Source organism: Bufo bufo, chromosome 10 (genome assembly GCF_905171765.1).
Source record: "Bufo bufo chromosome 10, aBufBuf1.1, whole genome shotgun sequence".
Taxonomy (NCBI): Eukaryota; Metazoa; Chordata; class Amphibia; order Anura; family Bufonidae; genus Bufo; species Bufo bufo.
Genome location: NC_053398.1, coordinates 25,182,735 through 25,254,823, shown reverse-complemented (window position 1 = coordinate 25,254,823; position 72,089 = coordinate 25,182,735). Strand labels below are relative to the sequence as shown.

Sequence of the window (72,089 nt, the reverse complement as noted above, 5' to 3'; positions counted from 1 at the left end):
TTGTGGGACATCGAAGCCACCTTCCCTTCCTTTTTCTATTCTATGTGTGGTGTGGTATGTACAGGTTGGTGTCGTATGTCTAGTTGTTGTTCCATGTCTGGTCTTTCTATGGTGTGTATAGTCCTGTATGGATGCTAGACATGTTCCCTGTCTGTGCCTTCGGTGAGAGGTCTCCTGGGTTCCCCGAAGGGGGAACATCAAGTCAGTGAGCAGCTCTGCCTGGGGCCGCCATGAATCCTGTCCGCATGAGGGTCCAGGCAGTTACTGGTGTGCTGGATTCAGTTGTTGTGGTGTCGACTGCTGGTGTTCCTTCCAGCAGCCGCAGCAGGTAAGTGACCATGTATCCCGGTGCCTTTGATCCTATGGATATTATTTGTCTCTGTGTTCTTACCTGCCGATCCAGTTACTTTTCACTGTCTTCCCCTTTCCTTGCATCTAGGCAAGTGGAGACTCCTGTTCATCCATATCTTGGATGAACAGGTTGTCTCAGTCCTGTCTCTATTCCATGGATCTTCAGGGTGACTCAGGGTCCTAGGTTCCTGTGTATGAGCCCTCCTACCATATGGGTTCGCTCATACTTTTAGAAGTCAGGGCTAGGATTAGGGTGGCATTAGGAGGTGACTTGCTCCCTGTCCCCGGTGTCTAGGCCTAGTTGCTATTCCCGTTTTCCTTACAGAGTTTCCCCCCACTCCCCACCGTGACAGGAGGTGGGGGTAATGAGCAGCAGCACTTGTATGCAGTCTCTATTACCACAGCCCCACATCACCACAGTCTGTCCTGTCCATCCTCTCTGTACTTCCTGTCTCCTCATGAACTCCATTCCCACAAAGATTCAGCTGAAGATCATATTAAACTGTATTCAGGATCATAATACCTGACAAGCAGAGCAGAGAGAAGGATGAGGCAGCACTTTGCCTCAGAGTTGTGGAGTAACTTATCCTGCTGTGTGATTAGGACAGGTTTCGTGTGTACTAATAGGACGGCGGCCATTTTATTTCTCATAATCATTGCTCCCCAGACAAAACGAGCCATTATAACTAAGGAAGGTATTTGGGAATATTGACAGTTGACCACTGAGGAAGGAGTCGTGCTAACTCCGAAACGCGTATGGTGTAGACAAGTCTCAACAGAAGGAAAGAAACCGCAACATCATTTGCGCATCTTAACTGAATTTGCAACCAATCTGTAAAGAAACGAAAGTCCAGCCGTGCAAAAAAGACACAAGGCAATGGCGAATTTCAAGTAGGGCCGAATTCATACTGACCCTAGCTCACCAAACGGACTGTTTCTCTTCCTATTTTTTGTGCAAGTTCATTCAATGCAAGTCTACAACTCACGATAAAGTAGATTGGAGGCACAATCATCTGCACTGACAACACGTGGGACGCCACGTTAAGCGCAACGACCCGAACATTTTACCGCTTCTACAAACAGTGAGTACTTGCTATATTGTATCACAGTGTACTAGCGGAGCTACAACTGTGAAACGAAGTTTCCATTATAAAAAGGAATGTATGTACTCATACGTAAAGGACAATACATTTCCCTATATTGAAAGATTAACGCATCCATATACCTTTTTCCCTCTTGGAAGAATCGCATACCGCGGACCAATATAGTGACTGCTTTCTTATCCATTATTTCAGCAATCCTACTAGAGGCATTCACTAACAAAAATCTAATGCATGACGTCATTAACCCTTAGTACGATTACATTTTATCTGCATTAATATATATATTCATTTATTTACAGTATAGATTTATGTATTTTATGTATTTTAGATGTATTATAAATTTATCAGTTACCGTATGTATATTTAATAAATTCTTTTATTAATATATTACCGTGTAGTGGTCGATGTGAATTAGATGTAGGTGTGCCCCTCTTATTCTATTACATATTTGGGAATATATTTATAATAAAGTAATATTTAAGTATTTTCATTTTCTTAATTCCCGGAGAACCCCTTTAAGGTCCCTCAGAGAAAAATTCTGTTTGGAGCTGACTTTGGAGCCAGCCATAAGCAATTAGGATTGACTTCTTATGGGATGATACACAAATATTTTCTTAAATCTTATCAATGATAAGTCTTGTGTGTGGAGGGTGAACCCTAAGAATAATTTCTCTGGTGGGCCCAAGAAAAATCAGTCCGATACTGGCGGTGCTTTTTTTGGAAAACCTAGGCAACTGAATCTCCTTAAAGAGACCAGTCTTGTATGGAGACTTACTGGAAGGACTCCATGGTATGGAGACTTATTGGGAATGCTCCATGGGAAATGAATATGCAAAGAGGTATTTCTCGAGGAAGAGAACCATCTTGCCAGGACCACCTATTGAAAGTGGCTCCCTAAGAGTCAAGATGGGCCTTTCTAACAAGCCTTGGGATTTGACAACAGAATATAGCCAATCTACAGATGGATATCTGGCTTGGCTATACTTCCTTGTCAAATCCTTGGCTTGTTAGAAAGTCGGATCTTGACTCATAGGAGGCCACTTCCAATAGGTGGTGCTGGCGAGATTTTCTTTTTCTTGGGAGATACCTCTTTACATATCTGGAAAAACTTTAAAATTCGTCCACTTTCATATCAAACTAATTCAGTATAAAATTGCAGATTGACATACACAATAAACTATTCTATCTCATATTACAATTAAGAGCCCCTAGGAAAAAAATATTGCAGAATTTGTTAAATATGATCTCTAGTCTTATGGAGCAGCGCTATAAGATTTTCCCATGGGCCTCTTCTCCTAATATTGTCCTCTGGATTGCATCCGTTAATATGAATTGAGTGTCTTGGAATAATATTTTCTGAGGTCTCTGGTGCATTGTAAACTAAAAATAAAGAGTTGTACATTTGCTGACTTCAGCGCGGGGCTCACTCTGTCACTTCTCTGTGGTTTTCTTCTGAGTTGTTCTGGATGCTGATGTGCTCCGTATGGTAACATGGTGTACGCCTCAGCTCTTCTGCTGGCTTTAATACTTGTCATAGCTAAGGAGCCACAGCTGTTTCTACTTAATAGGACAAGAAAAAGAAAAATTCAAGTGAATGAATTAAGAGCTTTTTGATACAAAACTAGGTAAAGAAAACAGAAGCGTTCAAATAGTTTTGGAAAAAATGTCAGCCCGGCAACCACAGCTCCTCAGACTTATTGCCAGGAGATGACTTTAATTTGTAGCAGTTGCTCTTTGGCCTTAAAGACACATTGATTTATGAAGAAAGATGATGGTATTCTGCTGAGGGCTTTCTTTTATGACCAGGCACTTTTAGGAAAAATTGAGAATACAATGCAATGTCGTATATACCAAGCACAACAAAACGCCTCCTTAGCATGCTGGAAGACTCATGGTGGGTCAGGAGTCTCTTCATTGCATTTGCCTTTTGGACAAAATCAGTACAGTTCTGATATCTGATATGTTTAGCACCAGGCAGCATAGAGGTATGGTATTAGTACTAATCCTTTGCCATATATGTGTCCTGGGGTAAAAGGAGGGTGAGACTAGCCCACCAAAATTCTCCGTAGGCTCAGGCTCTGACACAACAGAAGGTCTGGTAGAAGACAATCCCATTTTGAGTTCACTTTGGAGTCAATAACTTGCAGCTGGAGTCCATTCTTATAGGTTGGTTCAAAAATAAACCTATAGACCTTAGTCCTGTGTACCCAGTGTAGCAAAAATTATTGCTCGCCCTATGTTTTCAAGGGTTTCCTTCAGATACTTTGTTTTCTGCTGACCACCTTCTTGTTTGCATATTCCTTTCCCATGAAGCATTACCAATAAGTCTCCATACAGACAGAGGCGGATTGGCCATGGAAAAAAAAAACTAGTGATCCTGTTTTGTAATTGTGTCCAAATTGACAGAAGGCAGGACCAACACAAATAGGAGGGGCAAGTAATACCATATTGTGGTACATTATACCACCCCAACAGTGCCAAATACCACGGAGCATCACAAAATACTGTCCCCGCAGCACAAAATACATCCCCAAAAACTTCCACTGGCCGGCCATGAGAAGGGCTCAGGCGGCCCTGGAAAAAAAACTAAAAGTGGCCCTGTTTTGTGGTTGGGTTTAAATTGACAGAAGGCAGGGCCAGCACAAGTAGGAGGGGCCAGTAATGCCAAGTAGGAGGGGCCAGTAATACCATATCAGAACAGAGCCAAATATATAGAACAGAGCCAAATCACAAAATACTGCCCAGCAGCACAAAATACATCCCTGAAAACTGCCACTGGCCGGCCATGAGAGGGGCTTAGGCCCAACAGAAAATTTCCCTGTAGAGTCTATGGCCAGTCGACCCCTACATACAGGACTGGTCTCTTTAAGGATATTCAGCACCCTACCTAAGCCATTCCCACCAGAGCAGTAACTTGAAGCTTCTGGGTCCTAATGGCATCATGTTTCATTTATAATACTGACATCTTATTATATGGCAGAAGAGGCTTTTGGGCACTCTGTGCCATCTATAGCTATGCCCCTGCCTCCCATGCTTTAAAACACCACTCAGACAATCGAAATGGGGGCACAATTTATCGTCCGTATTACATATTTAATTTCCGGCCCATCCAAAGGCTTAATGAACTGAATTTACAGCATCATATATGCCTATGATACTGTAAGTTTGGGTCATGAAACCCTTAGATGGACCGGACCTTAGGTTAAGATTGGCCCACATTACTGTCGTCGGAATGAGGCCTTAGGTCTGCTTCACACATCTGTAATGCGGCCATATTTTAGCATCTCCATTACAGCTATAACGCCCAGGGTCCCTGGGGTTCTACTGAACCGAACCTGGATCTCTAGGGTTAGATCAATTCTAATACAGACACTTAATAAGACCATATTAAGGTCGTGTAAAACCAGCCCGAAGCCTCGTTCACATGTCCATGATGAAATCCGTGATTGGGTGGTCAGTGATTTAACTGTGAAGATGTCCGCGAAGGATCCATGATTGGTCCGTGTGTCCGTTTTACGGTCACTGAGCAGCTGAAAATTAATTTTCATAGCATCTCCTCCTAATGGTCCGTGAAACAGGAATGAAACATGGATTGCATCTGTGTTGCGTCCGTATTTTTCACTGACCCATAGACTATAATGGGCGTGATGGATTCATGAGCACGGACAAAACAGAGCATGGACCCACGGACCGTGCTAAAACACAGATGTGTGCATACATACATTAAAATGAATGGGAACGCGTGCTGTCCGTGGAGAACACGTACAGCACACGTCCGTGATTCACTGCCGTGTGAATAGGCTTAAGTGTGGGAGAAAAGCAAAGTATATGGAGGAAACCCATGAGACCATATACAGACTTTTAATAAATGTTGAACTCAAGATTGGATCCCATGTCTTGAGTGATGGCCGTAGTGCTTAGGCCAAATAGTTAACCATGAAAAGGGGTCTTGAGTAAGTAAACATGTACTGCACTTTTATAAGGTTGGGGGGCTCCTAATAATCCCTAATAGCCTTAGATAACTCTAATAGTAATTTTCCTTTTCCAAATAATTGTCAGTCATCGAGTATTGATAGAGCCTATGACAATGCAATAAACCTCCTTGTTATTTATGGACATGGCTTACGTACACTTCCACTGGCCAGGGATAGCGCTTGTCCAGATAATCTGTAGAGCTATAATGTGTGAGAAACTATTGTAAAATAAAGCTCATGGCTGAAGCTCAAGTCATATAAAAACACTGATATTTCCTACATTTTTTCCAGATAGTGTAATGAATAATAATTCTTCTGTTCATGATACGGGTAACTTACCGGTAAAGGGGTTGCGCCAAGTTTGCAAATTATCCCCTTTGTACAGGATAAGGGCTAACTAACTGATCACTGGGGTTCAACTGCTGGGACTCCCACTGATCCCGAGCATGGGGGTCCAATTCCCCCGATTTGATGGAAGTCAAGCATACGCCCTCCAGCTCGGGAGCGCCAGAGATACTGAATGAATGACGCTCCCTCAGATTGGGGAAATGCGACCCCTGAGGATCGGTGGGAGTCCCAGTGGTCATACACCTAACGCTCAGTTATAAACTTGGTACCCTTAAAGAGGGCCATGCACTACTCGTTCGTCCTATAGATATTCCTCATCACTCCTCCCCATAAACATTAGTCCCAGCTGAGTGTGCAAGTGTTTTAAATGGGTAGAGGGGAGAAAGTTAATGTGTCACAATGCTGGTGGCATCTTATGCCCACTGAGAACAAAAGGATCAGACATGCTGGAATCCAACAGCCCCATCCTTCTTTCCTCTGCCATCAGGGGAAGGTCAAGACACCAATGTCACCAACTTACCTACCCAGGCTCCAGCGCTGTGGTCTGAGGCTCGGGCACGGCCACGCCATGCCAGACACGCTGCCGGGCCGTGCCCCCCGTGATGCATAGCCTGACCACGCCCCCTGGTGACACTAGCGCGTTCACAGTGACGGACGCATGCTGGGGGAGATAGGCAGTCTTTGTTGGTGGATATTTAGGGATTATTTGTATTAGATGTGTAGAGTTATTATGCAGGCTGACTACTCAGCCTGCCTATGGTGTGGATAGTGGTGTTCTGGTCCAATGAGGCGCCGGGTCCCTGGACCTATCAGGTTCTTATCTAGTTTTGACCTATTTACGTAAAACCCTTCTCTGTGTGGTTGCATTCGGTGTCTTGCACCTTAGCAGTACAGGGAACGTCGACCAGTTGCGGACTTGCCGCTTAGGGTTTGCACTGCAAGTAGGCAGGAAAAGCGGGTTGGGTTCAGTTAGGTTCACTGTGCATGTGTGTTTCCCTGCCTACAACCGCATTAGATGGACAGGCCTGTCACATTCTACATACTCTGATCTGTCACATTCACAGTATATACAGTTTTGCGGGAAAAGCTTCAGCATAAAACCTAATCCAAATACCTAAAGGGTATTACTACTGGACATCCATGGTAAAATTCCAGCACACCTTTAGTAGATTTAATCAGCCCCTGGTGCACGGAACAGGTAAGTAAGTCCTTTGGTAGCAAAACAATAATAAATGAAGTTCCAGCACTGCAAAGTAATTGTTGTGTCGCTTGTCTCTTTATTCGTGGTAGCAAAATTACAGCATGTGGATCAAACCTCACACTCCAACACCAGTTTGATCCACATGCTGTAATTTTGCTACCACGAATAAAGAGACAAGCGACACAACAATTACTTTTCAGTGCTGGAACTTCACTTATTATTGTATTACTACTGGACAGCCTTGGGTTGTCAATTTAAAACTGACAACTCCAGGGATTATATTGCCAACTCTCTAAACCTTAGATAGTGCAATCTGTAGCAGGATCAGCAGGAGTCCGGCTGTATCGGCAGGAGTCCGGCTATCAGTTGGCTTCTGCACATGTCAGGATGTAACAATACATCTCATTCTGATGAGAAGACCAAAATTAGGACATAATGGTGCAATCAAATGATGCACGGGGTTAATACAAATCTGAAGGCCGACAGGTGTGTGACAAGCACATCCATACAGGGTAGAATTTAAGAAAACTTCCACACCTATCACCTGCCCCGGTGATAATCAGAGGTTAAATAAACAAAAATGACTGTACACAAGTAAATGCAAAAATAGAGAGTGGAGGAATAATTGAGCAATCGCTCTCATAAATCACAGGTCTTCTGCTGCAATAAAATAGAACTAACATTTTATGCACCAGACGAGAAAGACCTTCTGATACCTTCTCTTAATAAATCAGGGGGGGGGGGGGGGGGCTCGCGCACCCCTAACCTACAACATTACTGCACAAATTGGAAACGTATGTGTAAGCCATGGTGGTCTCCAATGTTTCAACTCATAAAAGCTCTTTGACTTGGTGTCATCATTCAAATCTTTTCATTTCATTAGCGGCAACCGGAGCAGACACACACACACACGCAGACAAATCACTTCTCTTTATAAAATATATATACATATCATGAAAGTGAAAGGTAGCCTATTTTTACCCCATAAAATGTGTGGCCCTGTAAACTCTGAACCTGCGGTGGCCTTTGATTCTTGTGACCCACGGGAGAATGATTTATCCCCTTCTAACAGTTCCAGACAGCAGGAGGTGAAACATACTGTATGCGTCCAATTCAGCTCATGAGATGTGACACTTGCTGATCACGGCAAGGATTTTCTTAGTCTAGAGGCTTGTAGGATCATTTCAGAGCTTGGACCGTAGATTATTTCCAATTGGTTTTAAAACGGATTGACTCTTTAAATCACATTTTTTTGCTTATCAACTTTAAAAAAAATATATATATTATACAGCAGATAACACAGTATAAGAGGTGATAGACAAAACACAGTATAAGAGGTGATAGTGATAGACAAATTTCACCTCTTCTTCCCCCTCCCTGCACAATGACCTCTGCACATGTCTCGGAGCATGCTCACTACATTCTTCCATATAAGTCATTGAGCCCAGGTGCTGTCTCTAAAGCTAATTACTGTTCAGAAGAAGATGGTTATTCCCATAATAATGAAAAATATATCTCAATGAAATATATAAAAAAAAGTTTGCATTTAGTATACATTTGAACATCCTGTTCAAATGTATACTAAATGCAAACTTTTTAAATATATTTTATTGAGATATTTTTTTCATTATTATGGACATGATACTTCAGACAAAATCCTTGCACCATGATCTGTACTTTATCTCATATATCTCCAAAAACAGTTGCATACTTTTATGTGTATATTACCAGCTCATCTTATAAGGGGCGCACATATAAGCTGACAATTTTAGGTTTAATGGGGGTATTCCAAGAGCCATACATGTATATTATAGGGCCCAATAGCAAAATATCATTGAAATTTCTGACAAATGTATAATTTTTTTTAAATTTCCTGGATGAATGTTTTAATAAAATAAAGGTCACGCTTTCACCCACTTTACCCGACCTGTATACTGGAAAAAATGGATCCGATGCTTTATAAATATAATGTTCTCTCTGAAAACCATGTTTTACACCAGGCAATTGGTATATAAAGACAACTCCCCTATACAGCTCTAAACTGCTGCTTTCCCTCACACAGAATAATATTGGCTGCATGCAGCCACCAATAGGGGTAGACATGGCCACCATCAGGACAGTACTGAAAGTACTGCAGTTAGGGGCCCAGGGCCAGCCGACTTGGACTCCGACATTGGCAGCCTCATTAATATGCACTTAAGTGCACTGAATATTAATGAAGCTGTGGGGCCCTTGAGATTCATGTGGTTCGGCCCTTTCCCATTGCATAGAATTTTACTAAAGAAATGAGACTTTGCAGTCCCCTGTGGGGATTTGAACCACAGACCTTCTATATGACAGGCAGAAACAGACCCACCATTTTGGGATGTAGCTATTGTTTGTGCTTAAAAAGCTTATTTATATATATCAGTTTTTACTTCACAAGCATAATATTAAATAAATAGCATATTACTGAAACGAAGGAAAAAAAATTGCGCCATTTTTGTTTCCTCTATTTACTGATCACCATAAATAATGTGTTCACTATATAGTATAGGTTATTATGATTACAGGCATGCTAAATACTATTTTGTGATATTTAATAGTAAGTAGTTTACATGAACATGTTTAGGTCTCCATTTTTCTTCTGACAATCAAGCCTTTACTATGGTTGTCTCTTATGGCATAGTGGGTAAGGTTGCTGCTTTTTATACCAAAGGTCATGTTTTTGGGATCTATTTCCAGTACATATCTGTAAAATATATTTATCAAAAGTAATGGCAGGAAAATGTAACTTTTATTTTCTAGCTTTTTTAAAAAAAAAGTTACACATTTCTGCAAAGTTATTGTTACAATAATCAGCGCAAAAAAACATTACAATAAACGTATATTTGTAATATACTTAATATATCACAGAACAGTTGTTGGTATCCATGTGATCATAATAATCAGTACACTATAGTGAACACATTATTTATGGTGATCGGTAAATAGCAAAAATAAAAATGTTGCAATTTTTCTCCCTTCATTTTACTAATATGCTATTTATTTAAAATTATGCCTGTGAAGAAACCAGTAATATGTATTAACTTTCTAAGCACAGAAAGTGGTAGGCCTATACCCTAGTGGTATGTCTTCTGCCTACCATCCAGAAGGTCTGGGGTTCAAACCCCAATAGAGATTTGAATGTTAATATGCTATTTATTTAAAATTATGCCTGTGAAGAAACCAGTAATATGTATTAACTTTCTAAGCACAGAAAGTGGTAGGCCTATACCCTAGCGGTATGTCTTCTGCCTACCATCCAGAAGGTCTGGGGTTCAAACCCCAATAGAGATTTGAATATTTTATTAATATGCTATTTATTTAAAATTATGCCTGTGAAGAAACCAGTAATACTGTATGTATTACCTTTCTAAGCATGGATGACTAATGGCCACAACATGGTATGCCTATACCCTAGCGGTATGTCTTCTGCCCACCATCCAGAAGGTCTGGGTGTTCAAACCCCAATAGAGATTTGAATGTTTTGTTAATATTTCCCCCCTTATTTAACTCATAATAAAAATTGATAGAAATTAAAATCTTATGAGTATGGCAAAATAGCCTGAAGCAAAAAATAAATAAAAATATGGCTCTGAATGTGAGAAAGGCCAAGGGAGAGGGGGGAAACCAATGCTGTTTGCCTGTATGGGCCCCTGGGTATAACTCAATGCATAGGAATTTATACAGCTGTAAAAATCTCTATGCATTGAGATTCCATTAGTGGTGGCACCGGGAAATGTTGGGAAACAGAAAGTGTTCAGGACCCCCCTCACCGCATGGTCGGCCTCCACGGTAAGCAGACCACCAATTCAGAGCTGTGGCCCCTTCACTGTTTTTCCCTTTAGGCCTACCATTCACTTGAATGAAGATGTGCTGCAGTTCCCTTTCACAACGGGGGGGCCTGTACCAGGAAAGACTATGAATGGGCCGCAGTACTATATGAGGGCTGCCACTTCTTCATTCTTAAGATCAGTGGGGGTCCCGGAGGTCAACCCCTAGTGATCATAAAGTGATAATATTTCCTAGAGATGGGAATACCCCTTTAAGACCAATTTTCAGAGAGACATAATGCAGTCCAATTTATCATTTGCATTACAACCTTGATAGGCAACCTCTGTAGATCACCGCATAGCCCTATGGCATGATAATCTGGGTTCAGTTTAGTAGAATAGTACGGCAGCTGTAATACAGACGATAAAATTTGACCACATTTTGGGGCGTCTTAACCGTGACTATTCCCTACAGTCATAACGAGGACTACTGTTCAGGATGATAAATGATTATAATATATATGATATATTATTCCCACCATTGGTTCCCACTTCCTTCATCAATTACCAATGGTGACGGCTTTACTTAGCAGTTTCATTATCCTCACAATCACTGAGAGGCTTTTTCTAACTTGTAAAGGAAGTCTCCATCTTAAGTGCTATCTTGATCCTCATTCATATTTTCTTTTAATAGATTTGGAAAGATGCTATCGCCAGGTTCTCTACTCACTCCAGCGTAAGTGAAAATTTTAGTCTTAACTTTAGATTAACACGACACTAATTTATGGCTGTAGCAACACGACCTTTTATCTGGCACCATATATCTCAGGGACAGCTGTGGCATTTCAATGAAAACAAGAAGAGGAAAAAAAAAAAAAGTAGGGTAACTCCACACCGCTAATAGGATTCTTCACAAGATCCCAGTTGCTCATTTATAGAGAATGTTTGTTTTAATCAAGAAAACTGTTTGCCAAAGTGCAGATTAATAAAGTGAAACGGAAGCAATTCCTTATTGTGTTCTCAGTTAAAGGATCACTCTGGAAGCAAATCCTTTTTTATATCTAGTAAGGGGTCCGAGGGGCGGTGCATGACACAACAAACACATCCCTGTGTCAGGCTCCACCCCTTCAGGACCTATACTGGGAGAGTACACAGTCAGTTGAGTGCTGCGAATCCCGATTTTGCCAAGAGAAGCCTAATCGAGCCAGACATTTACCCTCCAGCGGCCACTACAGGAGAAATGCAGTATTACATAGTAGCCATGCCAGAGCATGGCACCCTATCATTCAAAAGAATGGGGGTCCCCCTTGCACCAAATGAATGAAGAAGTAGTGGGTAAGAATGCGGGCTGCCACTCCATTCGTTGTCTATGGGATTGCAGGGGATAGTTGAATACAGCACTCAGCTGTCTCCGGCAGTCCCATAGAGAATGAATGGAGCAGCAGTGCACATGCTCAACCAGTCACTCCATTCATTGATGGAACTTGGGATCCCATTTCTCATTAACAGTGGGGGTCCTATGGAGAGAGATAAAGTGATATCTAAGGACAACCTATTTAAAGGGAGCCTGCACCAAGGGTGGGTTCAAACCACTCTGTGCACCCTTGCTCCTTCTGCTTCTTCTGCCAGACTCTCCCTCTTCTTCTTGATTGAGAGGTTCCTGCATAGTCATCTCGCCTGGTCCTGTCAATCAAGAAAGTGAGAGGCTGGCAGAGGAAGCAAGAGGAGCGAGGGTGCACAGAGTGGATTGAGCCAGACCTTGGTGTGCCTAAGTGATCATTTGCATATGGATTATTAGTACTTTTTCTCGAAAATGAAGCAAAGGACCAGGAAGTTAAAGCTACCATTTCATTCAATTGAGTTAGTCCTACAAGTCATTGTGCCTGGTTTAACATCAGGGGCAGAACTACTACTACTCAAAGGAGCCTGGCCAGGCAGTCATTTTGCCTTTAGTAGCCGAGGCTATAGTGGCTGAAGGTGGGGGGTGCTCTATCTCAGGCTGTATAGCAGCTAGAGATATAAGCCAGGTTTGAAGCTGACAATCTAAGCTTTAAAACAAGCCTGGGATTGACAGAGCTAGATCTTTTATAAACTAGGCCGGGAGTGAGATCTGCAAGTAATACCTACAGCCTGAGCTAGAGCAGGTTAAAGCAGCTGTCTCCCCCTTCAGCCATCTATGATCACAGCCAGCATGGAGGAGGAAATGGAATACCAGTGGGGCATCTACTCATATGCTGCAGGCAGGGCCGTCTTTACCGCAGGGCAAAAGGGGCAGCTGCCCCGGGCCCAGTTGCTTCTGGGGGGCCCAAGCAGCATTTTACTTGGATTTTACTTGGGCCCCCTATATTTTGTTGCCGCCGCCGCCCGCCGGCCATCTAACAGCACAAAGTCACGGTCCGGTCTACAGAAATAGACTGAGTGAGGAGGGGGCGTGGGGGCCGCGGCCGCTCTGCGCTCCGCTCTGCGCTCCGCTCTGCTGCCTGGCCTCCTGTCTCTTTAACAGAGCAGACCAGTGGCTGCTGGAGCGTGACGCAGCTGAGCTGCCGCACAGGCAGAGAGAGAGGAAGGAAGCGGAGCCCGAGCCAGCAGCCCCAACACACAGCCTGAGCCAGCCAAGCAACTGACAGAACTTACAGGTATTTGGTAGCCGGGGGGGGCGTCCCTGTGTGTGTGTGTGTGTGTGTCTGTCCCTTTGTGTGTGTGTGTGTGTGTGTCCCTTTGTGTGTGTGTGTGTCTGTCCCTTTGTGTGTGTGTGTGTCTGTCCCTTTGTGTGTGTGTGTCTGTCCCTTTGTGTGTGTGTGTGTCTGTCCCTTTGTGTGTGTGTCTGTCCCTTTGTGTGTGTGTGTGTGTCTGTCCCTTTGTGTGTGTGTGTGTGTGTGTCTGTCCCTTTGTGTGTGTGTGTGTGTGTCTGTCCCTGTGTGTGTGTGTGTCTGTCCCTTTGTGTGTGTGTGTGTGTGTCTGTCCCTTTGTGTGTGTGTGTCTGTCCCTTTGTGTGTGTGTGTGTGTGTGTGTGTCTGTCCCTTTGTGTGTGTGTGTGTGTCTGTCCCTTTGTGTGTGTGTGTGTGTGTCTGTCCCTTTGTGTGTGTGTGTGTGTCTGTCCCTTTGTGTGTGTGTGTGTGTCTGTCCCTTTGTGTGTGTGTGTGTCTGTCCCTTTGTGTGTGTGTCTGTCCCTTTGTGTGTGTGTCTGTCCCTTTGTGTGTGTGTGTGTCCGTCCCTGTGTGTGTCCCTGTCCCTTTGTGTGTGTCTCTCCCTGTGTGTATCACCATGCCCACAGTGTTCCTATGTCTTGACGCAGCTGCTTCAGAACGTTCTGTGCGGGGCAAGAGGAAGAAGATGGAAGAGGAGGCAGCGCCAGCATGGAGTCCGTGCGATAGACACAGGGAGGCACACTAAGGACGAAGGTAACACTTCCACATGATCTACACTAGTGTTATCTGTGGTTTTACATAGGACTGCAGGTAACACTACTACATTATTTAGCACTAGTGTTATCTGTGGTTTTACATAGGACTGCAGGTAACACTACCACAAGATTAGCTCACACAGGGCGCCTGAACACCTAAGGCCGGCCCTGGCCGCGCACCCCAGCGCCAAGGGATGACGTCACTGATGTAATATGCCTCTTATATGTGGAGAGCGGTGATGTCACTGATGTAATATATTACTTATAAGTGATCTATTACATCAGTGACATCACCACTCTCCACACATAAGTAATATATTACATCAGTGACATCACTGCTGTCCACATATACCGGTAAGTAATATATTACATCAGTGACATCACCGCCCATCACATATATGTGGACAGCGGTGATGTCACTGATGTAAAATATCACTTATATGTGGACAGCGGTGATGTCACTGATGTAATATAACATTATATGTGGAGAGTGTTCATGTCACTGATGCAATACAGCGCTCCAGATGGCGACCAAAATAGTCGCCAATGCGCCTTAAAATTTGCAGATGGCGACAAGACTTGTCATAGGCTACAGGCCTGAGGTCTATTTGGTAGTGAAATCCCAGCGCAGGCAGGCGTGATGATGTCATCACGCCCGCCTGTGCCAGGACGCGGTAAGGTATGCGCGTCTGCGTTGCACCATCCCTCGCCGTACCAGCAGCTAGTGAGCGCCAGTGAAAGGACACAGGTGAGTATAAGATTTTCGCTTTTTTTTAAGGTGTGGGAAGGCGGGATCCAGGGGGCCCAAGTAAATTCTTGCCCAGGGTCCAATCAATATTAAAGACGGCCCTGGCTGCAGGGAGAGAAGGGTGATAAATCTCCTCCTTTTCTTGAGTAACTACTGTACATGAGCAGGTGGAGGGATAACATACTACGTGGTAGGTTTGATTATGGTGAGTTCAACAACCTCTCTCGTTGCAATTGAATGTTCCGCTGCAGAGACATTCATAAATGTAATATTATGCTAATGAGGTGCTTGGAGCACCGAGGGGTGGGCCTACCCCCTTGGAACAGCGCTTAATCTCCTCCTCTCCCTGTTGCCACTCCCTCTTCCTCACTGATTAATAGGGCTGGCCGATGCCTCGCCCTGAAATCTCAAGCATCAGAGTGGCAACAGGGGAGAGAAGGAGGTAAAGTGGTGCTCCAAGGAGCTAGGCCCATTCCCGATGCTCCGAGCACATCATTGGCAAATTAATGCATGTAAGAATTTCTTTGCAAATGAATATCTCATGGCGGCAAGAGAGGGGTCGTTGAACTCACCATGATCAACCCTACCAGGCAGTATGCCTGGTTTAATAGAGTTGAGCATTGTAACAGATACTCCTTAAATACTTTACATTAAATGGGGTGATAAAATTGAATTCTACAGTTCATCTATACGAGAAACCACTGAACATATAATTGGCAATAAGCTAGAAGGAACTCTAAAGAGTGAAATACAGACATAACGTCTGCAAGAAAAATCCGCCACGTTCTTTCTCTTCACAGATTCCTCTCTTCAGCTTTATGGATCCCCTCACTTCATAAGGGTTAAAGCTAATTTTAACATCCAGTCTTCACAACTATCCAGAATCACCGAGGCCCTTTGAAGCGCCGAGCTAAGTGTATCCCATAAGTTACGGCGAGAAGAAAGTTTATTATGATCAAATGATATGTTTAATGGGACTTGATAGAATCTTTCATGAAAGGGACTTTCCACGCAGGCAGCGCATATCCGGATCCATTTAAGTGCGGTAACCTTCCTGTGGCCCTTATTACAGGCCTTCATATACACGGCTCAGTATAAATAACCAGGCCTCTTGTTATGGACGTAGCATTTTTATAAGTATAATACATTTGTCTTCCTCAGATGAATTGGACAGCTCCATATTGCAGAACGCTGGGTTGTCGGTGCAGCTGTCGGGAGAACCGGTGAACCGTCGCAGATCTGTTTTAGGGCTCGTTCACAAGTTGTTGCGGTTTTCCCAGTTTAAATTGCTCTCAGTTTAACCCCAGGGAAAATGCTCTCAGTTTAACCCCTTCAGGAACAGACTGGCCATACACCACAGGAAAATTTCCCAGGGGGCCACCCGAGCCCTCCTCATGGCCGCCAGCTGGATACATAATGATCTCATGTCCTCAGTAGTAATTAATGCTAGGAGTATCAGGTACCTATGCACTTGGCCGATAGCTGCAGGTGCCCTACTGAATTCAACCGTATCAGGATGGTGATACAATTGAATATTGCGGTGTGGGGCGGCAATGTTTAATGCTGCACTGTGGTATCGCTGGTCCCATCTAATTCTGTCAATTTGGACCCGCCTACAGCATAGGGTTTTTTTTTTTGTTTTTTTCCAGGGCCACTTTAGGTTCCCAGTCCGCCCCTGAACTCCATCGAAGTGGCCAACAGCTGCAGCGGTGACGTGTCCTCCATGCATCGTATGATCCAGTGACATGATGCACAGGGGACATGTCCCTACTGCGGCCAGTCATTGGCTGCAGTGGCCACGTGACTCGTGTCAAACTGTATGTTGATGCAAGGAGACTGGTGAGATCAAGGTAAGTATGCCCAACCCACTTACAATGAACGCGTAATTTAAGTCATCACATAAATCTGGAAAAAGGATATTGACAGGGAGAGACTGGAGAGATGCAGTGGTGGCAGGGGAGTGAAGGGGCCGGAATCTAGCAGCGGGAAGTAGCGCCCCTGCAGAGGGAAGCACCCTATAATTTTAACTTATGTTCAGGGGCAAAAAAAATTATATCACAGAAAACAGATAATAATGCATCAATATAATAGATGCAAGCATTATATATGGACTAAGCCCTCACTCTGATATGATAAAGTCTGCTCTCCTGAACATACAGTAGATGCCCAACGGCATAGTAGGTTTACAGTAGGACCTGCCTGACTGAGACCACCTTGGTGCGGGTAGGCGGGCACAGATGTGTTTTGATCAAAATATATTGGCTGAGAGTCTCGGATTTATCATATCAGAATGAGAGATTAGTCCTTATATAATGCTTGCATCTATTGTGTTAGTGCATTGTTATGTTTTCTGTGTTTTTTTCCCCCATAAATGTAGCCATGGACATCCGCATATTTATTTATCATATCGTGCAGGATGTTTCTATCTTTGTTTTTTATCTTTTCTCTATGATTTTTGCTATGTTCAGGGGCCGACACAGACATCACAGGGCTTCTGTGCAGGAACCACATATGGGCCCCTTGATCTACAATTGCAGATTTAAACTGAGTGCAGTCGACCAGCTCAGTGAGACGGACAAAATATAAGGAATAGAACAAACAGCAGGTGGCGCTATACAGATTCATTTTATTGAATAGCTCAGTGGCTATACAAAATTTTTGATTCTATGCAATTACAAAAGTATTCAGATCCATGTCCTGGTTTGAAAAATGTAGAATATGTTTCGTGACACAAATCCTTTAAGTTTTGGTATAGAGCCCTATGAGATCTGTGTACGCCCCTGGTCACTGGTTATCCAAAGGTGCTCCTAATGTCTAAAATACATTAATAAAGAAGTACAACAAATCCTAGCACTATGTACAGGTTAACAGTAAGGCCCCTTTCACACGAGCGTGACGGATTAGGTCCGGAAGCATTGCGGGTGCATTGCGGCAAACCTGCGCGAGTAGGCACGCAATTTCAGTCAGTTTTGTCTGCGATTGCGTTCCATTGTTCAGTTTTCCCTGCGCGAGTGCAATGCGAATGTGGTACCCAGACCCGAACCCGGACTTCTTCACTGAAGTTTGGGTTTGGGTTAGGTGTTCTGCTGATTTTATTATTTTCTCTTCTAACATGGTTATAAGGGAAAATAATAGCATTCTTAATAAAGAATGCTAACTAATTTTTTTAAATTTTTTTAACCCCTCAATGGACATTTTAGTTAGCATTCTTTATTAAGAATGCTATTATTTTCCCTTATAATCATGTTAGAAGGGAAAATAATACAGTGAATTGACTTTAATAGGGTCCGGGGGTTGCTCATCCCTATTTACTAACATCATCTCCTAGCAACCATGCGTGAAAATCGCACAGCATCCGCACTTGCTTGCAATTTTCACGCAGCCCCATTCATTTCTATGGGGCCCGCGTTGCGTGAGAAACGCAGAATATAGAACCTGCTGCGATTTTTTCACGCAACGCTCGTGTGCACAGCCCCGTTGAAATGAATGGGTCAGGATTCAGTGCGGGTGCAATGCGTTTACGTCGCGCATTGCACCCGCGCGGAATACTCGCCTGTGTGAAAGGGGCCTGAGGCTTTTACCTCACGTCAGCAACATTCCCATCTTTATTTCCATAGAGGCTATAAATTTCCAAATAATTGTGAGCGAGGGTATGATTCACGGATTGTGTAAACACGTCTGCAGCGGGGTAGCAGTACCAGCCTCAGGATGCCTGCTTTAATAAGTAATCATCACAGCTGCTGCTCTCCTGGCACAGAACTCCACACATTCCAGCGAGGACTCGTAGCGCGGCTGTGTATACTGTAACGATGCAGAATCTATTGTAATTTAATACTTACAGAAGACAAACTTACTTGTAGTAAGTAAAAAATAAAATAAAGTTTCTCTCCAATCTGTGGAACAACAGGGACATAAAAACAAGATTAGGAACTGCATCACAGCGTTTTCGGCTATGTCCACATCAGTGTCGGAGGTTCTGTTTGAAACCTCCATTCCATATTTCGTAGTTTTTGATGGGAAAAATAACTCAGCATCCAGCACTACGACCGACGCCTCAGAGGAACATGATGGACGTCTTTATAAATGGGGAGCGTCAGATGCCCCTGGCGTCTGTCATGCAACTGATCGAGCAGGGCTTAAAGGGTTTCTGTCATGGGAAAAATCGTTATGTAGCGGACTGACATTAGCGATGTTCTAATGTCAGCAGTACATGACAGTATGTTTGCTAAGTCCCTGCCCGCCGACTACGTGGGCGCGCCGCGCGTCCGTCTGGGTACCTCCCCTGTGTCCAACTCGCCCACCGCCGCTTCACCTTTGGCGTCCTCCACCTACCGGCGTGCTAGTACTGTACCTGGGCTGCGCGAGGACCGGGGATCCATCGCTGATCCATTGCTGCGCGCTGTCCGGAACGACCCCGACTGATCCTGGAGGTGCGGCGTGCGCCACTCACTCTAAACGCATGGGGAACTGGCTATTTGCCGCATTAGTGCTGCTGAGTGGGGGCCATGAATGACAGCACGCCGTCGAGCCCCACTGCAGAAGGCCGGGAGACGAGTGGAAAGATCTGGACCACCTAAGACACCAACCTGCATGCCTTTATGCGTTGCCAAGTTGGACCCCTGGCTCCCCCCGGTGTATGCCTGCTGCATACCCTCTGCTCTCCCCTGCTTAGCCGGCTGGCCGAAGATTGGTGAGACAACGTGCATCTCTAACCCCACTAACAATTAACACATTAACCCATTATAATAACCTTGTGCTGGGTGGCAGCACCACCGTTTTGTTGATGAGAGAGTGGAGTGGAGTGGAGTGACAACAATGAAGAAGGGGGTCAGCCGGTCACCAGCTATGGGTGATATAACAGCCGATTGAAGTGTAGGCTGGAGGGAAAAAAAAAAAAAAAAAACAGCGGGGGTGCAGCAAAGTGGAAAAAAGAGTGGGGAAAAAACAAAAATCCCTTGGGTTTGAAAAATAGGGTGACATTATAAAGCCATTAATACCCCTGATGGAACTCCTGGCTGAAATATGAACGCTTTCCCCCCTGTATTAAGGGTGTAAGAGAGTGCCCCCTTTATATACACACTCTTATCCGCTAAAGCAAAACTACCGGCTACTACAGAGCTGAAGTCTGTTCGGTGATTACTGCCTCCCGCACCATTATACCTGACTAAGGAGAAGATTGCCGTTTTGTTGAATCTGTATACCTCCCCTCTCTAACTTTTGGCCGGAAATGGCTGACTACTAGTGAGACTGCACTTGTCTACGGTTGATATTAACACCTCAGCATTGTGTATAACCTACTAATTTGGTTAATCTCGATACATCGCCAGGCCAAATACGTGAGGTTACCACGTGAGATTACCGTTTGCGGACAGCAGCAAAGGAGATCTCGATCTGACCCTTATCCTTATTCTCACCATCCGTAGCAGCTGGTGTTGCTGAACACCCCTACCCTAGACATTTCTTTATAGTTCAACTGATTATTTACGAGTATACTGGCCTAGGTTGAATTTGCTGAATTTATGCTTATATGTTTTGTTTTTTTTAGTTCCTCCATTGGTGCGTTTCCGACTGGTTGGGGTGAAGTAGCGACTTCAGGCTGTCCACCTATACTCATTTGTCGACCTCCGTCCACTCTGAAAAAGCACTAATCAGGGATTTATATATGGTATGCCTAATCTATTGATGATTTGATACTCGTTATATCTGCGCACTGTTAGCGTGGCAATAAGTGGGGGTTCCACACTCGGGGCAGTGCCAAGGCTGAGCAGTACAGTCCCACAATAGTACAACGGACAACATGCCGCCTAAATATAATAGGAAATCAGTGGGCACGGGATCTCCAAAAGCCGGGGGTGGAAGTAGCCCACAGGCTAGAATTGATAAATTTTTAAAATCCCCCACACCTAAGCCCAGAGGGTGGAAAAAAAACAGTGGAGCCGGCAGAAACGCAGGGGGAGTTGCTAACACAAATGACGCAGAGTAGGGTACCCGATGCCTCCAGACTAGACACCATAGATGACAAGTTGGTGGATATATTGACGGTAGTACAGACCACAAACCAGTCAGTTATAGACATCTCCACCACGGTGAAGACACTACAGTCCGAGATAACCCTCATCAGAGACGATATGAAGAAAACAAGGGCCAGCATTAAATATGTAGAAACAGGCTTACTTGAGGTCCAAAAAGAACAGCAACAGATGGCTAATAAGATTGAGGATTTAGATAGGGAAAACAAACGGGTCAGTATGAAGCTGACAGAAATGGAGGATAGAGAACGCAGGAACAACTTGAGAGTAGTGGGATTCCCTGAAGGTGTAGAGGGGGAGAACCCCGTGGATTTTGTACAAAAATGGCTGCTAGAGACCCTGGGGACCAGAGGGGGCATCGCCGCGCTATGCGTGGAGAGAGCCCACAGAATTCTGTTTAAAAAGCCACCACCTGGAGGTCCCCCTCGACCCCTTCTGGTCAGAATTGTATCCTCCAGTGACAGGGATTGGGTGCTTCGGCGTAAGAGGGAACTACAGGACATTGATCACAATGGCAATCAGATACAGATATATCCCGATTTTTCCAGGGACACCCAAAATAAGCGTAGAGAATATTACGACATTAAGAAAAGATTACGAGAGACTAATATTAAATACTATATGTTGTACCCTGCAAAATTAAGAGTGGTGTATGGGGATATGGTAATGTTCTTTGATAAATCTAGAGAGGCCCTTGTATGGTTGGACTCTGTTAAAGTATAGACAATACCATGTATGGGCGGGGTTGAGGAGTGGGGTTTGGACGTGGTGAGAGGGGGTGGGGCGCTGGAGGCGGACCCATGGACGGATGGGTGTAATGTAAGAGGTTGACTGGATGCTATGCACCAGTGAACCAGTTTGGGGATGGGGGGGGTGGCGGGGGGTGGGTTTGATAGGGGGGGGAGGGGGGGTGGGTCCTGACCTGGTTGCGGCTGCCCTTGGGGGGCGATGGACGTTTCCTTTATAGTTTAAAGCATGACTAATAACAGAGTTATGATATGGAATGTACGTGGACTGGGCGATAGAATAAAACGTGTTGTGGTCTTCGACCTGATTACACGGCATCTCCCCGCAATAGTGGCCCTTTTGGAAACGCATGCTACACCTGATATCCCAGATTATCTAATAAAGAGATGGGCAGGATATCAGTTCCACTCTGGCTTCTCGTCATACTCCCGAGGGGTCAGTGTGTATATACATCAAAGCCTTGACTTTATCCTACTGGACCAGTTGATTGATAGAGACGGGAGATTCATCTTCCTTCACGCCCAATGGAACGGTAGAAGGTGTGTCCTTGCTTTCCTGTACATCCCGCCACCATTTGCAATGACAGTCTTAAAGCAGTTGACGCTTTTTATGCACAATAAGGATCGGTCTCCGGTATTAATAGGCGGCGATTTTAACTGCGTACTGGACCCGGAGCTGGATAGAATTTCAGCAGCGGGGAAAGGTGCGCAGGGAAAACACACAGTATTCCGAGGGTTTTGTGAGGAGATAGGACTGATAGACATCTGGCGATGGCTTTATGGTAACAAACAGGTGTACTCTTGCTTTAGTAAAGCATATAGTGCTATGTCCAGGATTGATATTGCCTTGGCCAATGGCGAGATGCTCGATTCCATCTTAAAAATGACTTACGAGACCCATGGTATTTCCGATCACTCACCGATTCTGTTGGTGATGAAGACCGGACAACAAGCTGGTATCACCAGATCGTTCAGATTGAATGAGCACTGGTTAACCATATTAAATGATTCTATCGGGATCGACAAAGAACTCATACAATTTTGGCAAGAGAACATTGGTACAACACACGTTCATTACGTTTGGGATGCCATGAAGGCGTTTATCCGCGGGCTTTATTTTTCTAGAATAAAAAAGAAAAAAATGACTTTTTTGAGGAGCAACGAAAGCTAGAAGCAAATATTGCATATCTGGAGGGCTGTATTCGAATACAACACGATGTGAGCACACGCACTAGGTTAAAAGCGGCTAAAGACCACTATATAACTTTTATGAGGGGAAAAGCTCAGAACCAATTATTTTTCATGGGGTACAAAGACTTCTGTGAGGGTGGCACCCCGGGCAAGTTACTGGTCTCTATCATAGCGAATCAAAAGCCCCCCCAAAAAATTTGACAAATACTGACGGGTGATGGGCGTAGATTGGAAAGAGGAGTGAAGATGAAGGGAGAATTCTTAAATTATTTTGGTAATTTGTATCGCTCCGGAGTGAGGGATGCAGAGGCCAAGATAGATGAGTTCTTAGATCAGGTTAAGATGCCGGTGCTGCCGGACGGGGCTTCGGCCCCCTTGAATGCCCCCATTTCCTTGGACGAGCTACAGGCGGCTCTACTCGAGACTAAGGGCTCTTCGGTGCCCGGAGCGGATGGATTGCCTTTTGGCATATATAAGAGTCATGCAGGGGTGCTCCTACCCGGGCTGCTGCAGGTCCTGAATGAATCTAGCAAATGTGGAAAGCTACCCCCGTCTATGACAGAGGCAACGATCACATTGATTCTTAAGAAAGGGAAAAATGGCAATAGTGTTGAAGATTACCGTCCTATATCGCTGCTTAATGCAGATTATAAAGTAATTGCAAAGGTCCTCTCCAACAGGTTAAAAAAAGTAATAACTAGCCTAGTCCACATAGATCAGACAGGGTTTATCCCCGGGCGACAGATCCAGACAAATATACGTCGGACCATTCTTAACATTCAGATTGGAGGGGGGGAGGACCGCTCCATCCTGTCATTGGACGCCGCTAAGGCGTTCGATCGGGTGGAGTGGTCCTTCCTCTGGCGTATCATGTATAAGATGAATCTGGGTCAGGATTTTATTGGATGGGTTAAATTGCTATATAGAGATGCAACAGCCAGAATCAAGGTTAATGGGGTACTTACCCCTGCCGTCTCCCTAAAGCGGGGGACACGGCAGGGATGTCCCCTCTCTCCACTCCTCTTTTCAATTTTTATGGAACCCTTCGCCTGCAGGATACGGGCTGAACCCTGTATAGTGGGGTTTGGGGGGAGAGGGACGGATGATAAGATCTGCCTATATGCAGATGATGTGCTGCTCTATCTGAATGACGGATGGAGAAGTGTCCCAGACGTTATGCGGATTGCAGAGGAATTTGGTAGAGTTGCTGGATATGACATAAACTGGACAAAATCTGTTCTTTTCCCTCTGAATCGGATGCCCCCCTTGAATGATCTTAGAGTTAGAATTATTACTCCAACAGACCACTTAGACTATTTAGGGATAAAAATTAGCAACACCATCAGGAACTATAATACACTAAATATCACCCCTTTAGTTGGGAAAATAAGGGAAAAAATAAGAGTATGGCAGAAACTTCCGCTTTCGCAGATTAATAGGATAGCTTTGATTAAAATGGTTTTGCTGCCTTGGATACTGTATACGGTTAGCTCCTGCCCTGCCTGGATTGAAGACAGCGTCTTCAATTTGATTGATCGATTGATAAATGACTTGATTTGGGGCAGAAAAAGGGTCCGTATTAAGCTACAATACTTGCGAATGGCGGTAAGTGATGGCGGCCTAGGCCTGCCCCATTTTCAAATCTATTACTTGTGTTCACAACTACAGTGGTGCGTCAATACCGGGGATGGAGTATTATTATCCCATATTTCTGGGCAACTATAACAGCATACATATAATATATTCAATATACTGGAATCTGGGCTTCTGGAGCGTGCAGATATTTGTTGCCCCATTGGGGCCGCGCTACAGAAGACCTGGAATAAAATCAAGGCACTCATCCAGGCCCCCCAAATTCTGGACTTCTCCCCGCTATGGGATAACCCTGTGCTAACAGAATTCTTGGCACTTAACGAAAATGATTATTGGACTCGAAAAGGTATCACGTTACTTTCACATATACAGTCATGTGAAAAAATTAGGACACCCTTTGAAAGCATGTGGTTTTTTGTAACATTTTTAATAAATGGTTATTTCATCTCCGTTTCAACAATACAGAGAGATTAAAGTAATCCGACTAAACAAAGAAAACTGAAGAAAAGTCTTTTCAAGATCTTCTGTAAATGTCATTCTACAAAAATGCCTATTCTAACTGAGGAAAAAGATAGGACACCCTTGCCCCTAATAGCGAGTGTTACCTCCTTTGGCTGAAATAACTGCAGTGAGACGGTTCTTGTAGCCATCTACCAGTCTTCGACATCGGTCTGAGGAAATTTTACCCCACTCCTCAATGCAGAACTTTTTCAGCTGTGAGATGTTTGAGGGGTTTCTTGCACGTACAGCCCTTTTCAAGTCACCCCACAGCATCTCAATGGGATTCAAATCTGGACTTTGACTTGGCCATTCCAGGACTCTCCATTTCTTCTTTTTCAGCCAATCTTTGGTTGATTTACTAGTATGTTTTGGGTCATTGTCATGTTGCATGGTCCAGTTCCGCTTCAGCTTTAATTTTCTAACTGATGGTCTCACATGTTCTTCAAGCACCTTCTGATACACAGTAGAATTCATCGTGGATTCTATGATGGTGAGCTGACCAGGTCCTGCTGCAGCAAAGCAGCCCCAAACCATGACACTTCCACCTCCATGCTTCACAGTTGGTATGAGGTTCTTTTCTTGGAATGCTGTGTTTGGTTTACGCCAAACATGTCCTCTGCTGTTGTGTCCAAATAATTCAATTTTGGACTCATCTGTCCAAAGAACATTATTCCAGAAGTCCTGGTCTTTGTCAACTTTATCGCTGGCAAATGTCAGTCTGGCCTCGATGTTTCTCTTGGAAAGCAAAGGTTTCCTCCCTGCACACCTCCCATGCAAGTTAAACTTGTACAGTCTCTTTCTGATTGTAGAGGCATGTACTTCTACATCAACAGTAGCCAGAGCCTGCTGTAGTTCTCGAGATGACACTTTAGGGTTTTTGGATACCTCTTTTAGCATCTTGCGGTCTGCTCTTGGGGTGAACTTGCTGGGGCGACCAGTCCTGGGCATGTTGGCAGTTGTTTTGAAAGCCCTCCACTTGTAGACTATCTTCCGGACAGTGGAATGGCTGATTTCAAAATCTTTTGAGATCTTTTTAAATCCCTTCCCAGACTCATAGGCTGCTACAATCTTTTTTCTGAAGTCCTCTGACAGCTCTTTTGCTCTCACCATGGTGCTCACTCTCACTTCAACAGTCAGGAGCACACCAAACTAAATGTCTGAGGTTTAAATAGGGCAAGCCTCATTCAACATGCAGAGTAACGATCTATTAATTATGTGCACCTGGTGTGATATACCTGTGTGAGATCTGAGCCAATTTAAGAGGGAATACATGTGAGGGTGTCCTATCTTTTTCCTCAGTTAGAATAGGCATTTTTGTAGAATGACATTTACAGAAGATCTTGAAAAGACTTTTCTTCAGTTTTCTTTGTTTAGTTGGATTACTTTAATCTCTCTGTATTGTTGAAACGGAGATGAAATAACCATTTATTAAAAATGTTACAAAAAAACCACATGCTTTCAAAGGGTGTCCTAATTTTTTCACATGACTGTATACACGAAAGGGAAAATTAAATTAATAGGGGAACTGTTCCAACACACACCAATAACTGCATTAGAACAATATAGATACTTTCAAATACAACACGCATTAGCTTGCACACTGAAAAAAATACCTTTTATAGCAGCCACTCAGAGGTTTTTATTATTTTGTTATAATATAGTAGGGAATAAAGTTAAGATCTCACTAATATATAAGAGATTTATTGAGGAACTCAGCACGGTCACTAAATTTAAAAGTGTAGATAAATGGAAGGTGGATATAGGGGAATGTAACCCTTCACAATGGCGGGAAATATATCAAAACATCAAGAAGGCTTCGCCTTCGAGACAACACCGATTGACACAATTTAAAATAATTCACCGTTTATATGTTACCCCGAGTCTCCTATCTAAAATGTATAGTAACAAGGGACAAGCATTTAGTTGCTTGAAATGCTCTCTGGTAGCCGCTGGGTTTATACATATGCTGTGGGACTGCCCAGTTATTAAGCTCTTTTGGGGTAGCATATTCCAGGCGATGGCGGTACAAAGTGGGAATCACCCCCCTTTAACTATCCAAGCAGTTGTGCTTGGACTTCTTCCTCCCGAGTACAAGAAAAGAACCACCAAAAATGAACAGGCTTATTGGCTGAAGGGATTTTTATTGGCCAAGGTAATAATCATGAGACAATGGGTGAAAGATAGGACGCCATCAATAAATGAATGGCAAAACTTAATGGCACGAATAACAGACTTTGAGGCTATGAAACGGCGCGGGGTGAGCTACGCCATAGAAATGGGAGTATAGATAGATAGCAGGGGGAAGTGGCGAGAGGGGCACACCCTGACTGGAACTGATGTCCCCCCTTTTTCTGTCGATGGGGTTATGGCCAAATACTAAACAAATAAATTGTCGTGCACTCTTAAATAATGAATATCACCATAACAGTCCACATTAAATAGGACTCGACATCTATGAAGGTTTGAAAAATACCCAATAGAGGGGCATGAGCGCCCTAACGCAGGGCCGGTACAAGGCAGGGGCCGAAGGAGCGGGTGCCCTGGGCGCTACCATTTGCGGACAGGAGGGGGGCGCAGGTGAAGTGCTGTGCCCCCCCATGTGCCCCCCCAACTAAAATGCCCCCCCAAGTGAGCCGCCGCCGCCGGGCACAGGGAGATGAGCGCTTCCATTGCGCTCATCTCCTTAGTAATCTGCCTGTGCCAGCGGAGGTGCAGGGGAGGGAGAGGCGTGTCCCTTCCCCTTCCTCTGATAGGCTGCAGGCACTAGGCCGGCAGCCTATCAGAGGCCGGCGAAGGCGGGGCGATGACGTCATCGCACCGCCCGAGCCTTACAGCGCGGGACACAGGAAGAGTCTGCATCGCATCGCTGACACTGAGGTAAGTATACGTGTTTTTTTCTGTTGTTTTTTTTTTTTACAATAGTGTTACTGGCATTGGGGGGGGGGGGGGGGGGGGCGGCTTATTACAATGGGGGGGGCTTATTACAATGAGGGGGGCTTATTACAATGAGGGGGGCTTATTACAGTGGGGGGACTTATTACAATGGGGGGGCTTATTACAATGGGGGGACTTATTACAATGGGGGGGCTTATTACAATGGGGGGGGCTTATTACAATGAGGGGGCTTATTACAATGGGGGGGGCTTATTACAATGGGGGGATTATTACAATGAGGGGGCTTATTACAATGGAGGGGGCTTATTACAATGGGGGGGGGGGTTATTACAATGGGGGGGCTTATTACAATGAGGGGGGCTTATTACAATGAGGGGGGCTTATTACAATGGGGGGCTTATTACAATGAGGGGGGCTTATTACAATGGGGGGGCTTATTACAATGAGGGGGCTTATTACAATGGGGGGGCTTATTACAATGGGGGGCTTATTACAATGGGGGGGCTTATTACAATGGGGGGGCTTAATACTGGCACATGATGGGGGGGCTTAATACTGGCACATGATGATGGGGGGGCTTAATACTGGCACATGATGGGGGGCTTAATACTGGCAAGTGATGGTGGGGCTTAATACTGGCACGTAATGGGGGGCTTATTACAAGCACGTAATGGGGGGCTTATTGCTGGCACGTAATGGGGGGGCTTATTACTGACACGTAATGGGGGGCTTATTACTGGCACGTAATGGGGGGCTTATTACTGGCACGTAATGGGGGGGCTTATTACTGGCACGTAATGGGGGGGCCTATTACTGGCACGTGATGGGGGGCTTAGTACTGGCACGTGATGGGGGGCTTATTACTGGCACGTGATGGGGGGCTTATTACTGGCACGTGATGGGGCTCTTGTTACTGGCACATTGGGGGGCTCTTGTTACTGGCAGTGGCACGTTATTGAGGGCACTTATTACTGGCACATTATTGGTGGGCACTATAGGGGCATCTACTGAGGCCACAAAGAAGGGGTGTTTTATATGGGGGGCTCTGTACAGTAGCATTTTATACTGGGACACATTATGGTGGGTACTATGGAGAAGGGGAGAGAGGAGTACTATGGAGTCATCTACGGGGGGCACTAAGAAGGGGTATTTTATACTTGCAAATTATGGGGGACACTGAGGGCATCTACTGGGGCACGATATATGGGGCATTTTATACTGGTACATTATGGGGGGCACTAGCAGGAAGGGGGGAGAGGAGCACTATGGAGCCATTTACTGGGGCACTATATAGGGGTATTTTATACTGGCACATTATGGGGGACATTAGCTCAACTGGGGGCATTACAAAGGGGTATGTTTTGCACATTATAAAGAGAATTCTTTCTACTGGGGGGCATTATGGTGGGTTTTATTACTCCCCCATGGTATGACCCCCTAGTAGCAGCACCAGCCTCTCCCTGCTCTGCTATCCCTCTGCCCCTTCTCCAAATCCTTATTATGAAATCTTTCTCATTAGGATAAAACACAACATCAGCTCCGCCGAGCCCCCGGCCAAAGTGTTGAAGTGGCGTCCGAGATCCCCAAGGGCCAAGCCAAGTAACTGTAAGTGTTCATGTGAAATATGCTTTTTTTATATATGTACACTCCTGTGAGAGGCGGGGAGGGAGATCTGTGGATGACACTGTTATAGGGAGGGAGATCTGTGGATGACACTGTTATAGGGAGGGAGATCTGTGGATGACACTGTTATAGGGAGGGAGATCTGTGGATGACACTGTTATGGAGGGGGAAATGGGGATGACACTGTCATGGGGTGGATCTGGGGATGACACATATAGCATAAGATGCTATATACGGTATGTGGCATCCACAGATCCCCCCCCATAGCAGTGTCATCCACAGATCCCCCTCTCTATAAAAGTGTCATCCACAGACAGCTGGACTTTTCTTCCCTGTTGCGGTTTTAGGTATTGGGTAAAGTATTGTAGCATTTCTAAGCGTACTTGTGTAAATGTATCATTGTTATAGCTGCCCCCCCTACTTTTGTCCTGGCCCCCAGTGTGCCCCCCCAAAATTTGAAAGCTAGAGACGCCACTGCGCCTACACCGTCCACACCAGCCATGTCAGCGCTGCTCCTTCTCTCCCCCTATGAATTTTGTGCCGACTGCGCTCCTGGCTCGGGCTCCCTTTCCTCCTCTGCGTTTCCTCGCCCCCCCCCCCCCATGGAGGATTCATTTGGTTGATACCACCGGCGTGCGCCGTGTGACGTCACCCGGCTCACGCCGGAGGCGAGGTGGGAGGTGAGAGAGGGAGGACTCGCGCAGCCTACAGGGAGCTGTGTCGGCGCGTGAAGAACAAGCCACGAGGAGCCTGCCTTCACTAGCTGCTACTCACACACAGACTGTAAAAAGTAAGAAAATAATGTAATACAAATAACAAACTAATTTTTTTATTAAAAAAATTATGGTCATCTCAGTCCAATCCCAGGGATTGGACTGAGATGATCATAATTTTTTTAATAAAAAAAAGCAGTTTAAAGAAATGATTTTGTGTTATTTTAAGCTTGCCTTTTCTGTAAAAAAAAAAAAAACATTAATTGCAGCTTCACTGTGCCATCACATGCAGCCACTCTGTGCCCACCAACCGTAGCCACTGTGCCATCAATTGTCGCCACTATGCCCATCATGCAGCCACTGTGCCACCTAACGCAGCCACTGTGCCATCACATGCAGCCACTGTGCCAACACACTCAGCCACTGTGCCATCAATTGTCGCCACTGTGCCATCACATGCAGCCCCTGTGCCATCACATGCAGCCCCTGTGCCATCACATGCAGCCACTGTGCCATCACACACAGCCACTGTGCCACTCGTCAATTTTCGCCACTTTGCCCATCAAACGCAGCCACTGTGCCGATCGAACGCAGCCACTCTGCTCATCAAACGCAGCCACTGTACCCATCAAACGCAGCCACTGTACCCATTAAACGCAGCCACTGTACCCATTAAACGCAGCCACTGTGCCCATCAAACACAGCCACTGTGCCCATCAATTGTTGCCAGTTTGCCCCACTGTGCCCATCAATTGCCGCCAGCGTGCTGCCAGTTTGCCTGATCAATTGCCACCAGTATGCCGGGGGGGGGGGGGCGCAGTTTGCCATCTTAGCCCTGGGCACCAAATGGCCTTGTCCCAGCCCTGCCCTAACGCCCCTCGTGGCGGCCGTACCAGGCCAGGTACGCTGGGTGGGGGGATATACGTTTTTTTTTTTTTTTTTGGTAGTCAGGGGCAGGGATGGGTTTTGGTCTTGATATATGTGACAGTGTATTGATACTAATCGAGGGAACTTCGAGATTTAGATGCCTCTATATGTATATACGATGTTTAGTATCGAAGCGATGCATTGTTCTAAATATACCTGTTATATGTACCCATCTGCTGTGACCAGATAACCCTTTTATACTTGTTTTATTAAGAAAACAATAAAGATACAAATATGGAAAAAAAAAAGTCCCTGCCCGCCGCCGTTCTCTTAAAAAACAGACTTTTATAATATGCTAATGAAGCCTCTAGGTGCTATGAGGGCGTTGCTGTAGCACCTAGAGGCTCGGTCTACTCGCCTTTTGGCACGCCCACGTCCACTTGATTGACGTCCTTCTTCTCCGCATCGTCCTCATAATCCCGCGCCTGGGCCTTAGTATTCGGCGCAGTGAGTGAAGGACGCTCGGCTGCTGCCAGCTTCCTCACTGCGCCTGCGCTGATTACGTCACAGGCCTCCCTGGCAGCAGCCGACAGTCCTTCACTCACTGCGCCTGCACCGAATACTAAACGGACCGGCGCAGGCGCGGGTTTATGAGGACAATGCGGAGAAGAAGGACGTCAATCAAGTGGACGTGAGCGTGCCAAAAGCTGAGTAGACCGAGCCTCTAGGTGCTGCAGCAACGCCCTCATAGCACCTAGAGGCTTCATTAGCATATTATAAAAGTCTGTTTTTTAAGAGAACGGCGGCAGGCAGGGACTTAAAGGGAACCTGTCACCAGTTTTATGGTGTCCTAACTAAGGGCAACATAAATAAGTGTCTGATTCTCTTAGCACAATGCTGGGTCACTTTCTTTAATTGACCCAGTCAATCTGCCAACATCTTATATTGAAAAGCTCCAGCTGATAATGATGAGTCATGAATATTCATGAGCTCCTGACTCTCCCCGCCCACCTGCTGCTGAATGACAGTTTTTTTCCATATGAATCAGCAGCAGGTGGGCAGGGGAACCAGAGAGGCTGGCATTTTTTCTTATAGTGTGCAAGCACGACCACCACTGATGGATAACAGGGTGGTTGTAACCATGGAAACGAGCAGTGTATCATGTGATGGAAAAATTAATCCAGCCAGCAAAGGAGGCAATATGGATAATAACAATACATTATGCCACTTGCTGAAGTGAGACAGCACTTTAAGACTATCAGGGACTGGGAGCTATGCACATATGTGCAGTATACACACTTAGGCATTTTTTACGGATCAAATGCGGAGCCATTCATTTTTATGAGGCCACAAAAAATTGTGGACAGCACACGGATGTTATATGTGTGCTGTCCGCATCCATTTATCATGTAGAGAAAGTTACTACAAGCCACTTACTAATGTATTGTGATTGTCCATATTGCCTCCTTTGCTGGCTGGATTCATTTTTCCATCACATTATACACTGCTCATTTCCATGGTTACAACCACTCTGTAATCCATCAGTGGTGGTGGTGCTTGCACACTATATGAAAAAATGCCAGCCTCTCTGGTGTTCGTGACCGTGGGAGCTCACGTAAGCTGGTACTTTTTTATATAGTGTGCAAGCACGGCCATGCTGCTGGACTGCAGGGTGGTCGTAACCATGGAAACTTTCTCTGCATAATAAATGCTATTTGCTGAAGTGGCAAAACCCCTTGAACGGAAACCAAGACATCGCTGTCAGCAGAGACAATATGGCCACACAAGATATATCATTGCCATAAACTACTTTTCACTCTAAAGTGTATTTTCATCAATTCCTCTAGTGCCCATACTTCCTTGTATGTATACATCCTCTTTTACAGTTTTCTCTTATCCCCCATGCTTGAATCTTACTTCCTGGTTTGTCATGTGTCTGCTGTCCCATCATGCCTCCAAGCAGTGAGCTGTGTCCTGACATCAGCAGATCATGTGACACTAACCACACCCCTTGTTCTTACCAATGACGCTTCTAGCTCCCATTCCTCCTTGGATTTTTTTACATTTGTTTCTCTCATTTGCAGTTTTCTCTTATCTCCCATGCTTGAATCCTACTTCCTGGTGTGTCATGTGTCTGCTGTTTACTGCAGGCCCAGTGACGTCACGACTAGTATCAACTGGCGTGGGGGCGGGGCTAAGCTCTGTTCACTTGAATGGAGCTTAGCCCCGCCCACGCTAGTTGATACTAGTCGTGACGTCACTGGGCCTGCGGTAAACAGTGAGAAGGCCGCGGCGCTGCTGCCTTCTCAAACAGCTGATCAGCGGGGGTTCGGGTGTCAGACCCCCGCCGATCAGATGCTGATGATCTATACAGAGGATAGATCAGTTAAAACAAAGTGCAGAATCCCTTTAAGGCAGTGACATGTGTCATGCTTGACAAAGGGGACGGGCCCCCGAAACGTAGCTACATGCTTGCTAGGCACCACATGTACAGAACCACAGATGGACCCTATGCACACAGGACTTTATCGCTAGGTATCGACTTTTGTGATAAACATGTGCTTTCGACCATGAGTCATTTTTGTATGCACTGTAATGTGAAGTATTTCAGATAAAGAAAGAAGCTCATTTGGTTTTTGGTGCGTTTTTTACTCTGAATCAGCAGATCATGTGACACTTAAAACATGTTCTTACCAATGATGCTTCTAGCTCTCATACCGCCTTGGATTTTTTTTTTTATGTATCTCATTTTGCAGTTTTCTCTTACCCCCCATGCTTTAATCCTACTTCCTGGTGTGTCATGTGTCTGCTGTCCCATCACGCTTCAAGGCAGTGAGATGTGTCCTGACATCGGCAGATCATGTGACACTAACCACGCCCCTTGTTCTTACCAATGACGCCTCCTACCTCCTACATTACAAGGCTCCAATGCAGGACGTAGCCCACAGCAACTGAATGTGACAATGGATTTGACACAGGCCACAGCAGTAGGCTAATAACTTTAGAATAAGGCGGTTTTGATATATGGGGGCGCTTAGAGAAAGTGACATAACAGCGTTATCTGTTGGGCGGGATACATTTATATTAGCGGCACAACCCCTTTATCTGCAATGTTCACTTGGTGGTTTTTCCGCATGAATATTGCTGAATATTCTGAACCACATGCGCAGGAAAATTGCATGTATTCCAACTCTTGTTGTTTCTCATTGGGAATCCATGCAAAATTAAAGGGATGAACAAGACAATTCTTGCCATGTTTTTTTTTTTTTTAAAGGAAACTGCCGTAGGTGGATTTGCTCCTTTAAGGAGGACCTGTCACCGTAAAAGTCAATGCAGTCATCTGCAGGCACCATGTTATAGAACAGGAGGAGCTGAGCAGATTGATATATAGTTTTGTGGGAAAAGATTCAGTGGGCCAGATTTATCATTACTCTGACGGCTCACTCCACTTTAACATATAGCTAAAGTCAGTTTTAGCCAAGTCAGATTTATGATCGGCCCTTTAAGACTGTAATAAATGTGGTTTGACGGTAGCAGTTTATCCGTCAGTAAGCAGCTTTACAAAAGTCGCACGTTTTTATGAAAAAGTCGCATGTTCTATTAAAAAGTCTCATAAGATAAGCATGGTCCTCACTGGAGTAAAATTGCGACTTTTTTGCGACTTTTTAAATAGTCCCAATACTAAATCTGTCTAGAGATTCATTTACATAAGAAAACACGCCCACTTTCAGAAAACTGGCGAGCATAGTGCAGGGCAGAAAAAATTCGCAAATTTGTGCGCAGTTTTAGCCTTTGGGACTTTTTTTGGGACTTTTTCACTCCATTATTCTGACCTGAGCTAATGATAAATCTGGTCCAGTAAGTTTATACATTTAAACCGACTGACAGCTCTCTCTGTATACACGCTTACACAGAATACTATCAATCACTGATAACACCTCCCGATGTACAACTGAGCTCAGAAAGGAAAATGCAAATGTGATCGCACACTGCATCCAGCACTCTGCCCTCCATGCTGGATGAGACATTGGTTTATATTTTGGCCAAAGCATAGTAAGCCACTCACCGCGTCAAGGCCGTCTCAATTGACTGGTCCCTAACTCTTGTTCCTACCTGTTCATGGGCCATGACAGCCACATAAAATCCAGGGAATGCAGGTCAGCATGCAAGCCAAGTACACTTTGCTTTTAACCCCGTCCGGTGCCATTACAGCTTTCATCGGAGCCAGGGATGCAAGTACCAACATGCATGCTGAACCCACCATATACTTCTCCTGGAGCCAGATGGCTAATGGTAGGTTCTATATAAGCAGACTCAGTTTTATACTGACTTTAAAACCAGCCTCCAGGACAGATTGACTGGTCAGGTGTGCATGACTCAAAGGAGATCGCCACGCCTCCAATATATACTACAAAGAAAAAAGAAAGAGCAGAGATTTAAGTGAATGAAATACAACTATTTCTGAATCTTTTCCCATAAAACTATATATCAATCTGCTCAGCTCCTTCTGCTCTATAACGTGGTGTCTGCAGATTGCATTGCATTTCGTGGTAACAGGTTCCCTTTAAATGGGGCTAATCCAGGAGCTGATTTACACCATGTACAACAAAGGGTCAGCCTCAGATTTCTACTGTGAATGTAGTGGATTTTTCTGATGGACCTACCCTTAGAGGGCAGATAATGTAGCTGGATAATAATTATACATGGAGCGGACGGTAAAATCTCAGCTTATCAGGATGAAATAAAATAAAGCCATAATTAGTTGAACACAGAAGTATCAGTAATAGGTAAGGAAGTGGGAGTAACCTAGGAAGGCCAATGCCTGACAATAAGCCAGAAGCCTGACTGATCCCCACGGACGCCATAGCTGATCTGTGCATATGCTTCATTCTGCAATATTTAAAGGGGCTGTTTGGCCTTGGAGCCGACAATCCCTGGGGTGCTAACCTGTGCCTGTGGACATAACGTACCCCACTCGTCTGTCCGCGGTCCTACCACTGCTCCAGCCTCAGATGCTTCCGATCCCCACAGGACCATGAAGTGGCTTGTTCCCGTGACCTCTGTAGCCAATCAAAAGCCTCAGAAGCTTGAACGGTACATCACTGCTGTGACATAACATTCAAGCCTGTGACTGCGGGGACTGGAAGCGGACAAGAAGAGCCACAGGTTAGGACCCCAAGGGTTGTCAGCTCCAAGTCCAGACAACCCCTTTAAAGGGGTTCTATGGGATTATGCTGAAATCCCTGCTTGCCAGCAACTGGTGGAAAGAAAGATGGTTTCATCACTACTTACGGTACTACTCCATAGTGCTACCTACTCCACGTTCTGGGCTGTGCTCATGTGACCGCCAGGTTCTTCCGCTGACGTCTTGAGCAGATCTTCTCCACTGTCGTCCTGTTCAGCTACGTCCTGTACAGACGTCACAGCTGACATCATGTACAGTGAACCTAACGAGGCTTCCAGTAGAAGCTTCACCTCCCCGGCGCATGAGCAGTAGGATTCCACTACACACCTAACCCTGCTTAGGGTCCATTCACACGTCCCCAAGTGTTTTGCGGTCCGCAAATTGCGGATCCGCAAAACACGGACACCGGCCATGTGAGTTCCGCATTTTTCTATAATAGAAATGCTTTTTCTTGTCCGTGTCTGCGGACAAGAATAGGACATGTTCTATTTTTTTTTGCGGGGCCGTGGAACAGAAGCGCGGATGCGGACAACACACTGTGTGCTGTCTGCATCTTTTCCGACCCCATTGGAAATGAATGGGTTCTCCCCCGTTCCGCAAAATTGCGGAACAGATGCGGACGTGTGAATGGACCCTAAGTCTCCTTTGTGTCCCCACACAGCAATAGTGCCGCACTGTGCAACACTAGTAATTAGTAATGATGCCCTCTACATAGTGACCGTGCCCCTTTGTGACATACAAATCAGCAACAATGCATCCTTCGTGTGCCCTCAGATTAATGCTGCCCTAGCGATATGCCCCCAATGTCCAAGATGGGACAACCCCTTTAATTACCTGTTGGTTCAAAACATGTACAGCGTTCTGCCGGTGTGGCTCATGGATCTGTATTTTAAATGGATATTAATAAATACGAGTTTTCATTTTTTTTGGGGACATTTATCTCTATTACAAGACTTCCAGGTGTCCGTCCAGGCCTCATGTTGGACTGAGGAGCGGGAGCCAGGAAGCCGGTCTGGCATATACAATGACTAAGTAACAAATATTGCAATGATCTCCAACCTGTGGTTCTCCAGATGTTGCAAAACTGCAACTCCCAGCAGGCTGCAACTGTCAAAAGTATGTTGAGAGTTGTGCTTTTGCAACATCTAGACTAGAGAGCAGATCACTGAGTAATGTACTTTATCTTGGTAAATATACTTTGTTAACGCAAGTATGTATGCTACTACCTTAGAGAAGCAGCTCAAAGTACTCAAACCAACAAAATGGCTGCGCCTCCCCTGTATAGCGACACTCGCCGTTCACCCCACTGCGCATGCTCGCCCTACATCGCCGCTCTCCTGACGTCACGCGTCCTAGCCCTGACCCGGAAGTGCTCGCCGGCTCCCTTCCCTTTTCCGGTAGCTAGGCGGCGTGCGCTAGAAGGCCGTACAGCCATGAGTGTCCCGGCTTTTATAGATGTGTCCGAGGAGGATCAGGTGAGGGGATACGGGCGTGTGTCAGGTCTCAGCTCCTCGTGAGGGGATAGGACTTTGGGCTGAATAGTGCCCCAACTGAGGGGTTTCTGGGACCTTTGGTGCTGCAGCATACGGAGAACTGAAGATTCCATTCCCCTTCAGTGCTGCAGATAATTGGTGCAGTTGTCCCTAGCAACCAATGAACTGGGCTCTGATTGGTCACTGAGGAGTTACCCATAGCAACCAATCAGATTCCAGCTCTCATTTTCAGAAGCTCTCTGGAAAATGACAGCAGGGTCCTGATTGGTTACAGTGGCTCCCACTTCCCCTTCCGCTAGTGTCCCTGTATCCTCATAGTGATGCATGGTGCCCCCATTATACCGCTATAGAGGACAATGTACATCGTGTGTGACCACCATAGTTCACATTTACATTGACTTCTAATGAACTGAGAGCGATTGGCCGGGACCTGAGGCAAATCAGGTTATGTACAGATATCATATGGATCAATCTAATGTTATCTGGGCCTTTAAAAGGAAAACCCACCCAAAAATTCTCTACTGCCCACTATGTTCTGTCCAGAAATGTTTCCATTGGGCTACTGTCACATCTGCGTTTTTGCCGGATCGGTCAGGGGATCAGCGAAAACGCATCCAGTCAATAATACAACCGTCTGCACCCGTTCAGAACAGATCCGGTTGTGTTATCTTCTGAATGAACAAGACTGATTCCGGCACGAAGTCAATGGGCGCCGGATCTGTTTTATTTCGTGTCTGAAAAAACGGATCCGGCATCATTGACTTACATTGTGTTTTGTGCCAGAACCGTCTTGATCAGTGTCCCATGACGCACTCATAAACGCTGCTTGCTGTGCTTTTGTGTCCGTCCGTCCGTCATGGGAACGGAATGCATTCTGGTGACTCTGGTCCCTGCAGTTCAGTTTTGTCCCCATTGACAGTGAATTAGGGGCCAAAACGGAAGCGTTTCCCCCACTATTGAGACCCTATGACGGATCTCGATACCGGCAAGTAAAACTCAGGTGTGAAAAGTAGCCTTAGAGGTTGGAATGGGTTATGGCCTGAGCGCGGTCACATCAGTGCAACAAAGGACGGTTAGGTGATTTTAACATCTGCATTTCCCCTTCCTCTATTGAGATCCGTCATAGGGGCTCAATACCGGAGGAAAACGCTTCAGTTTTGTCCCCATTCGTTGACAATGGGGACAAAACTGATCTTAAGGGAACGGAGTCACCAGAATGCATCCCGTTCCCACGACGCACACAAAAGTGCCGCAAGCAGCGTGTCAGAGTGCATTCTGGGATGCGGAGCCATACGATCTGTCATGATTCACAATACAGTCCTGATCAAAAGTTTAAGACCACTTGAAAAATGGCAAAAAATCCTATTTAGCATGGCTGGATCTTAACAAGGTTCCAAGTAGAGCTTCAACATGCAGCAAGAAGAAATGGGAGTGAGACAAAACATTTTTTGAGCATTCAATTTAATGAAAACAACGAATAAACTGAAACAGGCTGTTTTTCAGCTGATCAAAAGTTTAGGACCACACCTCCAAAAAAAAAACTAAACCCCCCCAAAACAGAAATCCAACTTCCAAACATGAACTCAGTAATGAGTAGCTCCGCCGTTATTGTTTCGGCATGCTTGATGCAAGCGTTTCCATGAGGTGAGTGGGAACATTTCTCCAAGTGGTGAAGACGGCCGCACGAAGGCCATCTACTGTCTGGAACTGTTGTCCATTTTTGTAACCTTCCCTTGCCATCCATCCCCAAAGGTTCTCAATTGGATTTAGATCAGGGGAACAAGCAGGATGGGCCAAAAGAGTGATGTTATTCTCCTGGAAGAAGTCCCTTGTCCTGCAGGCATTGTGTACTGTAGCGTTGTCCTGTTGAAAAACCCAGTCGTTACCACACAGACGAGGGCCCTCAGTCATGAGGAATGCTCTCTGCAACATCTGGACATAGCCAGCGGCCGTTTGACGCCCCTGCACTTCCTGAAGCTCCATTGTTCCACTGAAGGAAAAAGCGCCCCAGACCATTATGGCGCCCCCTCCACTGTGGCGCGTAGAAAACATCTCAGGTGGGATCTGCATGTCATGCCAGTAACGTTGGAAACCATCAGGACCATCAAGGTTAAAAAAAAAAAAAATCTCATCAGAGAATAAAACTTTCTTCCACCTTTGAATGTCCCATGTTTGGTGCTCTCTTGCAAAGTCCAAACGAGCAGTTCTGTGGCGTTCAAGGAGACGAGGTCTTTGAAGACGTTCTTTGTTTTTGAAGCCCTTCAGTCTCAGATGCCGTCTGATGGTTATGGGGCTGCAGTCAGCACCAGTAAGGGCCTTAATTTGGGTCGAGGATCGTCCAGTGTCTTGACGGACAGCCAATTGGATCCTCCGGCTCAGTGCTGATGAAATTTTTTTGGGTCTTCCACTTGACTTTTTTGTTCCATAACCCTCAGAATCATTTAAGAAATTCCAACTGACTGTCTTACTTCGTCCCACCTCAGCAGCGATGGCGCGCTGTGAGAGACCCTGCTTATGCAGTTCAACAACCCGACCACGCTCAAAAAGGGAGAGTTTTTTTGGCCTTTGCCATCACAACGTGTGACTACCTGGCAGAAAATGACAATGAATCCACATCTTTGCACAGATTTGGCCTTTTAAAGGCATGTGGTCCTAAACTTTGGATCAGCTGAAAAACAGCCTGTTTCAGTTTAATCGTTATTTTCATTAAATTGAATGCTCAAAAAATGTTTTGTCTCACTCTCATTTCTTCTTGTTGCATGTTGAAGCTCCACTTGGAACCTTGTTAAGATCCAGCAATGTAAAATAAGATTTTTTGCCATTTTTCAAGTGGTCTTAAACTTTTGATCAGGACTGTATAAGTCAATGGAGACGGATCAGTTTTCTCTGACACAAAAGAAAACTGATCCGTCCCCCATTGACTAACGATGGTTTTAGAGACTGATCCGTCATGGCTATTTAAGAGAGAATTCAACTGGATCTGTTCATAACGAATGCAGACGGTTGTAATATCCTAACGGAATGTTTTTGCTGATCCATGACATATCCAGCAAAAACGCAGATGTGAAAGTCGCCTTAAAGAGGACCTTTCACCGATTTTGACCCTATGAACTAACTATACAGACATGTGGAGCGGCACCCGGGGATCTCACTGCACTTACTATCATCCCCGGGCGCCGCTCCGTTCTCCTGCTATGTCCTCCGGTATCTCCGTTCCCTAAGTTATGGTAGGCGGAGTCTGCCCTAACGCTGGCCAATCGCATTGCAGAGCTCACAGCCTGGGAGAAAATAACCTCCCAGGCTGTGAGCTCTGCGCTGCGATTGGCCAGCGCTAGGGCAGACTCCGCCTACCATAACTTAGGGACTGGTATCTCCGCCTACTATAACTTAGTGAGCGGAGATACCGGAGGGCATAGCGGCAGAACGGAGCGGCGCTCGGGGTTAATAGTAAGTGCAGTGAGATCCCCGGGCGCCGCTCCACATGTCTGTATAGTTAGTTCATAGGGTCAAAATCGGTGAAAGGTCCTCTTTAAACCTATAGAGGTGGGAGTTAGGAGTCCAGTCATGAGAATGAAGGGACCACAGACCACATTAAAGGGGTATTCTGGTTACTCACAGTTATCCCCTATCCCACCGCTGGGCCTCTACTGATCACCAGGGTCCTGTGGAGCCCTCCTGAAATAGTTGGATTGGCTGGTCAGAAATGCACGACCCCACTATATTCATTTCTATGGGAATTCCGGAAATAGTAGAGCGCTGTACTTGGCTATCTCCGGCTCTCCCATAGAAAAGAAGGGAGCAGCGGTGCACATTTTTTGACCAGCTGCTCTGTCCATTTTCGAGGCGATTTCACGGGTTATGTGGCCCTTGTGATCAGTGGTAGGACCACCGATCTAATAGTTATAGCTTTAACAGCGCTAACCGGAATGCCCCTTTAAAGGGGTTGCCCAATTCCAAGCTGCTTACAATGGTCAAAACTTAAGAAATAAAACTCCCCGGATACTTCTGTGCCAATGCTCCCCGAGTCCCCATCTGTTTAACTGGCTTCAGAGGTGGCACGTCAACATTACAGCATGTGATCACTGCAGCCAATCAGTGGCCAGAGCATTGACCTCAGTGGTGTTGATGTGGCACTGCTACTGCCAATGATTGCCTGCAGCAGTCACGTCATGGGGAAAGGGGTAGAGTGTTGGTAAGGGGCAGCACTTCTTCTTTGGCATGCACTGAGATCATGGAGAGCAGGGGGCAGGCAATGAATGTGTCGTCAGTGATGGCTAACACGTTCATTGTGGGTTGTAACCCCCCCAGCGTGCAGCACGTGATCCAAGAATCGCCAGGAGCATATCATTTGACTGGGGAGCACATTGATGGCCCGGTAGGTAACTTTTAATAGGTATCAATGGAAACATTGGGGACATAAAAATATAAAAACCTGGAATATCCAATGTCTTCAGTGCACGGCTACTGTGGAAGTTGCTGTATCAGTCCCGCTGCCAACTGCTCAGTGGTGATAAGGGTTTGTGGTCTCCTCAAAAAAAAATAATGTATTTTTCCAGGCAGCTGAGCTTCGTGCATATTTGAAATCTAAAGGCGCAGAGATCTCCGAGGAGAATTCAGAGGGGGGTCTTCACATCGACTTGGCCCAAATTATTGAAGCCTGTGATGTCTGCCTGAAGGAGGATGATAAAGGTATGGCGGCAGTCGTCTATTACAGAGGACGCTGGTAGTTGTATGTAACCTCTCGTGTGCCAGCTGATGACCGCCCTGATGTCTTTTTCACAGATGTGGAGAGCGTTATGAACAGCGTGGTCTCTCTGTTACTGATATTGGAGCCAGACAAGCAGGAAGCTCTCATCGAAAGCCTATGCGAGAAACTTGTCAAATTTCGGGAAGGTGAACGGCCATCTTTAAGGCTGCAGCTGTGAGTAACCTCTTCCCAGTCTCTGGTGGTCATATAAATGGATTGGGAAATGGCAATTATGAACTAATGATTTGGAGGACAATTTTTTATTTATTATTGTATTGTACTCATTTTTTCAATTGGTCATTATCAAAAATATTAAGCCCCTTTCTCTGTACAGCCTTAAGATTCTGTAGAAGCATGCTCTGTATTTTTACGGTTTCCCATCAGGCAGCTCAACTGATGGCGCCTTATCTCTGACATCATAAGCACTTGTTCTAGCTCAGTCCTTATCTTACTGATAAGAATGTGGCTTAAATAAGTGTTTATGATCTTTAAGTAATTTAGAGATAAGGGTTATTAGATGACAGGCACAAAGTGAAAGTATGATTCGGGCAGCTAGACAAACAGTTAATCCTTTGTCACAGAACGGCTCAATATTTTGAATAAAGGCCAATTGAAAAAATGATTTTCAGCCCAAAATGAGCAAAATGCAATAATAAAAAATGGGCCCCCTAAGGCTACTTTCACACTAGCGTTCGGAGCGGATCCGTCTGATGTTTGATCAGACGGATCCGCTCCGATAATGCAGACGTTCGCATCCGTTCAGAACGGATGCGTCTGCATTAAAACTTAGAAAATTTTCTAAGTGGGAAAGTTGTCTGAGCGGATCCGTTCAGACTTTACATTGAAAGTCAATGGGGAACGGATCCGCTTGAAGATTGAGCCATATGGTGTCATCTTCAAGCGGATCCGTCCCCATTGACTTACATTGTAAGTGTGGACGGATCCGCTCGCCTCCGCACGGCCAGGCGGACACCCGAACGCTGCAAGCAGCGTTCAGGTGTCCGCTCACTGAGCGGAGCGGAGGCTGAACGCTGGCAGGCGGATGCATTCTCAGTGGATCCGCCTCCACTGAGAATGCATTGGGGCCAGACGGATGCGTTCGGGGCCGCTCGTGAGCCCCTTCAAGCGGTGCGCACGAGCGGACACCCGAACGCTAGTGTGAAAGTAGCCTAAGGTGTACATAGCGATTTTTCTGGCAGTGTAAATGCACCGCCGATTTACCTGATGAACGAGCAAAACGCTCGCTCATCATGTAATTGTATCTTTTGTGCAGCACAAAAGATCATGGTTTCTCAGTGGCCGATCACGCTGTGTAAACACGAAAGGGACCATTAGGCAGGGTTCACACCAGCGGATGCCGTGCGTGGCATCCGCTCCGTGAAAGAGTGCCAAGACCCGATGCAGACTGCAGCGGCACGGAGCGTTAACATGACTGATAATGCTCCGTGCCTCTCTGTGATCTCTTTACTACGAAATCACAGTTGTCACTGTGATTTCGTAGTAAAGAGGTCACAGAGAGGTACGGAGCATTATCAGTCATGTTAACGCTCCGTGCCGCTGCAGTCTGCATCGGGTCTTGGCACTCTTTCACGGAGCGGATGCCACGCACGGCATCCGCTCGTGTGAACCCAGCCTTAGAGTGTTTATGAGGTCAGGAGATCAGAGATAAGGCTTCACACTCAGGAGGCAAAGTCTGCAAATAGACTGTTTTTTTTTTTTACCCCACGTATCACAAAAACTACTGAAAATTTTAATAAAGACCAATTGAAATAATGACTTTTAGCCCAAAATGAGTGAAATGCAATCATAAAGAAATGCACCAAAGGTGTACATAGGGGGGAATTTATCATGAGTAGAATATTTGAAGTCAGTTTTGCTTGAGTCTGTGTTGGAATACTTTGTGCCACATTTATCAAATGTCACAGGTTCTTGGATAAATTTGGCTTGTCCTTAAACCTACCACTTCTTTCTAGAGAAGCTCCTCCAGTTTTCCTCCTCCTGGAGTGAGATTGCGACTTGTAAAAAAAGTTGCAATGATAAATCTGGAGTGAATCTCATTAACATAGCTAACCACACCCACTTTTCCGCCTTTATTACAAAACTGGAGTGAGTGGTGTACAAATGCAAAAAGTCGCAATTTTTTTGCGCAAGTGAGTGCGCAAAAATTTGCGACTTTTTCACAATCGCTTAAATTTTGCGTACGCGGGTGCAAAAAATGTCAAATATTGTGACTTTTTGATGCCAGAATTCTGGAGTGAAGGAATGATAAATCAGGGCCATAGCCTTTAAGAAAAATCACAAAGAAAAAAACAAAAATCTTGTCCCTTTCAGTTGTGGCTATTTTGCAGGTAGCACTGATTCTGATCTGTTGTCGTCCTGTTCATGCTTCATGATCAGGTTTTATAATGTTATAAGTATTGGGTATGTTTTTTCCATAGGCTGAGCAATCTGTTCCATGGCATGGATAAGGGTACCCCAGTCAGGTACACGGTGTACTGCGCCCTCGTCAAGGTGGCAGCTACCTGCGGAGCTATAGTATACATTCCAACAGATCTTGACCAGGTGAGTGCCCTCCTCCTGTAGTAACAGGTGTACAAACCTTTTCATCGGCGCTGCATTTATCTTACTGCTTTTTATATATTTCAGGTTCGAAAATGGATCGTTGACTGGAACCTCAGCACAGAGAAGAAGCACATTCTACTCAGACTAATCTATGAGGCACTTGTGGACTGCAAAAAGAGGTACATAATCCTCGGACGGTGGTGGGGAGGTAGCTGTATTTTCCTGTTTAATTAAAGGGGTTGTCCCTTGATTACTGTAAAAAAAATGAACATCAGGCATCATATAGTCCTTGACGATCTCTTTCTAACAACGCTATAACCAGCCCTGTACCTTACATGGAACCAGAGATCTCCTCATTCATTGCTCCTATTGCTCTGGTAGATTTATTTCCGGCTGGCAGCTCAGAGGGGGGGGGTGTCCTTTCTGCTGTAGCTCAGGGGGGGGGTGTCCTTTCTGCTGTAGCTCAGGGGGGGGGCGTGTCCTTTCTGCTGTAGCTCAGGGGGGGCGTGTCCTTTCTGCTGTAGCTCAGGGGGGCGTGTCCTTTCTGCTGTAGCTCAGGGGGTGTGTCCTTTCTGCTGTAGCTCTCTCCCTAACACAGCTCAGAGATCTTGTCCTTTGTGCTGGAACTCTATCACAGCTCAGTTGAAGGATAGGACTGAGCATGTGCGTCCACCTCATTGAGGTGAACAGAGAAATACGAAAAAACAGAACAGCAGGTGGCGCTGTACAGATACATTTTATTGAATAACTCAGTGGCTGTACAAAATTTAGAATTACATGCAATTACAAAAGTATTTAGATCCAGGTGCTGGTTTGAAAACTGCAAAGTATTATGGTGGGACAACCCCTTTAAGCCTCTGCTTAAGTTAGTTTAAAGAAAACTATAGACATAAAGCGTGCTGAACCTGTCAATAAGCTGACAGTGTTATGGGAGCTTTATGACAGCAGATGTCATGGTTCAGAACGATCGGGCATGTTGGTTTTCACCATGCTCAGTCCTTTTTTCCCTGGTATTTAAAGGGGCTGTTCAGTTTCATGACTGATGAAATTTGGTTGTTTGGTGTAGAGATTTGTTTCCACCTACAGCTGTCTTGTGTGTGGTCGACTTTATTCTTGAGTCTATACACTTCTTTAAAAAAAAATTACCACTATTAAAGTGATATTGTATTGTTTGACAGAGGCATAAAATTCCCACGGTTTTCATTATATGCAGAAAAACCCTGTGTCTCAACAAAAGGTTGTGATAGTCCGCCTTTAACCCCAGCCTCACTTGCACTTTTAAAAAATCTCATGCCATGGGGTCAGTATGGTCTGGGTTTATTTTTTTTACTTGACCCCAAGGCTAAAGGTTGCCAGTGTGACACTGAGGGGAATTTACTAAGACCCTACATCTGCCCATCCTTGCACTGGAGTGAGATGGGACAAGAGGCCTCTTAATAAATTAGTTATATCTTTGCCTGATCGTGCACAATAAAATCAGATCTATGCCAGTTATGAGCTGGTGTAGATTTACACTATTAATTTACACCAATTTCTGCAGGAGGCAATGCCCTCTTCTGCTAAACCATGAATTGTTTTTGAAAAAAGTGCTTAGAGAAACCGATACAACCAAAAGTAACAGGTTTTTGTGCGAATGTGGCCTGCGTCTAAATTTACGCCTTTTGTAATTCAGTGTTATGGAGCAAAGCTATTGAACAATTACCTCCGTTATTCCCTTCCTTGTAGGCCGCAGTACCATACCAGGCATAGACAACTGACCAGTTAATGTTTTTTTTTTTTTCAACAGCTATTAAAAGATAAAGCATATTCTTATCTGTATATATGGCGTAGCAGTAGGGTGTCATCACTGCCTCACAGTCACCTTGTTTCTGTCTAGCAGAAGTTTTTTGGGTGTTGGATATTAAACACCTATCCTTAGAATAGGTCATCGATATCGGGGGTCTGACACCTGGCGCCCTTGCTGATCAGCTGTTTGAGAAAGGTACTGCGCTCTGGTGAACGCCGCAGCTTACCAAGCACAGTGCCTTCCATTGGATACTCACTAAAAAATATAAAATCCAAGGCGCTCCATAGTGCAAACTCTCCCAACCATTAAAATGGTATTGAACAGGAATGCACTCACCAGATTGAGTTGTACAAACACCTGCACTACTTTTACTTGTGATCCCGGTAGCTGGTGCTTTACATGGTGCCTCAGAAATCGGAATAGTGATCTAAAGGGAGGAATGAAGGCAGGGTCCTCAGAGATAATATTTTATTAAAATGTTAAAATAAATAAAAAAAAAAACAAGTATGATGCGTTTTGGGGGCAGTCTGTCCCCTTTCTCAGATACATTGTTTAGTGGCTGTGCTTGGTATTGCAGCTCAGCCCCATTAACTTGAATGGGACTGAACTGCGCCTAGTCCACGTGACCGATGAACGTAATGTCGCTCACCCTGACTGGCAGGGTTGATGGGAGGTGGACTTCCACAGATCTATTATTGATGGCCTATTCTGAGGATAGGCCATCACCATCAAAGCCTCGGAAACCCCCTTTAATTAAATTCTGTTGCAGAGAAAATTTAGAGTTTTTCGTGGTACCTAGTCAGAGCAGTGCTGTCATTGTCAAAGCTGGGCGCTCCGCTGTCTGCACGGGGTGTCATTTATAAAAGCAGATATGGTGCAGCTCAGTGGTTAGCGCTGGTGCCTTGCAGCGCTGGGGTCCTAGTTTTGAATCCGACAAAGGACAAAACATCTGCACGGAGTTTGTATCTTCTCTGTGTTTGCCTGGGTTTCCTCCAGGTTCTTCGGTTTCCTCCCACACTCCAAAGACATCCTGATGGGGAACTCTGATTGTGAGCTCCATTGGGGACAGCCCGTTGCTAATGTCTGTAGAGCGCTGCGGAATATAGTAGCGTTATACAAGTGCATAAAATAAATAATACATAAAATGCTGTAGCATTGTTTTACCATAGCATGTGTACAGACTGAACCTGTTTGTTGATGCAATGGAAAAGTTGCCGAAAATATATTAAAATGTTAGTTATTTATATAAAGAAAATTGTCAGTTTGTGTTTTCAGCATGTTTTAGTTGATTTAGCAAAAAAAAAAAGAGATTATAATTGATAATCGTCTATAAAGTTGAAATAATCAAGATTATTTTTTTGCCCTAATCGCCCAGCCCTATCTCTACTGTTCACCCCATGTGTCTTCTCCCTTTAGAGTCCTTTGTTCCTGTGATGATTTGGATTTCTTCACGTCGCCCTCCTTTTACAATTGTACTTGTGTACACACTTGATCGCTGATTTCTATCTTTTCTTTACAGTGAGGAGGCAGCTAAAGTGATGGTGGAGCTGCTGGGAAGTTACACAGACGATAACGCCTCTCAGGCCCGCGTCGATGCACACAGGTAGAATATTAATGAGGTTATCCCATGATGAATGTAAAAAATGAAATTCAGACATCATATAGTTCACGACAATCTCTTTCTAACAAAGCTAGAACCAGCCCTGTACCTCACATGGATCCAGAGATCTCCCCATTCTTTGTTTCAATTGCTCTATCAGATTGATATCACGCTAGCAGCTCAGGGGTGTGTACTTTCTGCTGCAAGCTTGGGGCGTGTCCCTTCCACTGTAGCTCTCTTGCTATAACAGCTCAGGAGGCAGTTGAAGAATGGAACTAAGCATGTGTGTCCACCTCAGCGAGGTGGACAGAGCAGTAAGGAAAAAAAAACACAGCAGGTGGCGCTATGCAGATACATTTAGGTGAATAACTCGGTGTCTATATAACATTTTTAATTACATGCATTTACAAAAGTATTCAAATCCAGGACCTGGTATGAAAACTACAGAATATTTTTTGTGGGACAACCCCTTTAACCAAATTGTCCATTCTGTCCTCCCTGCATTATCTTGTGCTGCTCACTCATTAACGAGTATATGAAGTTTTAATATGTTGTTCCTAATGCCATAATAAAACTATTTCTAATATACTTTTTTAATCAATTTAGTATTTTTATTATACTTTTACTTCCCTAAAGCGCACCATTCACTGTGCGCTTAAAACTCAGTTCAGCGGTGTACGGATACACATTTTATGGGGCTGCAGCAGTGCTGTGAGTACGGGCAGGAGCTCATATTGCTGCTCCTGCCCGTGCACCCCAGAGGATTACTAACTCCTAGTATGGCACATGGGTACCCTGTACCCATGTAATATGCCAGAATTAGGCTACTTTCACACTAGCGTTTTAGTTTTCCGGTATTGAGATCCGTCATAGGGGCTCAATACCGGAAAAAAATTCTGTTTTTTCCCAATTCATTGTCAATGGGGACAAAACTGAACAGATCGGAATGCTCCAAAATGCATTCCGTTCCGTTTAGTTGCATTTCCATACCAGAGAGCAAACCGCAACATGTTGTAGTTTGCTTTCCGTCCTGGGATGCGGAGAAAGACGGATCCGGCATGACTCCCAATGAAAGTCAATGGGGACGGATCTGTTTTCTCTGCCCCAATAGAAAACTGATCCGTCCTCCATTGACTTTTAATGGAGATCATGACGGATCCGTCTTGGCAATGTTGAAGATAATACAACCGGATCCGTTTATAACGGATGCAGATGGTTTGTTATATCAGTAATGGAAGCGTTTTTGCTGAACCCTGCCGGATCCAGCAAAAACGCTAGTGTGAAAGTAGCCTTAGCTGAGCGGACGGGCTCCTGCTTCTGCCTGCTCCGCTACGCTAATCCTGGCATAGTACATGGGTACCCATGTGCTATACCAGGAGTTGGTAATTCTCCGGGGAGCATGGGCAGGAGCAGCAATATGCGCTCCTGCCCATATTCACAGCACTGCTGCGGCCCCTTTTATAAAATGTGTACACCGCTGAGCTGTCAGCGGTGTATAGAGAACAGAGTTTTAAGTGCACAGTGAATGGTGCGCTTTAGGGAAATAAAAGTATAATAAAAATACAAAATTGATTTATTAAAGTATATTAGAAATGGGGCATTGGGGACAACATATTAAAACTTCATATAAAGGTTTAGTTACTCTTTAGGCTAAATGCACACGATCAGGATTGCGTGTGGAAAATCCGCACCGTAGGTCATGTACATTGTATTCTATGAGAATTTGAAATTAAATTCTCAATGCACACGGTGTGGCTTTTTTCCACGCGGATTTTAAAATCCGCAGCATGTCAATTTATTTTATTTTTCCTGACCAGATTTTTTCCATTCACTTAGGAAAATTCGCATTGACCGGATTGACCGCACGGATTTACCTGCGGATTTCAGTGCGGATTCTCCGCACATGAATCCTGAACGTGTGCATGTACCCTTAAGCTGTGAAAGTTGCAGCTTTTACTAAAAATATTTTCACTAGGATATGCCATTAAATGGGCATCTGATTATCTAGATCCTTGATCTTTAAGAAGCTGCAGAGATAGATACACACAACAGCGCCCCCATTTGCCAGCTCTGTAGTAAACTGCAATACCACTGCCCTGCACAGGGTTGAGTGGGAGTCCTGGTGTGCAGGGATAACCCCAAAGAGGCCACTGTGCTTTTTGTTCTCTGGATCTGCAGACATTGGACCCCCAACAGAATAGGAGGTTACAGCATAGCCTAACTATATAATATAATAAGATGTGGAACACCCCTTAAATCCACCCATTTTTTTGCTTATTCTGGATGTCCAGTATTTCAGTCTTGGTATACAGCCATGTGCCGTTAGCTCTAACTATTCAGTTATCAGAAGGAAAGCTTGAGTAGTAAATAGGTCATTGCCATTGTATAATATATATAGACTTGTTTGATGACTTTCCATGATTAGATCATATGCCGGTAACGACGTACCTGTATGGAACAGAAGCTCAGGATATCCACCTGCCAGTTCCTGACATGGCCAGCATAGGATAACTTACTATACCACCTCTTGAAGCATGTTTTATTAGTTTTAACCTTTTTTTTTGGGCAGGGAAGTTGTGAACCTACCATTAAATGATTTGACTCCCTTATTTTTCTTTGACTTAGATGCATCGTGAGAGCATTAAAAGATCCCAAGACATTCTTACTCGATCACCTTCTTGCTTTAAAACCAGTGAAATTTTTAGAAGGCGAGCTCATTCATGATGTAAGTAGAATTTTGGTTTTCTAATAATATTATTATATAAAAATTATTATATTAAAAAGCATTTATCTATCCGCAGGATAGGTAATAATTGTTGTATTGCAGGGGTCCAACAGCTGGGAACCCCAGTAGTCCCAAGAACTAGGAGTCCCCTCTTTGAATAAATGGTAATAAACATGTAGGTCCACTGCTCCATTTACTTCAATGGCAGTGATGTAGACCGTGCTCTCAGACCCAGAGATGTGAAGGCGATGGTCACCTACGTGTGCTCAGCTGCTGCATTCAAAGAGGGGACTCTGGCCTCTCGTTCTCAGGACTGCTAGGGTTCCCAGTCCTGTAGACGGGTGATACTTTCTTGGGATGATCACTTAGGTAGTCTTGTACCATCTTCACTTTACACGGGCTTCAGGTCTGGATGTAATTGTCCTAAATTACGGTTTTGTCTAATGGGAGAAATCATCACTTCTCACAATCATCACCGAATCATATGGAAAGTGCACAACGTGTGATTATTATGGGGGCGATGAAAAGACATATACTGTACTTGATGCTTTTTAGTTCTTTCTGGAAAAATTAAAAGTATGTCCTGTTTGTGTTTAAAGCTCCTGACGATATTCGTGAGCGCCAAGCTTTCTTCATATGTCAAGTTTTACCAGAATAACAAAGATTTCATTGACTCACTGGGTAAGTAAATTGATGACTGAAGTAACAATATCAATATACTGTATCTTGGGACTATAAGGCGCAATTTTTAGCAAGAAAAATCTTGCTAAAAATTGCCTTGTTCTTACAGTTTGTAGTCAGGGTGATGCAGTGGGACCAGACCTCCCGGTAAAGCACTCATATAGCGTTTTGCTGTATCACACTTCTCTCTCTCCCTGCCCGACACCGATTAGTGCAAGCAGGAGAGGAGGCTGAATGATCGAGACACTCTGAGCAATGTCATTACATTAACCTCTTCAGGATGTCCATTCTTTACTTGTGACCACAGCATCTGAGGTGATAATCATGAGAAGCCGTTCATTCCTTGTGGTAACCGCTGAAGGATCCGAGGCTACCACTGCAGTAGTTCCTATGGAGACCTTCAGGTGGCGGGGCTCCATAGGAACGTAGCGCAACTCCTATAGGCTACAATGGTATTTCATTGCAGTCTATGGGACAAGCATTCTAACAATTGCTTGTTAAAGTACTCTAAGGGAACTTAGTATATGAGTAAAAGAAAATAAAAAGTTAACATTTCAAAAAATATATAAAAATTCAAATTAGGCTCGTATGGTAGGCTGTTCTGGCAGGGGAACACTATAATGAAAGGGGCCAGGCCGGACTTCCGGCAGCACGTGTGCAAGCGTTAGTATGGATCCGGCAGGCTGTTCCCATGCCAGACAAGCAGAAAGAAGCCTTACCCCTCGTTTACCCATAATAAAAAAAAACAATAAAAAGATTAAGGTCATTTGCACTGCAGTATCCGAAAACGCCCGTAGTATTAAAGTATAAATGGCCTCTGCCTTTTCAAACACCATAATGAAAAAAAAAGAGGGCCGATTCAACGTTTTTTTTGTTGCTTCACGTCCCCATAAAAAAAATCACTAAAAAGTGATCAAACGTCATACACATCCAAAATGGTATCAATAAAAATTACAGAATGCCCCACAAAAATTGAGCTTTCACACAGCTTCATAGACATAACTATAAAAAAAGGTATTGGGGTCAGAATATGGCGTTGGAAAGAAAAAACTCTACTAAACACAAGAAAAATCTATAAATGTAGTATTTCTGTGATCATACTGACCTGTAGAATGAAGGTAACTGGTCAGTTTTACCCCATAGAAAGGAAAAACCCATAAAACTATGGCAGAACTGCGTAATTTCACCCCATTTTTTTTTCCTCCTTCCCACTAAATCGTGTGTAATATAAATTGATGCTGATAGAAAGTATGACTTGTCCTGCAAAAAACGAGCCCTCATACTGCTATGTGAACGGAAAAATAAAAAAGTTATGGCTTAAGGAAAGCAGGGAATAAAAAATGAAAATGAAATATCACCCTGTCCTTAAAGGGTTAAAAGAAAAATTACTGCTCAATGGTATACTGGTATACTATGAAGAGGCCCCAGCACCACAGTCCCCTCAGACAACTGATCGGTGGAGGTCCTGGGAGTCAGTTTCCCCCATCAATCAGATATTGATGCCCTAACCTGAGGATAGGTCATCAATATTTAACTCCTAGAAACCACTTTAAAGCCTGTTGCACGGTGTCTTCATGGCCCATCTGCATTGACTTAAGTTTAGGATGCTGGATACAAGAATTAGGACCCAGCAATGATCGTAAGCTCATTTGCTAATGGCAAAAGGCTGGGGCCTCCACATTTTTGCCCTTCATGCAGCCTTGGGGGATTAAAGGGGTTCTGCAGTTTTTTTAAACTGAAGATCTATCCTCTGGATATATCATCAGCATCTGATCGGCAGGAGTCCGACACCCGGGACCCCCGCCGATCAGCTGTTTGAGAAGGCAGAGGCGCTGGCAGTAGCGCCGCGGCCTTCTCGCTGTTTACCGCAGGCCCACTGACGTTACGACTAGTATCACTGGGCGGGGCTAAGCTCCATTCAAGTGAACAGAGATTAGCCCCGCCCAGGCCAGTAACACTAGTCGTGATGTCACTGGGCCTGCGGTAAACAGCGAGAAGGCCGCGGCGCTGCTGTCAGCACCTCTGCCTTCTCAAACTACTGATCGGCGGGGGTCCCGGGTGTCGGACCCCTGCCGATCAGATGCTGATGATCTATCCAGAGGATAGGACATCAGTTTAAACAAACTGCAGAACCCCTTTAAGAGAAATGTCAAAAGACTTGTAAGGAAAACAGAAAACTGGACTGAGGTCCTGCAAACCTTGGCGATCCAGTCCGGCGCTGTTAATTTGCTCCCTAGCATGCGTCCGTGTGATGGAATGTTAATGTCAGCAGCCTCTTTATTTACAGACCAAGCGAAAAGGGAGTAGTCATTAACACTGTGCCGCTCCCCCATTAATGTGTAATTGACTGTTTCAAAAGTGCACAGGTCCATCAGCCATTGAGCGCACTACAATTACATTTTCCATATTGAATCTACCCCCCCTTCCCATTTCCCCCGTCCATTCTGCCACTCCGTTACCTTTCTGTGGAAAGGGGTCAGAGCCAATGCCAGACAAGGTAAATGACGCATTACCGGAATAAATACACTACGGTTCTGACAACTACGCCTGACAGCAAATTTAGTTCCATCTACACAGTCCTGGATTGTATGTACACCTGTTATATAACGCACAGATCCGGTATGAGGGAATGAGGCTACTCTATACATTACCCCAACAGAACTGTGCGTCCAGATGTAAACCTGTCAGACGTGCTACAAGCACACAAGCACTTAGTATATGTTTGCTTGATGGGTTTATTACAGTACAGTCTGTATACTGCACTTTTTTGTGATGTACTGTTGCTGTATGGAGTAAACATCACATTTTTATGTTTAACTGCTTCATTATGGGGGCGATTTTCACTTTTTGCGTTTGTTTTTTACTCCCTGCCTTTTCTGAGCCCTAAATTTATTTTTCTGTTCACATAGCCACATGAGGGCTTGTTATTTTTTGTTTTTTTGTGGGACAAGTTGTATTTTCTAAATTTATATTCCATACGTGGTGGAATTGGGGGGGAAAAAAAAAAAAAATTCCTCCACAGTTTTATGGGTTTTGTTTTTACGGTATTCACCATGCGATAAAACTAAGCTGTTACCTTCATTTTCTTGGTCAGTACGATTACAGCAATACTACAAAAAAGGTCTTTAGAAATGGCGGACAGAAAAAAAAACTTTTCCAAATTTTTCTTCTTCTAAGTGTTAAACACAAGAAAAACGATATAGTTTTTCTTGTGTTTAATATTTGAAAAAACAATTTGGAATTTTCTTTTTAATTTTTTTTTCCATCGCCATATTCTGACCACCCCATAACTTTTTTTATAGTTACATCTGTGGAGCTCGTTCTCGTTACGGAATTTTTTATATGAGGTAAATATTGTTGTATTTTAATGGTACGGGCATTTTCAGATGCCTATGATTATTTTTTTTATTGTTTATTTTTAATTATGGGGAAAAGGAGTGATTTGAATTCTTACATTTTTTTTTATTTTTTATTATATATATTTTAAAAAAAAAAGTTAACTTTTTTTTAGGCCCCCCAAGGGGACCCCAGCATGCGCTCATTAGATAGATTGCCATTTATATTCACTAATGGATTTGTATTCATTAGTGAATACAAACTTTAGTATATTCCAGTGCAGTGCTGCCACCTGTTGGCCGACATTGGAAAATTCCAGTAAAAGGCATTGTAAAAAGCTTTGTACAGGCTCTGGCATTTTACTACTAAGGAATCTCAGCCAGGGGAAGGCGTTCCTGCCCCGGAAGTGTGGTGTTCCTGTTTTTTTACTTTTCAGATGTTGTGGTTACATTTAACCATGGCATCTGAGTGGTTAAAAGTCTGTGATTAGCGTTAACGCCAATCGCAGATATTAGCCGTGGGTGTCTGCTGTGCGAAACAGCAGGCTGATGGCTATGGGCCCGCATTGCTCTGGAGCGAGCACCATTTTTAAAGACCTTACTACCAAGGTATATTACGATGGTAGGGAAGTGATTAAAGTACAGAATTTTATGTAGTTGTAAATTACATAGAACCCAAAATTCAGTAGGAGCACGGAGGAAGACCAGGAGTTGCTGAACATATTGCTATATAGTTTCATGGGGAAAGATTCAGTGTACTTAAATTTTATTAATTTAAAGGGGTCTTCCCATCTGGACGTCTATGGCATAGCCACAGGATACGCCATAAATGTCCAATAGGTGATGGTCCCACCTCTGGGACCCATTCCTATCACAAGAAGGGGGCCCTGTTGTGCGCCGCCGGGAACGGAGAGGAGGTTGAACGTGTGAAGCTCTCTCCGTTCACTGCTATTTACAGAAGTAAATATCACTCTTCTCAGCTCATCCTGCCTATAGGTTGCATAGAACTTTCAAGGTTATAGGTTCCCTTTAAACCTAATTTATTAGATTGCATACATGACAAATACTTCTATATATTTTTAGGGCTTCCTTTACACTTCCTTCCTCGCCTCTTCCCTGTCCCCTAACTACAAGCAGTTTTATAACATTTTGATGATTGAACCGCTTCACGCATTATCACCTACATGTACGTGATGATGTGTAAGTGGTTGTATGGAGCGGGCTGTTGTGCTGACCCTTCTCCATACGCAGTGGTGGGTGCCCGATGTATAATACAGCAGACACCCAGCCGCAATGATGAGGAACGGCAATTACACTGAACCTGGTCCTTTAACCCCTAAGATCCCGCCTTCCAAAGTGATTGTGGCATCTGTGGAGTTAAGCAGCGAGAAGGGCTCCCTCTGCCTTCTGATCGTAGCCCCCGCAGTTAAAAATTGCGCCCGAAAATGCCTGAACTATTAATATATATGGAGAAAAAAAAATGAGAAACTGACAATTCGCCATTTTTTGGTCATCTTGCCCCCCTCCCAAAAAAATTTGAATAACAGTGATCAAAAAGTTGTACAGAACCCAAAAATGGTACCAATAGAAACTACAGTTTGTTCCACCAAAAAAAAAGCCCTCATACACCTCCGTGGATAGAAATTTTAAAAACTTACCACTGTCAGAAATTGGCAATGCAAAGAAAACTTTTTTTTTTTTTCAAATGTTTATTTTTTAATTTTTTTAAATAGTAAAACACAATAAAAACTATCCAAATCTGGTATCGTTTTTTTTTTCTCAGCCACACACACATGCCAATTAAAGCTGTCTGTACCCCAGAGGGCCTTCATGCAAACATGGGGAGAGCATACAGACTCCATGCTGGAGATGTTCTAGTTTCTTGGATTCACGTGCAGACAGCAGTCCTAGCCACTGTAAGCAGTCCTTAAAGAACTGATGACTTTGCAGTAAGTCTCACAGATTCCCAAGATAGCAGGATATTGCCGAGCGCTGGGTGACGTTAATTGTACTGGGAAGTTTATTTTAGACGGCATCTAATTTGATTTGTGTTAGTTCTCTGGCAAGAATGTGCTGATTCCTTGATTACTAATTAAAATTCTAGCGTTACAATTTGTCATCCGGATCGCCCTCTCATGTTCACCTAATATTTGCTTGCAAGCATCGGGCCTCTTTTACAAAGTCAATCAGCCTTCATTTGTTAATTATGTTAATTTGTACTAATTGATTTTTATACTTTTGAGATGCTTGACCAAAGGCCTTTTGGCTGCTTTAATTTTTTTGTTTGATAGGCTGTCTGCTCCCCTGCTGTAATTACAGCTAATTATACACCTAATTAGTGACAAAGCATGTAATGTGATAAACCCCTTCGTTTTATGCATCCCAGTACAGTATATACCCGTATTTCCTTTTACAAGCAAATGGTTTAACAAATGAGGAGCGATATTACAGATGTCATAGATGACACAAATAGGAATAAAGGAATTTTGTAGCTTGACATTACTCTGCCGTGGAGATTTCTCGGCCTAGAACTACATACACGTGTGTGTCTGCTGCTCTGACCTCACATAGTCCAGCTACACATTGCGAATTGTGGAGGTCATTTATCAAACTGGTGTAAAGTAGAACTGGCTTAGTTGCCCATGGCAACCAATCAGATTCCACCTTTTCTTTTCCAAAGGAGCTGTCAAAAATGAAAGGTGGAATCTGGTTGCTATGGGCAACTAAGCCAGTTCTACTTTACACCAGTTTGATAAATGACCCCATATAATCCTATGGGATTGAAGGTATCAGACACCAGAATCCAGGAATTTTTCCCTAATTTTGTCCTTGTAATGTAGTGTCCTAATAGTGTAAAAACAAAAAACAAATCAGTGGTAATTGTGTATATACTGACAGCAAAAGCACTGACGTCCCTCCACGTTTTTATTCTTGACCTACTGGCATGTACAGATCACGAAGGCAGAATGGTAGCCACTTTGCCTTGACGTGGCTTTCCCTGGTTACATAGCAAAAAAAACAAAAAGTCAACCTTAGACTCTGATAAGAGCCTAGGTTGGATATTACCGCTGCCAGATGATGTATCTCACTGTTTAGACCTAAGTTAGAATATATCACTTACAGGGTTTGATTGTTGATACTGGCCTTGAAGGTCATGCTTTGCCTTCAGCAGGTGAATTAAACCTTTAAGTCTTTAAGTTCATTAAAGAGGTTCTCCGGGAATTAAGAAAATAAAAATTATTGAAAATACTTAAATTTCAGTTTATCATAAATATATTCCCATATACCTTTCATTAGTTATAATGACTCATTTTGTCTAGGGAGCAATCATTAGGAGTAGAGATGAACGAACCGACTTCTGATGAAACATCGGAAGTCAAGTCGCATAAAACTTTGTTCTAATACTGTACGGAGCAGGAGCTCTGTACAGTATTATAATGTATTGGCTCCGATGAGCCGAAGTTATTACTTCAATGATAGGTAGAGGTAATCTTCTTAAGATGATATGGATGCCGCTATTGCTCTACATATTGCATAACTCCCCAGTATGGATTCCCATGCATTATTATTATTATAAGTTACAGAGAATATTTAGATCCTTGTTATGGAAAAATAAAAATAGTAGAATCCGATATGAAACATTACAGCGGAGTAAAGAAGCGGGGGGGACTGGCGTTACCTAAACCCTTTAAATATTTCTTAGCAGCTCAGTTGCAACACTTTAAGGGCTGGGGGTCCCTGAGAGAGATGTGGAGAATTGGTGAAGTGGGCATCTGGGGTCTGCCAGCCTATTTCGATTATGGAGAAAGATTTACCTGACCCTTTTAAACCCCTCCCAGTAGTAGGATTAATGAGGAAGGTCTGGGGAAAAGTTAGGGAAATTCTGGGTGTCCAGGAACTATTGGACCTGTCTCCTGTTTGGAATAACCCTCATTTAATAGAATTGTCCAAACTGCAGGGATTTTCTGATTGGGAACGTAAAGGACTATGGAATTTAGGTCAACTATATTCACAAGGTATCCTAAAACAATTTTCACAACTTTGCACTGAATATGGCCTAGCGTCTACCCATTTCTGTAAATACCTTAAGTTAAGGCACGCTATCAGTTCGCAGGATAAAGTGCGCCCCCTACAATTTGTATCACATCTCATGCTTAAAAAACGGATAGAACCAGGTCCTGTAAAAGGAGCCATTTCGGATGCTTATAATACTTTGCTATATGAGCAGCTGAAAAAATATCCGCTCAAAGTTAAGTTGAAGTGGGAGAGGGATGTGGGCCCCATCTCGGACAGCCAATGGGAAGAAGTCCTTGCACAGATTCCTGCTCTAACCCCTAGCGAAGCGGCTGGACTGTCTCAACTCTATATGATACACAGGGTATATAGAACTCCAATCTTCTTATAGAAGGTGGGATATAGATCTGACTCCAAGTGTCCGAAATGTGGGGAAGAAGGGGCCGGATTGCGCCATATGCTGTGGAATTGCAGTGCGCTACAGGGCTATTGGACAGATATAATCAATTTATTAAACAAAATTTATGGAGTTTGGTTGTTGGATCTTTGTTAAGGATCCTGTTTATTGACTATCCTGTTTTGTACGATGAGTATTTTTGCACTGTGTTGAACATAATATATGACACAAGAATTTTGTAAAATGATATTGTTTATTTTTACAAAATAATAAAAATGTATCTGATTTAAAAAAAAATACTGTACAGAGCTCCTGCTTCGTACAGTTTTAGAACGAAGTTTTATGCAAACCGACTTCGGATGTTCCATCCGAAGTCGATTCGCTCGTCTCTAATTAGGAGAGATAAAATGGCCTCCATCCTATTAGTACACACAAAACCTGTCCTAATCACACAGCAGGACAAGTTACTTCACAACACTGAAGTAAAGAGCTGCCTCATCCTCTTCTCTGCTCTACTGGTCAGGGATGATGATCTTCTACTTCTTGTCTCACAGAGATTCAACTAAAGTCAGTGTTGTGAAGTAACTTGTCCTCCTGTGTGATTAGAAGAGGTTGTGTGTGTGCTAACAAGACGGCAGTCATTTTATTTCTCCTGATTGCTTCCCAGACAAAACAAGCCATTATAACTAATGAAAGGTATTTGGTAAAATATTTATAATAAAGTAATATTTAAGTATTTCCATTTTCTTAATCCCTGGTGAACCCCTTTTAAGACATCAGCAAGTCTGCGGGTCTGGTTCCTGTCAGACCAGAATTGATGACATCACATCCTTTGTTAACGTGACTGCTCAGCCAACCCCTGGTCACGCAAATGGGACTACTGAGGCCCATAACTGACTAAGTGTTTTCATATAATTCCGTGTTGGCCAGCGTTTAAAATCTGGCCCCTGCATTATTTGATACCTAAAAAAAAAAAAAAAAAAAAAAAAGCTTTTAGAATAAACCACCCTCACAATGATGTTTTATGTTATTGAAAAATGATTGGTCCAACAACACAGAACAGCATTATGGTGATCAGAGCTTTTTGGATGAGCAGGTCTACATTTGATTTTTCTTTAGGTCTCTCGCATGAGCAAAACACAGAAAAAATGCGGCTTCTTACGTTTATGGGAATGGCGGCGGAAAACAAGGAGATTTCATTTGATACCATTCAGCAGGAGCTTCAACTTGGAGCGGATGATGTGGAAGCCTTTGTAATTGATGGTATGTCTCCTTGTAGGATTTTCATACCCGCGTGATAAAGCTATCGGCATCTGATATACGGTTTACATATAGCAATGTTCTCTCACTTCAGCAAATGGCATTTATCCTGTAGAGAAAGTTACTACAAGGCCTTACTAATGTATTGTGATTGTCCATTTGCTGGCTTGATTCATTTTTCTATCACATTGTACAGGGCTTGTTTCAATCCAGCAGTGGTGGTCGTGCTTGCACACTATTGGAAAAGGCCTCCCTGGTGGCCAGGAGCGTGGGAGTGTGCATAGGATGATGATTATTCCTATAGTGTGCAAGCACGACCACTGCTGCTGGATTGCAGGGTGGTTCGTAACCATGGAAATAAGCAGTGTATAATGTGATGGAAATATGAATCCAGCCAGCAAAGGAGGCAATATGGACAATCCCAATACATTAATGAGTGCCTGGTATTCACTTTCACTACATAATAAATGCCATTTGCTGAAGTAAAAAAAAAAAAACTTTAATAGTAATAATACTAATCTATTACGGAGTCATAATACCCCCACACGTATGAGTCCTAAGGCTCTTACTCCATAGCTGACACTGTTTAGGGGGAGGGGGTACTTGAGAATTTGCCACAGGCCCACTTCATATTTCAATTTAAAGAAATCTATGGAAATTTGGCGCACACAAGATTATATTGGCATATATATACGCTGACCACTATCAAGGCTTGTGACTGAAAGCCCCTGGTCTCCTTTATACAGTGTATGTTCTTATATATAGGCCTCATGCACACACGGTATCCATTTTGTGGTCCGCCAACTATGGCTGCAGTCCGTGTGCTGTCTGCATTTTTTATTTAGGGGCCCATTGACTTCAATAGGTCCGTGGTCAACATTTTGCGGACATATTCTGTCTTTTTGCGTAACTGACATATGGATGCGGAAAGCATATGGATGATCCATGTGCTTTTTGCATCTGTGTGTCCATTATGCAAACAGAACATGTCCTCAAAATGTGGACCCACGTAGCCATTAAAGTCAATAGGTCCTCAAAAAATGCAGATGCAACCAGGACGGTATCTGTATTTTGCGGACTGCAAAATACATACGCTCGTGTGCATGAGGCCGTATACAGTACCTCACACCTTGTTATTTTGTAACATACGTGGTCCTCATGCTTATAATTCCAGCCGTGAAAACAAAGATGGTGTACTGCAAAATTGACCAGACACAGAAGAAAGTTGTTGTGAGGTAAGGCAATCATTTCCCGGCCGCAGTGTGCAATCTAGACTTTTTTTTTTAATTATTATTTCACATAATATATCTGTTTAATATTTTGAGCCCGTTCCCGTCATGTGCTTGTAGTTAAATGCTGCCTATTTATCATAATTTTATTAAAGCCCAGAGCTGAATGTGATTAGCTTATTTAATGAAAGTGTCCTATTTTCCAGCACATTTCACTTAATGACCGCGAAAGTGGCCTGAATGCTAATTAGCCCGCACGTCGTTCTATAGTTGGGCTTGTAAAAACTAGAATTGTACTCTGGAACCGGCAGCACGGGATGAAATGATTAAACTGCAGTTGGAATAATTGCAGAGCACTCTCGGCCGTATTGTAGGATTGACATTCTTATTTATTTCCTCTAGTCACAGCACACACAGGACCTTCGGGAAGCAGCAGTGGCAACAGTTGTACGATATTCTCAACTCCTGGAAACTCAACTTAAACAAAGTGAAGAACAGTCTCCATAGTATTTCTGACGCTTGAGCAGAATGAGCATTGCAGCGGCTCTGGACTTGGACCGTTTGAGCCGTGCCTCCAATGGATCGCTCAGAGGCGGTCTAAATCTATTTTAAATAAAGCTGTTTAATCATGAAGTGGAAAAGTCAGTATGAGATCTTTACCTTCTTTGTAGTATCTGAATGCAGCTAAATATGCTTTTATTGTAGTCTCTTACATATATCCGAACCTGGATGCAGCCATTGCAAGTGGAAGCAAAATATCTATTGTCTACATTGCAACACACAACAGAAATGAGGTTTATATAAGGCTATGTTCACACTGGTATCGTCACTTCAGTGTCTATAACTGCAGCCGGGACACTTGACTCATAATGGCGTCTGTTGGGGTCCCTATCATTTGTCGGCAAGAATATCATCTGCATGCTGTGTTATTCTTGATGTCAAATTTGAGAACTTCAGGCAGAGACTCCTCCAATTTAAAGGGTCGTTCAGAAAGTTCATATTCTCGAATATCTGATAAAGATATTTAGCCACCAGGCCCACTTCATATTTCAATTTAAAGAAATCTATGGAAATTTGGCGCATACAACCATATCCATTTTGCTGTCCGCAAAACATGAATACCGGCCGTGTGTGTCCCACAGTTTCCCATTTCGCATGGCCCACACTATTGTAGAAAGGCCAAAAGCAGACAAGAATAGGACAAAAAAATGCAGATCGGACGTGGAATGAAAATATGGTTGTGTGCATGAGGCCTTGTTAGGCAAATGGTTCAGAATATAAACTTTAAATGACCCTCATGTGAACAGTCTTACAAAATTATTTTTTCATACTGTTAGATTTATTAAAGGGGTTATCCAGGAATAGATATTGAAGACCTATCCTATCGGGACCCCTGCCGATCAGCTTTTAGAAAAGGTCAGGTGCTCAATGAATGCCATGGCTTCTTCCTAGGGCAATGACGTCACCATACATCGGTCACATGGCCTAGCTGCACCTCAGCCCCATTGAAGTAAATAGGGCTGGGCTGCAATACCAAGCACAGCCACTATACTATGTACTACGCTGTGCCTGGAGTGCTGCCTGCTGCGGCGGCTCCCTGAAACGGCTGATTGGCAGGGGTGCTGGGACTCGGACCCCTGCCGATGCGATAATGATGACCTATACTGCGGATAGGTTATTATTTACCAGAAAATCCCCTTAAAGAAAAATAGCATCCCTTCAATCCTGAAAGAAAAATATGTAATACCACCATGTAAATGTATGAGATAAAGTTGGCATGGAAGTGTATCTATCTTCAGGCATGATCACTGACGAAGCACAGCTTTGGACTCAATAATTTCCTTGGCTTATCTTGGCTCACATCAGGAAGATCATTTGTTTTGAGTGTTATTTGTCCTGCAGGTAACTCAGAATTTTGAGTACCCTGGGGACTCTTCATATGCTGTCTCGTATATAAAAAATAAACTACTTTGGAATTTTTATCTGTCCTTTTTATAAAAAACAAACAAATATGAACTCGGAATTTGCCTGACACGTCTAGATTTAAAGTTATACATGCAAAGCCTATTCAGTTATAATATTAATGCATTATATTGGAGATATTCCTATGGACATGTCCCGACCTGTCCGGACGCACTCAGGCTGATGTCAGCAGTAAGTAAATAAGCTGGTCAGCTTTTGATAAAGTGATCTGTTACAGTGCTATCAGTTTTTAAACTTAAGTTGGATAAACGCAAATAAACGATCCAGACAATTTCTGCTACATATGTGGCAAATGCACTACTTATGATCAGCACAAGAATCGCAGTGGTTGAATGGTAAAAGTAAAGGAATGGCTTTTGCAGGGCCTATGGTTTGGCGTGAGTAGAAAAAACACCATTCAGACTGTTACTTTTTCATGACTAAAATTGCCGGATATTCAAAGAGAAACAAGTCACAATTTGTGTATCCTGACTGTGAGTCTGCTCTTAAACCAGTACCACACGATGTAGAGAATCCAGTGCCTGCCCCAACCACAGCAGGAACGGAAATTGAAACAGACGGTTCTGATCCTGATGGAAGATGTTGATTGTCACAATGTGTTTCCGGATCCAGAACAACTGGAGGGTCAGCCGCACTTGCTGAGCCAATCAGATTTAGATGATCTGGTAAGAGATCTGTCATTATCTAAAGAAAATTCAGAACTGCTAGCTTCTAGACTTCAGGAATGGAATTTGCTACAACGAGGCACCACAACTTCACACTTTCGTCATGGACACACCAAGTTAGCTGCATACTATGCAATGGAAAGCTATGTCTGTTTCTGTACTGATGTAAATGGTCTTATGATGGAGTTAGATGGTACACATGTTCCCGATAAATGGAGGCTATTCATAGACTCTAGCAAAACTAGTTTGAAAGCTGTCTTGTTGCACAATGGTAACGAAAAACCATCTGTTTCATTGGCTCATGCGGTTGGAATGAAAGGGACCCATGCTTCTATCGAGTTAATTTTGAAAATGATCAAATACTCAGAACATAAATGAAAAATTTGTGCTGACCTGAAAGTGGTAGCACTGCTGCTTGGCCTACAGTTTGCGTACACAAAGCATATGTGTATCTTGTGCCTATGGAGCAGTCGTGATGACAACAATCATTACAAAATGAGACAGTGGCCTCTCAGAGTTGAGCACACAGTTGGTCAGTACAATGTACAACACAAATCACTGGTCGATCCACTTCGTTTATCTTTCACCACTTCACATTAAACTTGGTTTAATAAAAAATTTTGTAATTGCACTGGATCGTGATGGAAATGGTTTCCAGTATTTGAAGGAGAAGTTTAGCACACTGAAAACTGATGCTAAAATAAAGGCCGGAATTTTTATTGGCACCGAAATCAACAAACTAATGCATGATGACACATTCAGAACAAAACTCAACCCTCTGGAACTTGCAGCTTGGGATGCATTAGTGCTAGTAGTGGAGAACTTCATTGGGAACAGACAAGCTGCAAACGATGCTGAATTAGTAGACAACATGCTTACAGCATATAAACAACTTGGCTGCCGAATGTCATTGAAAGTGCTTTTCTTACATTCCCATCTTGACTTTTTCCCACCTAATTTGGGACTTGTAAGTGACGAACATGGAGAGCGGTTCCATAAAGATATTTCTACAATGGAGAACAGGTATCAAGGCCGCTGGAATCCCAACATGATGGGGGACTACTGGTTTTTGCAACGGGAAAATATGACCGTTCACAAACGCAAAAGCAGATGCCTGAAGCACTTTTAACAGTACTGGGCCTTGCTCAAGTGAGACTTTTAAACTGGAAAAATAAGACTATTTAAAATTTTGTTATTTCATTACATTTTCATACACTGTTTACTGCGCAAACTTTGATGTAGATCAGGTAATTGTTGGCGTAAAACTCGTTATGTTCAAAATTATTCAATGCTTTCCAAGTGCTTACGGTAATTCATTTAGGCATACTTATGCATAGCAAAATTTTGTGACGTGTTACAATTCTGACTTTGGATTTGTAATCTGCACACTTGATTACACGCAAACGGCCGGTATACGTGTTGAGCGGATATGCAAAAACTGCTATGGCCGTGTGCATGAGCCCCCGTGACCATTTTGTGTTTATAGTGCCTTTTTCACTCAAAAAAGGAAATACCTCCATTATACTGGCTGTGATATAAAAAATAGCTATATTTATTTACACACAGTTTTGTTTCTAGCATTTTTAGGGGGCCAAAAAAAGCTAAAATTGTCTGGCTTGATCACCGTTTTTGCCCATATAGTGTGTTTTAGCAACTGAGCTATATGAGGGGAAAAAAGCATTGTTAAAAAAAAAGCTAGAGCATGTTGTGATTTTAAAAAGATGACATGGACTCAAACCATGCACCCCAAAGGTGAAAAAAGCCACTGCAAAAAAAAAAACGCACCTGTTTATCCTGCATTTAATGTTCTCTTTTGCCTAAAACAGCAAAATCCTTCAAAATGCCATTATTATAAACCTGCGTATTAAATAACCGTATTTTTCGCCCTATAAGACTCACCGGCCCATAAGACGCACCTAGGTTTTTGAGGAGGAAAATAAGAAAAAAAATTTTTTAACCAAAAGGTGTGCTTTTGAACTAATGGTGGTCTGTGCATGACACTACTATGGGGGATCTGTGGGTGTCACTGTTATGGGGGGGATCTGAGGGGGGTGCTGTTATGGGGCATCTGAGGGGGGCACTGTTATGGGGGGATCTGTGGATGGCACTGTTATGGGGTGGGATCTGTGGATGGCACTGTTATGGGGGGATCTGTGGATGTCACTGTTATGGGGGGGATCTGTGGATGTCACTGTTATGGGGGGGATCTGTGGATGTCACTGTTATGGGGGGGATCTGTGGATGTCACTGTTATGGGGGGGATCTGTGGATGGCACTGTTATGGGGGGGATCTGTGGATGGCACTGTTATGGGGGGTGGATCTGTGGATGGCACTGTTATGGGGGGTGGATCTGTGGATGGCACTGCTATATATGTGTCACCCACAGATTCCCCACCCCATAACAATGCCATCCAAATATCCCCCACCCCATAATAGTGGCATCCACAGATGCCCTAATATACCGGAGCTAAACCTGTGGGAGGGAGGAGGGGCAGGTGGCATGCAAATGCGGCGGGGCCGGTGCGGTCACTGTACTCCGGCCCCGCCGCTCACTCACTGCTTTATTGACTAAACCTTTTATATTAATAACCTAAATTTAAGTTCCGATCCCCAGCCCCATCTGTACTACTTACTAAATGTCCTGTAGCAGGCAGAGCAGGGCGGGCGGGCGGAATTCACTGATGTCACGTGACGTGCCTGCGCCGCCTACTTTATGAATGAAGTAGGTGGCGCAGGCACGTGACATCAGTGAATTACGGCCGCCCGCCCGCCCTGCTCTGCCTGCTACAGGACATTTAGTAAGTACGGTAGTACATATGGGGCTGGGGATCGGAACGTAAATGAAGGTTATTAATATAAAAGGTTTAGTCAATAAAGCAGTGAGCGGCGGAGCCGGAGTACAGTGACCGCACCGGCCCCGCCGCATTTGCATGACACCAGCCCCTCCTCCCTCCCGCTGATACATCGCAAAATGGCAGCATTCGCCCCATAAGACGCAGGGGCATTCCCCCCCCCCCCCCCCTTTTTTTTTTTTTTTGGGGGGGGGGGGGGGGGGGGGGGAGAGTGCGTTTTATGGGGTGAAAAATACGGTACACCAGCTATAAAGTGCCAACATATTCTGCAGCACTGTACGGAGATGGTCTTCCTCGCATCAGTGCCTGTCCTTACTGGGGCTCTTAAAGGGGTTATCCCATGACTAATGTAAAAAATGAAAATCAGACATCATACAGTACATGACCATCTCTTTCTAACAAAGCTAGAACCAGCCTCACATGGATCCAGAGATCTCCCCATTCATTGCTCTGCTGAAAGGTCAAGGGGAGTGTCCTTTCTGCTGCAGCTTAGGAGGCGTGTCCATGCTCTCCCTATCACAACTCAGGAGGCAGATGAAGGATGAAACTACTGAGCATGTGCGACCTTAATGAGCCGGTCAAAGAAATGAGAAATGAAGTGGCACTATACAGATGCATTTTATTGAATAACTCACTGGCTGTACAAAATTTTTAATTACATACAATTACAAAAGTATTTAGATCCAGGTGCTGGTTTGAAAACTGTAGGAATATTTTAAATTGCATCCCGAAATGCATGGGAAACTGCTGTAGGGCTGCCGTATGCGGACGCGGACCCAATCGCTTGAATGGGGTCCACGATCCGCATACGATGGTCCGCACCACAAAAAAGTAATGCATGCAAAAAAAAATTGCGGTGTGGAGGCACGAACAGAAACGCCACGGAAGCACTCCGTAGGTTAAGAACACTTACATTTAAAGCAAATAAAACAAAGTAAAACTGCTGACATGCTCCTTTAATTACTTAATACTTCTTGCAAGTGAATAACAAAGCTCAAACAGATCAATGCACAGACATTGTGTGAACAGATTTTAAAAGGGTTGTCAAGACGATAACTTTAAAAAATCACAAACCAGGTGGCATAACAAAATTAGTTTTTTTTTTGTAAAATAGAAAAAAAGGGATTACTCGCCTATCCCTTGCCGCTCCTTTCCACTGTTTCCTGGTCCCTCAACTCGCAAGAAATGGCCACTCAGCCATCGGCCTTTGGTGGGTCATTGCCGTGGCCACTGGTTGGGTGAGCGGCCCTTTTCTACGTGTTGAGAGGGACTAGGGAAGCATGACTATTCCTTTTTTCATTCCCACTCGGCATCTTTTTCAAATTTGGCCAGACAACCACTTTAATATAATGTTTCCTTTTATTCCTCTGTTAAGCAAGTATCCTCAAGCTTCCTTTTCCTTGGCCCATTTAATTTGTTATTTAGTAAGAAACTCTCAATCGCACTTATGTGACGCTGTATACTAGAGATGTCGTAGTTGTCTTTGTTGCTACCAGTGACCTCCATATGTGTGGTGTCCGGCAACTTTATAAGATGTGATCTTGTACCATCAGTCATGGCAGGACACATGTTTGGCTTTTCAACCACATCTGACTAGAAAGGGAAAAAAAAAAATACAAATTAACTCCTTCAAGACCAGCCATAACTTTTTTATTTTTCCATTCACATAGCTTGTTTTTTGCGGGACAAGTTGGACTTTCTAATGGCACCATTTACAGTTGCATACAATGTTGTGGGAAGCAGGAAAAAAATTCCAAATGGGGTGGAATTATAAAAAAAACACAATTCTGCACAGTTTTATGTGTTTTCTTTTTACATCATTTCCTATGCAATAAAACTGACTTATTACTTTCTTTACAAACAACATCTCTTAGCAACCATCAGTGAAAAACGCATCGCATCCGCACTTGCTTCCAGATGCAATGTGTTTTTTTTACTGAAGCCCCATTCACTTCTATGGGGCCAGGGCTGCGTGAAAAACGCAGAATATGGCCTCATGCACATGAACGTTGTGTGTATGTAGCCTATAGAACATGCTGTGTTTTTCACGCAATGCAGAACTGATGCGTGAAAAAACGCTCATGTACACAAATCCATTGAAATGAATGGGTCAGGATTCAGTGCGGGTGCTATGCATTCATATCACGCATTGCACCTGTGTGGAAAACTCGCTCATGTGAAAGGGGCCTTAGACCTAAGAACTCTGGCACATGGCATACGAGTGTAACTTTACATTTTTATTTGGACTTTTCTGTCCTACAATTTTATTGATTACATCAAATCTCCACAATTTCCTTACAATATACTACTCTTGGTTGCCCTGGGGAATGTTCTAAAAACTTCTGTAAATTGAAGCAATCAGCTACTTGCAGAGATGTTCGCAGCTATGGCGTTAGATGAGTAGAGGTCAAGCAGTGGAGATCTGTATTGACTTACGTTTTCCGAGGAGGTAGCCAGTATGGGACTAGGGGAATTGCGAAATGCCTGTTCTGCATTCCATTCTGCGCTGTGATCTTTCCTGGGAACTGGAATGACAGCGGTAGACAAAATGTCAAATATCTGCTTCTTAATTATTGAACCTAATGAATAATGATTTAAAAAGATATATGGCTTCAGACATTCCAGAGTAAATCAGTGACATTCATCTGCACCAACTTCTTTTTTTTTTTTTTTTATAACTGGCCAGATTTCAGCCCCATGTACATAGCAAAGCACCATTCACAAAGCTGGGAGGCTAACATGGCCTAAGCATGCTGCCAAATAGGCTGTTCAGTGCTGTACATATGGAGCTATCCTCATCTAGAAGACATAGGCCCAGAAAAAAAACAAAAAAACTTATCACTAAGGCTGGTTTGACACACAGATGTTACATCAAAGGGGTTCTCCGTGATTTACATATTGATTACCTTTTTTCAGGAGTCAGGATTGGTCATCAATATGAGATCAGCAGGGGTCCCGAGAGCTGTATGAAGAGACCACGGTGCACTGTGACTGCTTACTCATCTTCGGAAACCATGTGACATCATGTTTATTGATCACATGGCCTAGGCACTGCCCTGTCCCAATAAAGTGAATGGGGCTGAGCTGTGATACCAAACACAGCCACTATACAATGGACTGCGCTGTGCTTGGTAAGCTGAGAGAAGGCCGCGACGGTACTGTGAGCGCCAATGTCTTCTCTCACAGCTGATCGGTCGGGGTCCCGGGTGTCGGACCTCCACCGATCAGATACTGATGACCTATCCAGTTAAAAAACCTCGGAAAGCCCCTTTACGCCATTTGAAAATAGCCTGAGTATTAATGTGTAAAATCTGTACCTAAATCCTGTCAGAAACCCATTTGTGTAAACATGGCATCATTTGTCATTATTTATTATTTTATTAGGTCAGACCAGGCATATAAAGTGATCACAATCCATATATTTTTACCATTTCTCGCTTGTATCATTGGGGGACACAGGACCATGGGTATAGCTGTTTGCTGCCACTAGGCTAACAGTGATAGCTCCTCCCCTGCCAGCTATGCCCGTCAGGAGAGAGAATATCAGTTTTTAGCTTAGTGTCATAGGAGGCAGACCTCCCGGCTTTTCATGTATTTCTTTTTATTTTCTTTCTTCTCCTTAGGTGGGAAACAGAGTTGCCTAACCCCTCTGTTCACCTGGGGTGTGTAGCCGGTGTCTGTTTCCCTCACCGACCATCCTCCCCCTAAGAAGTCAATGTGGATCAGGGCAGCCTCGCTCCCCTGCTTCCCCCCAGCCTAAGGGTCAGACAGCAGCATATATATGTATATCTCCCCCCATTCCCCAAGTGTGTGTTTGGGACACGTTCTTTCTTTATTCTGTCTCTATGGGGGCCATGGCTGTGTGTTTCCATGATGGGCCGCCCGCTTATATGTCCGACAGGCAGCCGCTCAGCTGCGCGTTCTCTGCAAGCGCTGGGTCCCTATGCCTAAGGAGCAAGCAAGCAGCAGCATATTCAGCTCCAGTCCCTAAGTAGCGGCCGACCGAACATTCGCGGTCGGCCACGACTAAAATTTAGGCCCCGTCTTCTCGGCCGCAGGCGGTTCCTCCCTCAGGGGGCGGGGCTTGGCTTCCCGCCGCTGCAGTGGGCGGTTTCTTCTCATTCCCGCGCTTCTCTCACTGCAGCCGCGTCTCAGAGAAAGCATAGGACCTGGGTAGCCTTGGTTGCCGGTAGGACGCATCCTTACACCCTCCCCAGCCCTGAGTCAGTCATTCAGCCCTAGTCAGCCATGTCTGATCCTACTAATGACCCCCGCCTGCCTATTGTTTTACGCACTTTGCATGTACTGTATGCAGTCTAAAGTTCCCTCGCGGTCAGTCGGACCCTGTGTGCGCCACATGCTGTTAGTCTGGGGTAACATTGCAGCCCCATGATCGCTCTGATTCTGTGGAACCCGACTGGGCGTGTTCCCTATCCCCGCGGTGGAGGACCTCGCTAAAATATCCCAATCCACCCTATCACTCATGGGTCGCTT

At 44.1% G+C, this 72,089-nt stretch overlaps 1 protein-coding gene across 1 annotated transcript; it reads left to right on the top strand.

Moving 5' to 3' along the window:
- Window positions 1-37,621: 37,621 nt before the first annotated feature.
- On the top strand, window positions 37,622-64,074 carry EIF3M (eukaryotic translation initiation factor 3 subunit M). Its single transcript, XM_040410057.1, has 11 exons — window positions 37,622-37,740; window positions 42,315-42,447; window positions 42,541-42,679; window positions 44,944-45,067; window positions 45,152-45,246; window positions 48,373-48,456; window positions 51,079-51,178; window positions 51,778-51,859; window positions 60,725-60,868; window positions 62,040-62,100; window positions 62,497-64,074. Exons 1-11 carry the CDS (start codon window positions 37,699-37,701, stop codon window positions 62,615-62,617), a joined length of 1,125 nt encoding a protein of 374 aa, XP_040265991.1. The 5' UTR covers window positions 37,622-37,698; the 3' UTR covers window positions 62,618-64,074.
- Window positions 64,075-72,089: the final 8,015 nt, after the last annotated feature.

Excerpts from the sequence above, each read along its gene's own strand:
- EIF3M (XM_040410057.1), top strand. The coding sequence starts at position 37,699 with ATGAGTGTCCCGGCTTTTATAGATGTGTCCGAGGAGGATCAG. Across the intron at positions 42,448-42,540 it reads CCTGAAGGAGGATGATAAAG|ATGTGGAGAGCGTTATGAAC; the intron begins GTATGGCGGCAG and ends TCTTTTTCACAG. Across the intron at positions 60,869-62,039 it reads GGAAGCCTTTGTAATTGATG|CCGTGAAAACAAAGATGGTG; the intron begins GTATGTCTCCTT and ends TTATAATTCCAG.